The 72,089-nt window shown below is 34.6% G+C and overlaps 1 protein-coding gene across 1 annotated transcript; it reads right to left on the bottom strand.

Moving 5' to 3' along the window:
* Positions 1 to 14,445: 14,445 nt before the first annotated feature.
* LOC149791072 (snake venom metalloproteinase BaP1-like) lies at positions 14,446 to 43,994 on the bottom strand. The gene is made up of 16 exons (XM_089973280.1): positions 43,916 to 43,994; positions 42,180 to 42,415; positions 33,527 to 33,616; positions 31,084 to 31,243; positions 30,442 to 30,576; positions 29,952 to 30,000; positions 29,181 to 29,262; positions 28,236 to 28,313; positions 27,311 to 27,465; positions 21,338 to 21,381; positions 20,539 to 20,647; positions 19,767 to 19,937; positions 18,952 to 19,087; positions 15,779 to 15,889; positions 15,442 to 15,498; positions 14,446 to 14,579 (listed from the first exon to the last, which is right to left on the bottom strand). Exons 1-15 carry the CDS (start codon positions 43,992 to 43,994, stop codon positions 15,463 to 15,465), a joined length of 1,671 nt encoding a protein of 556 aa, XP_089829406.1. The 3' UTR covers positions 14,446 to 14,579; positions 15,442 to 15,462.
* Between the last annotated feature and the right edge of the window lie 28,095 nt (positions 43,995 to 72,089).

Raw genomic sequence — 72,089 nt, 5'->3', positions numbered from 1 at the left:
AAGTATGTATGTATGTATGTATGTATGTATGTATGTATGTATGTACGTGTGTATTTGTTTATTTTGGAAACTTCGATCTCTCCAGAAAATTGACTGCTATATCAAAGCAGTCTTCCGCTGGTCTACTACTACTACTGCTACTACTACTACTACTACTACTGCTACTACTACTACTACTAATAATAATAATAATAATAATACCGTATGATTGGGAGTGCTTGTTGTGTCGGAACTTACAAGATAACAAGAAGCACTTCACAAGTGCTAAGTATAGAAACTCCAAGCACGGAAGCTAACGGTAAATGCAACCCTGATTAAGACGCCTGCCATGAGAGAAAGTCTTATAGCACGTGCCACTGTAATATGTTCTAAATGACCATATATGTCTAGATGGGCGATATGTGCTTTATTACTTAATTCTTTTAATTGTAAAACAGTTAAATTTCTTACAATTTTGTTTGTCTTCTAGCAGACCGGAGCTTAGGAAGACTTAATTTTTTTAACGAATCTTGGCTAGTATTCAAACAAAACATCATGATTACAGACATTGCCGATGGATATTTTGGTTGATTATTGGCAAACATTCAGTAAAATACAATATGATTAAAGTCATTGCCGATTGACAATTTGGTTGACTCTTGGCAAACATTTAATAATACAAGATTATTACAAACATTGCCGATGGATAATTTGGTTGACTCTTGGCAAACATTGAATAATATAGCATAGTACTTTCAAGTTAATAATGAGTCCCCCTATTCGTTTTTTTTTATACGGAAATTGTTATGCTTGTTCTGTTTCTGGGAAACTTTAGTGGCATCATAAGTAGTACTTGTATTGAATGCCAGATAACCTCATCTTCATGGTGCTGGCGTTCTTGATTTTCCAAAAGGTCCAAACGTTTGATCCCTAATGCAAATGTGGCAAGACAAATATGATATAGATTGGTAATAGTAATTAATTGGTAGTTGATCCAGTGTGTGACACGGAAATATATTCATTAAATGTTAAAACTACCAGCCCTAAGGTTCTGTGTTTTTCCATAAGAGGTCATCCAAGTTATATGAACAATTCCAGACAATTCAGAGTCATATTACCTGTCTTCAGTTCATTTGATAAATTTGTTCAAAACACTTGCATGATTATAATATGCGATTATATGATGATATTACAATCCTATCGTTATTGGGACTATTGAATAGGCGTCCGCAGAATTTCAAAATACCGATGTATGTTGATACAGGGATATGAAAAAAAAAAATGATAAGATCAATCAACATCATTATAGCCCGGTAATGCTAGTGGAAAATTAATGATAATGGAATAGTTTTGCCGTAAATTTGCACGTCTTTAATGGCCGAGGTATTACACAAGCGATGATTTTTGGTAAATCGCCTGGTGAAAATAATCTTAAATGGAGACATATAGGAATGTTATGGCCGTTGACAGAAGATATGATGTAACGTCACAAATTTCTGAGCAAGATACGTTATAGATGCCGAATTTGAAATGCTAGGTCAGTTAGAACAACAGGGCTTTCTGTGTGGTGAAATATTATTTCCTTAAAATCGACAACGTCAAGAGAGTTTTTCATTTATTACTAGTATAGCCTCATTAGTTAGACTGCTGGTAGTGATATCAGATCATGTAGTATTATTAGCCTGTTCCTTGTCACAGCATGTAGTAGAACAGTAGAACTAGTCTGACGATAATCAAATCATAGAATGGTAAGGTTGAGGACCCTCATAATATATGTTATGGTTATGATGTTCATAGAATAATAATATCAGGTTAACCATCTATATATTATTGCAAAGTCATTCAAATGTATCATGTGATGTAGCACTCGATCCATGTGCACGGATTGTAGCTAAATCATTGATATAATGCATTACTTTCAGTCTGACACGAAAAAGTTGTTCTTTTGCAGTAAATCAAATAGCGATAAAAGTCCCCATTCTTGTTTTATATTCCTTTGTACAATTAAGATAATATATTCCAATCGTTCTCCTCACAATTATCTTATTGTTCTTGCAATTACATCATATATCTTCTTCGTTATTAGATGATAGTTGATAAGCGGACCGTCATCTTCTAATCTATTTTAAGCGATATATGTTAGTAATTGTTTTGAGAGCGTTTCGGTGGCTGCATTCTTATCAGGACTGCCACTATGGGAATAATCAGACATATAAATAAGAAACTATACAAACGTTTGTCTGAAATGCAAAATAAAAAAAAAACGCAGCTGCTCAGATCATACTTAGAGTACCACGATCAGAGCACACCTCCCCGCTGCTCTGAACCCCACACTGGCTACGCATTCGATCCAGAACAAACACAAAATTTGTTCTCTGTGCTACTTTTCACTGACGGACTCCAGTCCAACATACCCACTCGACCTCACCCATGTGTACACACCAGCAAGATACGTACGCTCCTCTTCTGACAATCGTATACTCATTATTCTTACTACGAAAACGAAGTCATATGGACAACGTTCTTTTGCATACCAGGCCCAGCAAAGTGGAATGAATTGCCCACTGAACTTAGACACAAAGACAAAGTGATCCCATTCAAGAGTGCTCTTAAAACGCACTTATTTCGACTGCAAGAACAAACTTAAAGACCTAATAATGTTCCCTACCTTAAATGTGTTCAGCGTGTTTTTTATGTTTTATAATTTCATGGTGTTTGTTTTTGTATATAATATCATTATATATGTTTTTTATGCTCTAGGTGCTGTCTAATGTTGTAAAGCGCTTAGAGCTTCTAAGGATTAGGCGCTATACAAAGTCCTCATTATTATCATTATTATTATTATTATTAGCAAATGCATCTTTAGCAATATAAGTACAGTATAGGTAAATATAAACGTATTCAGCAGATTGAAATTCATTAAATATGTACCGATGTATTTTATTGTGTTGCACAAATTATAGGAGGTACGTTTGATGAACATGCTGAAAACATACCTAGCATATTTACAAATATTCGCACAATACATGTGAATATATTCTTTCATAAACATACATGTCGTGACACACATTATCATTTCCAGACATATATTTATATATTTTATCACCAATTAGATAAGTATATACACATATATGAGTGTGTGTGTCAATGTGTGACCTGCAAGGTTTTAGAATACTCGAGCATCTATTTATTCAATTTTATACGTGTCCTTAAATACAATACCTGTAGAATGAGACAAAGTTTGTGTCATTCAAAATTATATAAGGAGTTTTCAAACACTTGCCTTAATAGCATCAGAAGAAAGTTTACATATATCATAATACAAACAACACCTGTATTAGCAGAATAGTAAATTTCGCTAGCAACTAGCATCCCTATTATTATTTAACGTTCGCTGCTTTGAGCCGTAACCAACATGCCCTCTGTATTTTCAAAATACTTTCTGAAAAATACCAGGCCGTCACCTCTGGCTTTTCTAAACACCAGTTCCGTTTCCAACAGATGATACAAATAATTTTTGTTTTGTGAAACTTTGATACTCATACTTGCATATTGATAGATACTGACTAAGATGGGGATATATATATAATCCATAGTAAAATACCAAGACATCCTTGGAAAGGCCAGAGAACTTTAGCATATATATGAATGTATTTTATCCAAAAGTGTCCATGCACCGTTAGGAAATGTTGCAGCCTGTTAGAATAAAAGAAACGGAAGGAGAAATGTAGATATATTGACAATATTTCACGGAACACAACGAATTATAATTGTTGCGAAATACATTAGTATCGTTTGAAGCAAACAAATTGTGTAGCGTATGAATATACAACCATGAAGAAACAAGAAACACTCCCTCATTCTCTCTCTCTTTCTTTATATATATATATATATATATATATATATATATATATATATATTCCAGAAAAGCGTTCTGTCCTTAATATGGATAAGTACGAACGTATATTACATGTTCTCTTTTATTCCACTGTGTGAGGTATAAAGCATTATTGAGCCAATATATAATTCTATACAAAAGTTTAATTAAATCATGGAGACAGTACTTTGCACAAACTGATATGAATAACCAAACCAAGAAAAACTATTAAAATTGTATTCGCTGATAAAAAATTAGATTCATAATTATTCAACGAATATATAATTGATGGATGAACAGGAGCCTGCTTATCACAAAAGACGGCAAACTCGACTTAAGCACCAAAAGACAAGACGTTATCACTACCTCTAGCTATAAAGTAGATCATGATCATTGAAGGAAAGGTATTTCACATTTAAAGTGTAATTCAAATTATAAATACCCAAATACATGTACCACTCCACATATATAATTTGTCTGCAATGTAGTTTAGTTGGTGTGCGTGTGCTATTTTTAGGAAAGGCTCGGCACATTCAGGCTCTTGGAGTATGTATAATCTGCTCGGGGGAAGATGAGACAAGTACATTGTGAATGCATTCTGAGAGTTCTTATTCGTTTTATTAAATGTATGCAATTGTCTTATTCGTTGCAAGTTCTATACTTTTTCTCTTGATTCCTTTTAGATTTGAAATATCTTTTGATTATGCTGTGTCAGCATAATGGTCATAAATGAGCACACAATATTGGAAGCATTGTTTCAAATTTATTTTAGCAAAATCCACAATAATTGCAATATCTTTCAATTCGTAATGTTTGTCAACATGTGCTTGAAAGAAATAAATACGAAAATGTAATAGGAATACAAAGTCATTTTTCTTATTTTGCTCATGATAACCTGTGGGCATAGTATTACTTGTGATTTTAGAACGTTTTTTGCTTCCCACGTTAAGTCCTCTACGACAAATATATTTGGAAATGAGTCTTCATATCTTGAAAGTTGTAACCCTTTAATTTTCGGTGGTTGTTTTTAACACAAAGAATAATAATTGTGTTGTTTGTTTTGCTTTCTGGCGTAATTTTAGATTTAGAGTGTTGTGTGTGTGTGTGTGTGTGTGTGTGTGTGTGTGTGTGTGCATGTGTGAAAAACAGTTATTGACATTTTGAATTTAATTTTAACCATTTTTAATTGGATTTGCGATTTTGACCTATATATAGAGACAATTTTGATGTTTTCATTCATTTTGTAACATTAGAACTTTTGTACAATTAGTACAATGTATTTTACAATTTTGAGTCTTGGGGAATTTACAATTAATGTATAAATTTTACATACATTTATTTGGAAATGTATTACTATGCATCTCCGCCAGATTTTATAATCTCCAGGATTTCTTTACACTGTGCAATATTGCGTTTCATTTTCAGACTTAAGGCATTGGCTTTAGTTGAAGCAAATTTTTTCAGTGACCTTTAAAGTTCATGAAATCTTCGGAATCTTAACACTAGTTGTGTGTCTAGTCTTCAATGTTAAATTGTTTTACAGATTCTTTTCAAGTCCGAGAAAATTTGCAAGTTGTATTTCTTATTTCTGTTATGGGACAATTATTTACGTTTCTACCGAATTAAGTCCGAGAAACGTTTCTGAATGTTAGAATTATTTTCGGTACAGACCCAGACTTTTATTTTGTGTCAGGAGTTTTTGTTGTCTTGGTAACAAATAGTTAAAACTTCGGAATATCAGCATTAACCTATACCATTTCCATTTAAGTTTCGATTTGGTATCATTGTCTACCATTATTCATTAAAGGTTTGTAACTTTAACATTGCTTTTAGTGACAACCATTTAGTGTTAGTATAAGTCGATTCGTTCGAATATAATTATTTATATGAGGGGTCGGCAACCTACGGCACGCATGCCAGACTTGGCACGCAGAGCGATATTTAATGGCACGCGAAGACCCCCCGAAAAGGTAGTAAGTGGAGAAAAAGATTTTTTTTCAATGCAAGTCAAAACAACGTACCTCAGCATAATGGCTACTGCGTGCACTGGAAGGCGCCATATCATTTTCTTAACATTTCTTGCATTAGCTAGGTGTCGCCACATGTCCGCTTTCACTGGCCAGCAGCAGGCTATATTAGTGTGGCGCAGAAGGCGCTACACCAGTCACTGCATGCTGCCGCTACTGAGGGACACCCCCAACGTGTTAAACGTTTATAGTTTTATTGCTATTTCTTATGTTCTTGTATTAAATACAATACAGTACCCTGTAAAATGGCCGAGAAAAGGCAAAAACTTGATCAAGGCCCATTTCAAGAAAATTGGACAAAAGAATATGGATTTATACAACAAAAGGATCGTGCTGTTTGTGCTTTCTGTTGTAAAAGTGTTGAAAATCGTACGTCTAGTGTACAAAGACACTATGAAACCAAACATCAATAAAAGTTTAAAACCTCTGAAAAGAAAAGTGAAGCCATCAAAAAGGGTTATTTCTGGTTTCAAGAAAACTGGTATTTTGAGTCAAGCAGTTGGAATGAAGAATAAAGCTATTGAATGTAGTTACAAAATTGTTCAGTGTGTGGCTTCGAAAGGCAAACCTTTTATAGATGGAGAGTACATCAAGGAAACTTTTTTGAGCAGTGCTGAAATTCTGTTCAGTGATTTACCAAATAAAGAAACTATACTGTCTCGGATTCGAGAAATACCAGCTTCTGCAAGATCAACTGAGAGGCGCATAACTGATTTGGCTGAAAATTTAACAGTTAAACAAACGACTGGATTAAATCAAGTTATTGTATTTAGTGTCGCTCTTGATGAAAGCGTTGACTTGAATGACTTGTCACGCCTAGCTGTAGTCGCACGATATTGTGAAAATAATCGTATTTATGAAGAGTTGTGTTGCTTGTTAGCTCTTCATGATACAACCAAAGCAGAGGACATTCTGACTGCATTCGTAAGCTATTTCAAAAATCAGAACATCGAGTTGAATAAATTATTCTGTGTAACAAATGATGGTGCTGCTGCAATGGTTGGCAAAAAGAAAGGATTTGTCACACTTCTTGAGAATCACATTGGACGTCGACTATTAAACTTCCATTGCATTATACACCAGGAGAGTTTGTGTGCAAAGATCTCATCATTGGACTTGCACTCTGTGATGGCAACTGTTGTTAAGATAGTCAACTTTATAGTTTCCCGCTCTTCATTGATTCCCAGGCAATTCAAGTCTCTTCTACAAGAAACTGAGAGTGAATATGCAGGTCTCCTGTTGTACAGCAATGTTCGCTGGCTTAGTCGAGGTAAAGTCTTGAATAGATTCGTTTCTTGTCTGGAAGCAATTAAGGTGTTTCTTGATGAAAAAGAACATTTTCCGGAATTGAATGATGAGGACTGGCTGTTGAACCTGATGTTTCTGACTTACATAACGACACATTTAAATGAGTCGAACTTGCATTTACAAGGACAGGGTCAAACAGTACTTGAACTTTTTGGCTACTGGAGAGGATTTGTGTTGAAACTGGGCATATTTTGCCGTGATATCAACGCCAAAACATTCAAGTACTTCCCAAATGTGAAGGCTCATTCAGATCGATTTACAGTGAATATAGATGAGCTTTAGAAGTACATTGAAGCACTCAATGTGGAGTTTGCTAAACGAAGTCAAGACTTTCAAATTCATGGACCCATGTTTTCATACCTCATCAAGCCTGACTTGCTTGATCCGACTACTACCCAATTAGATCTGGATCTTTTTAGGTGGATGGATATTGACGATTTTGAAATGCAGCATGCTGAATTTAAGACATCAGAATTATGGACATCAAAATTTGCCGAATTGCGGAAATCTCTGGAAGGAAACTGCTTAGAACAGTCAGCTGCTATTCTAAACTGCTGGACATCCCTCCCTGAAGCATTGATCTGTTTGAAGATAGTTGCATTTGCTCTACTTTCAGCTTTTGGTTCAACTTATACTTGTGAACAGATTTTCTCTCACATGAAAGCTGTTTTAAGTCTACAAAGAAGTCGCCTAACACCTGAACACTCAGAAGCCTGTGTGAAGCTGAAAGTGACCAAATATGTACCTGATATTGAACAATTAACCAAGAGCATGCAAGGACAAGGCTCACATTAATTGAGATACAGATCAATTACATTCAATTGAAGTTTTTATGTTCAATTTCTTTAATTAAACATTAATATAATAAATTCAAGATTAAATTTATTTGTCTTAATAGTAGTTTCATATATACGAATACATATATAATATATAAAAATATGGTAGAGCAGGTAGACTTATAGGAATATAGGTTGTTGGCACGCTGAATGAATTAGAAACCCTACTTTGGCACACTATTATCAAAAGGTTGCCCACCCCTGATTTATAGCATGCAAATTAACGGACTACATCAAACAAGCGGAGGAATAGTCAATAGTTTATATATAAATCCATACATATGCATGTTGCCACTATTCAAGATTCTGTCCAAAGAACATTCCTAGACTGTTATGTTAAACGGTGAATGTTGGTGATAGTGAATTGTCAGTCTAATCCTCATTTATTAACCTTGTTCACTTAGGTAATATCATACTTTAATCCACTAATGTTATTCTTCGAATTAAATATCACGTTGATGATTAAACATTTATTTTCGTTGTTCCATATGATTTTGTCATTTATTTAAATAAATTTCAAAGATGCCTTAGACTCTGTGTATCGTACCGGACTTTACTCTGTGTATCGTACCGGACTTTACTCTGTGTATCGTACCGGACTTGGCTCTATATATCGTACCGGACTTGGCTCTGTGTATCGTACCGGACTTGGCTCTGTGTATCGTACCGGACTTTACTCTGTGTATCGTACCGGACTTGGCTCTGTGTATCGTACCGGACTTGGCTCTGTGTATCGTACCGGACTTTACTCTGTGTATCGTACCGGACTTTACTCTGTGTATCGTACCGGACTTGGCTCTGTGTATCGTACCGGACTTGGCTCTGTGTATCGTACCGGACTTGGCTCTGTGTATCGTTACGGTCATAGCTCGTGGTTCTTGATTGAATATAACTGCTCAATTTATCTTTCTTGAGTGTATTCCCAGTACACATACAATTTCAAATTCCAATAATGAATAATATATTTTTCTTTCTTTTGCAATAATCCAAACTGTTACGATCTGACTAATCTATTTGCATCGTGATTGGGTGATATAATCGGCTAAATGATACAATTGGTAATTGTTTACAAAAAGTTAAAATTTTAGGATAATTTTTATGTTCTCAGTCAGTTTCTAGTGCACTTTAGTAGACGTTTTGTCTATGAAAAACTCCATACCGAATACTAATAACGACAAGGTCTTCAGATTTGAATTTCCAACCCATTTAGTAAATCTCCAATTATAAATGAACACAATGCAATCTCATACTCTTTTCTTTACGCCAAAGAAAGCAGTTGGCAGGCTTTACGTGTCGCTCTCCATTTCTTAATTACCACATCGTTGCCTCGATAATATGTTTCACCAGCTTTTGTTTAAAGCTGTGGTTATATGACGTGAGAGCACAGGATTTTCCTAAAATGTCTGATGTTGAAAATCAAAATCTGTAGAAACATGAACAACAAAAAAAATAAACAACAGGTCTCGGAAGCATAGTTTATTTTGAAAAAGCTTTTGATTGAGTAAAAAAGCATTTCGAGTGGCAAATATTTCATATATCACTGATATAACCACATCTGAGGCTCTGCGCTGTATTATTATGTAAGAGTTGAAGACCCTAGGCTAGTCAATATGAAGTAATATATTATGAAGCAGTCTGAAGGAAAAACTGATCATGTGTGGGTCTTGAAGTGTACATTTTACTTAATCCTTCATAAAGGTGAAATGAAGGCCTACTTACTGAGTGAATAGGTACAACTTAAAAAACTATTTAGCCAACCATCACCATTTAGTCCTATATAAAAAAAGGAATAGGTCCATCTTTTACTAAAATCGGCCTTACCTCAGATTTAATTATGTTTTTCCGAATGTTGTTGTTGTTGTTGCTTTAGGTTTTAACGCCATTTTTCAGCACACGATAGGCTATACATGGCGGCCAGTATTAATGGTGGAGGAAGAACCAGGATAAACCCCGGAAAGAACCAACGACCTACGAGAAGCTACTGGCAAGCTTTATCGCATACCCACATTAGCCGAATCCAAGACTCGAACCCATGCAGACAGAGGTGAGATGGCAGTGATCCGTAACGGAGGGCGCTTTAGACCACTCGGCCACTAGGGGCCCCTTTTTTCCGAATGTAATTACTGTATGATTACTACATATAATAATTTTAGATTCGACATTGGTAATTGTCCTTACTGTGTTTTGAATGAAAAAAAACGTGTAATATTGCGAACACATCAAATAGTTTTAACATCTGTAGATTAGTTAAAGATATTGAAATCACTATTGTAGAAAAATTAAGAGTAATGTATCTTTACCATTTTAACAGAACTGATAATATCAAACACCAACAGTCATCCTCATTATTACTATTCTTGCGTACTTTCTACATAACTGGAAAATGTGTAATACTAATATATGTCCTCAATTACATAGTAATAGTCCGGTGGCCTATGTAATAGTCCGGTGGCCTATGTGGATATAGCATCGGCAGCGGATGCGGTGGTTCGCGGGTTCTAACCCCAGCCAAGTCACACCAATTCCTATAAAGATGGTACTAACGGCTGCTTCGCTTGGCACTGGGTATTAAGAAGTTAGTGTTTGTGATTGGCCTGCCTGGTGTCAGTATGATATGACAAGGTGTGACATGATGATACATGCTTGCGGCATGGTGCCCAGTGCTAGACATCACTATAAACAGCAAAATTTCAAACGTCGTAGCGATATGAATAAAGCTGATAAAGCTACGTTAAAAATTCAGATCACACACACATATAGTAATAATGTGTGAAGGAGGGTAAGGTAAAAAAATTCTCTTTAGCCTAATTAACAAATAATTTCCTTGCCGCTTTAGGGTCGGGGGGGGGGTGTCAAATGCGTAGAAAGGGTATTTCGCGTTACGCGTTTATGTAATAAAAAAGATTCATTTTTGTTGGGAGAAAATAACACCCTCCTTTAAACAAACTCTCTGACGCAGCTATAAAGAAAAAGTCAAACGTTTTTTTGCAAAGGCATGTGCTTCTAGAAATATGAGTCCAACTTATATGAAACTCAATTTGATTTGTTTACTACAAGTGTTGACCCAATGCATCCAATCGGCATTTATTCCGTGCGATTCAGGCAAGTATATATAATTTCTTTCTGTCAATAGCTTGCTCACTATTCTAGGTCGACTTAGTAGAATTAAATCTGTTTGTCATTGTCTTTAAATTTCTACAGGAGTTTTACAATTTATTTCCAGTAAAGTGACAACTCCAAAAATGGGTCATTCCATTTCGATTAAAAACAAATACAAGGAGTACACGGAGATATATACTGCATCTTCGCACAAGCAGACAAATATCAAGTATATCATGGCTGCAGGCGATAAGCATGTCATAAGCTTTTCTATGGTAAAATCTTCGTTTCCAGTTAGGAAGGGAAATACTTGAACCCAAGCATGTATCTACCCATGTACCTAATCCAAATCTTGTAAAAATCCAGTCTAAACATATCATCACGCCGTAAGAAATAGTTCTGTCTATAATCAGCGTTCTTCCACTATTGGTTACAGCTGAATTCCTTGCTTCTTCCTTAACCTAAATATATAATGATAGGGAAATCTACCAGGTATACAATTATATTAAGCCCTAGCCCAGGGGAAAACAGTTGGACATGTTTTTTAAGTTCTATAGCAGCAGGAATGTATGTAATATAATGACTCTTTAGATTGAGAAACTTAGCACCCAGTGGTGTGTACCTTTGTTTATGTGGAGATACTTTCTTTGTATATGTCGTCCTAGAAATTTGACAAAAATATGCAAAGAAAAATAATTAAAACACGCATAAGTTTCTTGATTAGCAAAAGCTGGTGAAATCGTTATGTTTGTGTTATTTAGGATATATAAACTAGTGGCATGATTAGTAGAGGAGTATTGCTTTAAAGTTATAAATACATTATTTTAACAGTTACTTACTAGCCCCTGCTCTCTTACTCTATCATTTTAAGTACGTTGGCCTTTGCTCTGTTTGCATATAGAACTTAACAGTTTTTGCTTTCATTTCCTCGACTGCCTTATCGTGACATTTTCTCTTCATTGTCTCCACTACGGTCAAAATTATACCATAACATTATTTCCTTATAATGCCAACCGATTGCTCAACCGATTATTACGCCTAACGGTCCTGTATGTGCAACGAATGTAAATTTTGGTACTTTGTCCAATATTTTAAAAAAAAAACAGGAAATCAAATATTACAATGTTAACAGTGTTAGGTTTAACTGTATAATTCTTAATATAGTTTCAATTTAATACGTCATATTATTCCTCTATTCATTTTCAAGGTGGAAGAAAAAGGAGGGTCATTTAGTAATAAACCAAGACAAAAAAAAAAAGAAACCAATGCCAAATGTCTTTTCATTTTCAAGGTGGAAGAAAGAGACTGATCATTAGGAATAACCAAGACAAAAAATAAACCAAGGCTAAATACATTATTGTAAACTAAAATTTGAAAGTAATTGAATATTGCATTTTAATAACATGCATCTCTCTTATTATTATCCCTATAATGATTGATGTATTGAGAAAAAATAGTTGAGCTCCTGCAACCACGGGATAATTATAAACTCTAATTTCTACCTTTCATGATCTCTCTAATAGGTTATACCTACTTTACCAGTCATATCTATTATAAAAATTGTAGAGCTCTTACTCTCATATATCGTATCGTCCTTTTTCTTATTATCAGTCGCTGTTCCTCTAACATAATTCAGGATGGTACAATTATACATATTATTTTAACTGTTTAATTTGCAAATTTGAATAAATTGTTTTCGATTTGTACCAATGTTTCCAATTCCATTCACGTCAAAACGTGATCCGCACAGAAGTAACATGGATTGTATCTAATACAGGCTTTTTTCTGTATAATATGTCTTCATATCCAAAAGGGATATGCTATACTTGTATTGAATAATCACAGTAACATAATTGTCGCTCAAGAGCAAATGCGAATATGACCTGGTACTTGTTTGTTTCTTTCTTTTTTAACAATGTGCATGCCTTGATGTATTTTATATAAATGCATCTTAGCAATAAATTTACTGGCTAATATAAATAATAATAATAATAATAATAATAATAACACTGTGATTAAATATTGAAAATAGTTGAGAGGAAAAACGGTAGAATTTTTGTCTTGGTTTATTACTAAACCCATGACCAAATGGGTTTTTCCCAGGTAAATATTTCAATGTGATCTAAGTGTTTGTGGTCATTTATTTCAAACTTCGAAAAGAAGACTCTTAAAACAAAATAGGCCACTAAGTAAAACATGCTAGGAATAAGGTAGGTTTTGTCATAAACTAAGTATGTTATAGATGAAAATGTTGGAGAAACTTACAGCGATTATGAAGTTAATCCAAAATAATCTTTATAAAGTTCTAAGAAACTCCTAAAGAATGAAGTGTTCCGTAACAGTTTCAAAACCGTAAAGATACTGGTCCGCTTAGAATCATGACAGTTCCAGAATAATATTTTAGTCAAAATTATGACTTTTTATTTCCACTCAACAGGCAAACAAATGGTTTCCCGCAAGAATAATATCTAAGTAAAACATGAAATAGGAACACAAGAAATAAGGGTTACTCCAAAAATCGGAGGAAAAAAAAACTGAGTGTTCAGTTCTTTCCTTATATGCGCCTTCCATCGCGACTGTATTTCACATTATACCCCAGGGGACGGATCTTACAACTCATTTTGCATCGAACTTGCTTATTTAAACTGCCTAGCCCAACCAATGGAAAGTAAATGAAATCTTAAAGAATCGTCTAAACCCCATCAGCTAATGAAAAATGAAGCCAAATTCGTCATCTACCTGAGGAATTCTGTACAATTTACAACCATGAATAAAAATTGCAAACAAAAATACCACCACGTACCATGAGTTACTGTCAGTATAGCTATAAATAACAGTAATTGTTAGAATCTAGTCAAACCATGCAATACAAAGTATTACTGGGGCGTTTCTGCTTTTTTTTTTTTTTTTTTTTTTGATTGGCCAGACACCTGTAATTTTCAATCATAACCTATATCGAGTGACCGATGATATGACATTTCTGGCCTATCTTGTGCTAAAAATGGCCTTAAACCAACAAGAAAACCAACATCAAAAAGTTTTAAATCACATAGAAATACAGACGGTAATCTTCGATCAAGTGTTTGTTTCAATGATTGTCGACAACAGTTTCAGCTGTACGAATGAATGAAATAAATACAATTTAGAACTTAATTTTCTCTGATAATTTTTTTCTCATTTTGAAATAATATTAGTAATTAAAACTCTCATGCCTTTATATTCTATATGTGCCACTATCAAGCTCACATACCTTAAGTAAAGGAGGGAGATATATGGTCATATTTTGCAGCAATGTCTCAAAGATTAAATAACACATGTAAAAAAATTATATTTTACTACAGGAACATAGTTAATTACAGAGGCTGTTATCATGTATGTATATGGTACAACTTTGAAGTTAAGGAACCTTATCCATTTTCATACATCGCTGGTAATGCACGCTGCGGTTTACAACTGCAAAATACAAAACACGCTTCATAATTACAGTTATCACGATTTCACGAAATGATTTAGGAAGATTTATTCATTTCTAATCTTTCAAATAAACAATGAACAAAAATTAGCATTAGCATTATTATAATCATCATCATCATCGTCGACGTTCTCATCAATCATCATCACCATCATCATCATTGAATAGCCTCTGGCGAAAAAATAATAATTGAGTTAATAGATAAAGTGTATTAATAGTTTAGTAAAACAATTCCTAAACACTACGTTTGTTAAACAGCTTGATGGTTTAACGGAATATAAATACATGGCATGCCTTGCCATAGAGAGGTAATTTAAGGATAGTGGCTGCGAAAGGGACACCCCATGATTGCTTTCGTGCCACGTTTGAGCTGGATTGGAACCTGCAGTCTCATGAATACGCTTAGAGGCAATTAAAGTGTAGTGGTTTTGGAAAAGTACACCCCATGATTGTCTTTTCCACCAAGTGTCATGAATACGCTTAGAGGCAATTAAAGTGTAGTGGCTTTGGAAAAGGACACCCCATGATTACCTTTCCCACCAAGTCTCACGAATACGCTCAGAGGCAATTAAAGTGTAGTGGCTTTGGAAAAGGACACCCCATGATTACCTTTCTCACCAAGTCTCATGAATACGCTTAGATGCAATTAAAATGTAGTGGTTTTGGAAAAGGACACCCCATGATTGCCTTTCCCACCAAGACTCATGAATACGCTTAGAGGCAATTAAAGTGTAGTGGCTTTGGAAAAGGACACCCCATGATTGCCTTTCCCACCAAGTCTCATGAATACGCGATGGCTAACAACTGTACTGCCATGATCCTTACCCTGGGAGAAATACTTACCATTGGTTTTGCATCCGTCATTTAACTCTTTGGAACACACCTTCCTTCAATGCACCACTGCAATTATAAATATATATTTGGCATACGTATCAACCAAGCGTTTACTGGCTTTTTAATTCGATTGACCTGCAATGAAGAATACATGGTTGTTTAACTGATTACAGTTTGGTGTACAGAAATGTGAAAGAGACTACACGGTTTTCCTATGATATTATACTCCACTTGCTGATTAAAATATATATTTCGGTTAGAAAATGCAGTCGGAATAATTAACTTGTTATAACCTTGGTGGTCAGTTGTTAGTCTGGATATAGAGACATATAGACATAAACACTACCTTCTGGTTTCCACATTTTGTTCCTCTAGCGGCATTATAAAATTTCCCCCTGCATTTTCCAGTTTGTGGAACCGTACATCTGATCAAATTACAAATCTCCGAAATGTCACGCTGAAAACAATAAATTATTAATTACAACAACATCCCTACTTTTGTACTTATATGAAGCACAAGTGTAATGAAATTATATTAAAATATTAGCACACGTTAATTTGTATTAACTCAAAATAAATGCATTTGAATTAATAAAGGGCATCTGCTGTGCAATCGACCATTCCAAAAATAACGACTATCAGAGTCATGCAATTCAAGTGATTGATTTCGTTCCCTCTTGCTGATTTTATTATCACGTTATGCTACAAATCGTATATTTATATAATTGAAAACATGCCTAGCTGAATGTTGTTGAATAAAAAAACTTGAAACTGTAGTGTGCCATCAAGATATGGACCTCCATGTTAACAAATAAAGAAACATTGATCGGATTTGATTTGGTTGAACCTTTTGCAAATTTGTGGTTAATTAACCCACCACAGAACCATTCAATTCTAAAACAATTGAAACCATATGTACATCGTCACACAAGAAAATGTTTGTACAACATTTCCTAAAAAAAAATTGGTTTAAGCAATAACTTTGAGGTTCTTCTCAAATGAAAACACAGCTACATGCAGGCGGAAAATGTTCATAAATCTATCAATGATAATGATAGCTTGTTAAAAAATTTAGAGCGGTTCCCCTGGGATATTAGCACAAGTCTTGATGATAATGATATTGTAAACACTTGGTCTGATCTGTTTTGGAAGGTGTTAGTAAACATTACCGTTGAAGGTGAATCATGAATCATGATCAACAACCTGGCTAGGTCAGCGCATACATTTTACATACAAAGAAACGTCGAGGCTATATGAAATCTGTTTTAATGTAAATGAATATAAAATCTGGAGATATAAAGCAAATAAAACGATCGAACAAGCATAGAGAAACCAGTGCAAAGAAAATCGTAATGTCAAGGAAGCTAATCACAAACATATGTGGAAAATGTTTAAGGAATTTGGATGAGCGAAGTGCAAAAAGAAGACAAATGTATCATCACTATTTAACCAAGTTCGATAGCTGGATGGGATTGTATATATTTTGAATGAGTTATTTATCAATATTGCCTCTAAAATTACAGAATATAATTTAGACGACACAGACCAGATAGAATTAAAATTTGTTGTTCCAGAAAACCTCAACAATATATTAAATTTGAAATTCCTGAAATAGTTCCGATTTTGTTTTGAATTACATGAAGCACATGAGTGCTAATAAATTTACAAAATTTGGTGTGATATGTGCAAGAAATCTTAAGGCAGCTGTATCTCCAATGATGACAGTACTATTTTCCTATGGAATCACAGTTTGAGGACAAGTTACTTTCCCAAATCTTGGAAATCTGCCACACTAAAGCCACTTTAGAGAACTGGATTAAAAGAGGTCGCAAACAGTTTTATACCAATACCAATTCTTGCATCTCTTTTTAACTTGCATGAAAAGCATATACACATTTATTAAATACATATTTACAACAGTCGCAACATACTTCATGAAAATCAATTTCATTCGCTCAGATATCATTCAAGTAAGACTGCACTAATCTATCTGACCGACAAGTGGATGTAAACATTGGATGAAGGAAAGCTTGTTGATGTTCTATCTTAGGGCCATTGCTCTTTGTTCAGTTCATAAATATTCTACCTCTACAGATAGGAGATCTCACCAGCAGATGCCTAATACACTGACTATACCTTTCCTGATGCTGAAAGCAATCAAACTGAAGTTGTGGAAAACCTTCAAAATGCTCTCAACAGACTTCAAACGTGGTGAAGGAAAATATTATGATTTATTACTGACAACTACAGGAAAAGAGCCAGATTATATACTGAAATGATGCATGTTCTCCATGATAACATTTATATGAAACTATTTTACTTTGATAAAGTCGTTTGACAATTTGCAGATCATACATTGCAATTCTTGCATTATACAATTTATACTTCAAAGAATAACAATTCTTATATCTGGTTCCTAAACAGAATCAATGCCTTCATTTTAGTACAGTACATCGTTATATTCTAAACCAATTACCTTTATTCACATCTTGACTATTGCAATATAATTTGGGGAAACACATTTGCTTTAATTATTAGAAAATGTCAAGACTAAGTGAAATGAAATGTAAAATAATTCTTAGGCAGCTTGATGGTAGGTAATATAATGCTTAAAATAAACGTATTACTAGTGCATGAAATTATATTCTTGCGCAAGGACAACATGTTGTGTAAGGTATCAACATGTTGTGTAAGGTATCAACATGTTGTGTAAGGTATCAACATGTTGTGTAAGGTATCAACAAATTCCTCCTATTTAAATCAGTACCATTTTGCAAGACAGAAAATCTACTAAACGTATACAATAGTTCCCATATTAACTCTGCATACTTTTGTTTCAGCAATATTCATTCACGTAATCTTGTAACTAAATTGCGAGATGATTTCGTAATAGGTTAACTCAAATGTACTTAGTGTATCTACTTCTCATATTCTGCCATCTCACTGGAAACGTTATTTGGACGTACAAAAGCAATGCGCGTAATTTGTTTGTTTTTTACCATTTGCACTAACTCGTGTTTATTCTGAACATGGCACACAGATGTGTGCAGATGTTGTTTCACATACATACATACATACATACATACATACATGCATACATTTATTTTTCGGGGTCCCCGAGTAGCCGAGTGGTCTAAAAAACTCACCGTTACGGATCACTGCCGTCTCACCTCTGTCTACTTAGGTTCGGGTCTCGGGCTCGGCCAATGTGGGTATGTGAAAAGATTTGCCAGTAACTTCTCGCGGGTCGGTGGATCATTCCGGAGTTTTCCCGGGTTCTTCCTCCACCATTCATACTGGCCGCCATATTTAGCCTATCTTGTCCTGAAAAATGGCGTCCAACCCGACAGCAACAACATTTATTGTTCATTTCGAATAGCTTAAAGACATTTCAGATTTGAAAGAGAATTGCAAAGAGAGAAAACATTTCAGTATATTCAGATGTTGGCATAAATTATCGTGCACTGCAATTTCTTTACGAGATAAAACCATTCCTGCAGCCACACAATTTGTACATACCCCACAGTAGACAGATTTGGGTCCCCTCGTGAGATGACACTGCATATCAGGAGTGAAAACATCTCCTGCCTGTTTCTTCATATACATCATCCATTCATCTACGTCGTATACTGCACCTTTATCTGTCACACAATCTCTGAAATGCGCAATTTGGATTGTTTGTTGTAATGCATCGATATATTGTAAATATCGCTCATCTTCCTCCCTTCCTACATACATACATACATACAGACATACAGACAGACAAACAGACAGACATACAGACATACATACATACAGACAGGCATACAGACATACAGACAGACAGACAGACATGCACACATACATACATACATACAGACAGACATAAATACATACATACATACATGCACACACAGAGACACACACACACATACATACATACATACACACATACATGCATACATACATACATGCATACATACGAACATACATACATGCATATATACATACATACGTACGTACATACATACATAGGTACATACATGCATACATGCATGCATACATACATACATACATACATACATACACACACATACATACGTATACACATACATACATACCGACCCGTAAGTATATATATATATAGATAGATATATAGATAGATAGATAAAGAGAGAGAGAGAGACAGTGGCAGAGACAAACAGAGACGGAGGGAGATATGTTCCCAGAAGTATATCTCTTTGATCAAGCCAAGATTTCTTATTGTTCATAAGTTTGACCCTTACTCCCAAATGTTTGCGTACAACTTGTTTTGCGAGGAAATCCAAGTTTAGAATGGTATAAGCTGTACGTACTTGTCCTGTAGCACCATTTTGAAAGCTCTCACGGAGCACCGAGAGAAAAGCCAGGGATTTCTGGAGTATGGCAAGCTTCTGTTGACTGGTTTCGCATAGGCAGTCATAATAAACATATCATCAGCATTACAATCTTTGGCGCCCGCCTCGCCATCATGTTCTCCTCCAAGACTAGAAATATGAAACACAGAGTCCTGAACCAGATAGTGTGGATATGTTCAGTCCATTATCTTTTAAAATAAATCCCAGAACAAACACACACACACACACACACACACACACTCACACACACACACATGCATACATACACATTCTTGTATCGACCTCCTTCAATATCTAACTGACTGTTGGAACACAAAAAATGAGAGATAACAGTATGGTCTCAGAAAGTTAATATTAATAAGTAACTTCCATATTAAAGATACTGCCTATTAACTTGCGAGATAACCGTTTAAAAGACTTTGAATGTCTGCATTCCATTCATATCTAACATTATCGTATCTGCTTTAAAGTCTTTATAACATCTATCAGCGAAATTTCATCAACATTTCATAACGTGTGTTATAGTTCTATTTTCACCAAGGTTATCTTACTCAAAGAGATAGGAAAACAATCAGGTTTTATGACAATAACTATGAAAATAATAGATCAGAGTGGTTTTTCGCAATTCCCATAGGTCGGTAGATTAAATAATTAACTAGATCGTATAGTTAGTATTCCGTGAAGTATGAGACAATTCAGGAGACAAAAAGGGTGCTCAGATTTTTCACACCTGTGTCCGAGTTCGTGTGCAGCTCTCAAAACCGTCCAGGAATAATCACGTGACATTACAACTGAAGTTCTAGAACCCACCAAACATACTCCGTTATCAATGGCAATACCTGAAATGAGAAGGACAGCTGAAAACAACATATAATAATTGCATTATTAATGGCTAGCGTTCAGAACATATCCGGTCGTTCTCTAATGAACAACAAAACGTAGTGATTATAAACAATCAATGCCTAATTTTTATGAATATTTTTTTCTCTCCATTCAATGGCATTTCGCTCCATATATTGAACAAATAGAGGTGATAAAATTAGTGAAAGGCAAAATTAATGTCACAACGATTACATCGACACAGTCATACTAATATTGATATTGTCAATACCATAGTGACATAGTCATTTACCGCTTTAAAACAAAACAGAAGCCGATAGAGTTATCTTCTACGCAAATCAGTAATGACACTAAAACAGTCTCTAGCCCAGGCTGGATTTAGCTAAAATTCGCTTCTTTCACATCTGATGCAACCCTAGAGAAATAAAAACTATGGACCAAAGATGCTGTTTTCTTTTCAATCGTTTTCAACACTGACTGTTGGATGCGTTATGAAAAGGAATGCAAATGTAGCTAATATATTTATTGACATAAACGTAAGCCAATGGGGCAAGTTGCATGATTAAACGGTTCCCTAAATTATCACCCAAAATAAACTTGTCACATTTATGCATTAAACTTTTTAAGAATATTTAAGACAAATTATTTCTAATCAGGAAGCCTGTGTCGATATATAGATGTCTACTTACCACCAATGCCAGTGTTACTAGTGGAACCATCATACAATACATGACTACAAATAAAAACAATATCATTTAGATTTTTTAAAATTTATTACATCCCATGACACACTGGAAAAATATTCAGTCCTCTTTTATAAACAAGAAGCTGACATTCAAAGCGAGGTATGAGAGAAGCTATTAGCGAAATCCGGTGAAACAATGAACATATTCATTTAGGAAAATAAAGATTATTATTTCGTTGATGTAAGAACAAAGGCTTATTTTTGTCATGATCATCACATAACGGGTTATGAGCTGTAGAACATCGTAAAGTTAGCATTTCGATAATACCTCTATCAATAGATGTATATAAATGTTTGGTTTATTAAATTTAATAATGCTTACCAAGACCTTCCCTGAGATAAAACATTATTGACTGTAAGCTTGGACTTGATGACCGTTCGCATAACCGTCAAGAGTTAAAAACTGAACCTTATACTGATCAATTAATTCAACGGCTATCTTGAAAGTATATTTAGAAAGTTTATACATACTGTTATGAGGAAATTATAGGTACCCGTTCAATCGTAACTGACCAATATTACAAGACTTGAACTTTGGCATATTATCGAATTATGCGGATGATTTTGACAGTAAATTTTGATGTTCCAACATACTTCATTAACAAGCATCTGTAATAATCTCTGAAACTATGAAACACGACAGGAATTTGAGTTCTAAATGGAGATAATTTGAAACTTAAAGGCAATATGACAATCACTGCATGCCTTAAGGTTTTGGTACATAGGTGGCAATCTTTTGTGCTTTGAACATATTTTAGTCTTCATCTGACAGTTTTAGATACGAATAATTTTTAAAACTTTTTTGGTTTCCCTGCTTTCAGTATGTTAGTTTGAAACTTTATTTTCCCCATCATATAATTCCAGGTTTACAATTTTACAATCACATAAAATAATAATACATTAATGTCTAGCTGATGGCGTTATCCCTCTCACTATGTTTTCTTTATCAATATGTGCTTCAAAATCCGCGATTATTATAAAAGGAATAAATATAATATGCATTGTTGCCGACCGTAACAATCGATAATATACGAAGTTAAATTTTCTTGTTTGAAAAAGTATGTAAACACCTCTCTATCTCTCTCTCTCTCTCTCTCTCTCTCTCTCGCACAAAAGGAACTACAAGTTTGTCTGAAAAGATACTTTAGTTAACATATTTTGCTATTTTGCTTTGTATCTGGATCCAATTGAAAGCAAATGAAAATAGCATGTATATAAAACAATTGAAGTTGAGTCCTTTTGGGTCTTGTACTTCTATGTCTTAGAAATGATGTAGATTTGTCAAGTGTTGTCAAACAGCTACTACTAAAAAGTATAATCATGGCATCAGTTGACAGACAGGGTGTTGATTGAGTTTTTTGTATAATCACATCACTAAAGACAACCTGAATGTTGCGAATACAATAACAATACTTCAAAAATAATCCAAGGAAAGCGATGAGTGGGCTACGAACACATAGACAACTGTCTGTCAAAAGGTATTATATGCCTATTTTCTCCTTAGGTTTTAAACTTTTAAGAAAATGTGTAGACCGTATAACAATATGATCACTCTGGTCTCCAAACACAATTAACCTCTGATAATTGTTTTATGGTTTTCGCAAATACTGAAACTTGAGTTCTTGCGACAGGCCAGTAAAACGAGGTATATCCTCGATAAAGTGTGTAACAACGAGACGTAAAAACAAGAAATCAGCTAAGTCGATATTTTATTTCATGAAAGTATCTAGTACAAACTTACGAACGATTGATCCCAAATCAGTGTTACGAGTAGATAGAGACAGACCAAATCACCTATTATTATCCTAAGAAATTGATCCCTTTTCAGGACCAATTCCATGCCTCGAAAAGATATACTCATCGCCAAACAAAATTTTGTTTTTATGTTGTATAAGTATGGTTTGCATGTGTGTGTGTGTGTCTGTGTCTGTGTGTGTGTGTGTTGGTTTGTTCCCATAAACACGTTTGACCCTAAAAACGTTATTGTCCCTATAAACTCTTATCTCCCTATAAAACCTTCTGTCCGATAAACTCTTCTCTCCCTATAAACCATATGGCGTCACCCATATTCAATTTCCCCTTGTCCCTATCAATTGTTCCGCCATTTTCAATGGTAAGTCCCCTTGTCGACCAATCGCCACATATAACTAATTATATACTAGGTCAGACTCTGGAAAAGCACAAAAGCTAAGTGTAATATGTTGCAGGCGAAAATTTCCAGCTCAATGCGATAACTTTATTAAACTGTAGATATACACTTTGAGAAAAAATGTGAGACCAGGTTTATTGCGACCAGTCTTCATTTGACAAAAAAGAATAAAGTATATACTGAATGTATACTGATGCGGAAAACAGTGACTAAGCACATAAAAGCGTTGATATTACAAGTCATATTTATGGAGAAATACTAAATGAATCCAGATCGTGTACACATGTAATAAATTAAAATATTTTTAACAAGAAAATTAATATTGATGCACTTAGTATCTTATAATAATGATAATAATAATAATGATCGGGCCTGCACATCATATTTGCAATTAACCTGCAATGCATCAATGTGCTCCTCGGTTGAATTAAACATCCCCAACCTCAAATGTTACGCAGAGTTGTAAGTAAATTACAGATTTTGACATTCCCACGACTATCTGGCATGCTTGTCAATATGTTCGCATTATTCGTTACGTACTTACAAATGATGTTCCATGCTTGTTTGAGTACAAGTTCATCCAGTGCACAACAGCGAGAACCTTGACAGTTTATATTGCATGATATGTATAAATTCAAGGTTTAATAGCTCATTATCAGCTGGATGTATATCTGTAACAAAGTATCAAACCTGGCAGTATGAAAAAATCTTCGCTTTTATAGAAGACGTAATGCTAAGAGATATATATGCTATCCCTTATTGTTGACGATTCGTTAGTTCTGCTTTCAGGATTAGACGAGTAGCAATATATTGATATTGAGTTTCAAATTACGAGTAATATCAGCAAAGAAGAATGTATTGACTACAAATTTTTATCATTCTGATCATTATATAGAATTACATACTAATTGCATTAGGATTCTTTCCCATATTGTTAATGCATAAACGGTTCTGCAGAGAATTCAAATGATCACACACATAATTATAACGCACCATGCACATTCTGAATTTGCCTGCTTGGTATGCATCTAATAATGTACTTACTTCTACTGGGGATATTGGCAAATATACGAATACGCGAAAACAAACCAGCCTACACCAGTGACAGTATAGTGAAAGAAGTTGTTTCAACAAAAAGGTGTATGATCCCACCGATAATTAGAACGTATCATAAAAGATCTGCAATTGTCTGATTGGTGCTTATTAAATAATTCACTTGAATAAAGGAGATTGGTGTTGGCAGATATGTGAGATAAGACAAACCCTAACCCAAGTCTAACAGTGAAAGTATAATGAAACAAGATCATCTTATGATTTGGAAACAAAACGTCGCCCTGAGACATGATAAGCTATAAATCACTTTTTTAAAGATATTTCAGGTGTACATTTTTAGTAAAACAACTTCCATAAAAACAATAACTTATGCTTTGTTAAATCTTTAAAAAGACTTAGTTTCTTAATTATATGCTTTAATATATATATATATATATATATATATATATATATATATATATATATATATATATATATATATATATATATATATATATATATATATATATATATATATATATATATATGGGGGATGCAAAATATGGAATCTGAGTGAAGTTCTTGCATACCGTATTGTCTGATGTGTAAACGTAATTGAGATCATCAAACCGTATTTATTAATTTAGCTGTGTTCCACGAGGAACACCTTTTCTACCATGTACTGAGTTTAAATTAGATAATAGTGAACGTTTATACTTGTTAATCGTATATATACTTGTTATAATGCATATTTAGGTGTACTGTATTCCATATGTATTCATTGTCTATTCTACATTAAGGCAATACCTGGAATATAATATATCTATATCTATCTATCTATCTATCTATCTATCTATCTATCTATCTATCTATCTATCCAATTTTTATAAATAAAACGGATTTTTCGCAATACGATTGGCTGTAAACGGTCACGTGATAATGATCTGGAATGTTTTACACATCGATAAATTCTGGGACTGCTTTCGGTTTTTGTACTGTCTGCAATATAAATAAACATTGCAGATACGTCATTGTGCAACGATTGTTTCATCTTTTAGGTTTTGTTTTAGCAAATAATTATATGTTATACCCTTTTTTTATACTTTTTCAACTGTTTTTTGATCGAAATGCATAGTTTACTATTCGGCGTTCGTCTGCTACATAGTCGCTTAAAATGGCCGTTAAGAGATTGATCAATTCCCTCACATAGCACCCGATGACCTCAGTCACCCTAGCCATACACAACAACAACAATAACAGCGTTTGAACTGGGCCAGTAAATTTGAGGCAGCTGAGGGATATAAACCAAGATTCGAGAAATTATCTGAGGACTTAAAACCTATTGAATTAAATCAATACTCAGAGGTTACTAAACGAAACACAAAATGGGGCATTGGCGTTTTCAGTAGTAAATTTTTATTTTTTTATTTTTAAATTGATTGCTTATTTTAACAAAAAAAAACGTGTGTGATTGCTGGTGGTATGGTGAATATTACCACTTGCACAAAAATAAAAAATAAAATATTTATAAGACCATTATTTAAAGAATGAATAAAGTTTGTAAATGTCAAAACTGACATCTCCACCAATATGACTTATCACCATTGAAAAATGTATGTATAAATAAATACAGGTAATTGTTTTGCTAATTTAAATTATTTTGGATATGTAATCATTAATTCCTTCCAGTACTCCAGCACTCAACTATGCAACCAAACAAAATATATGGCGGGTTTTGCGAGCAACTCTACATTTAACAACTGCACATTTAATTTCAAAATAGATAAAGGAAAGGGTCTTGTTAAGTATTAACGCTGGTGAAAAAGATATAAAATGCTATTCCTGTATAGGACATACTAAAATTAAAGAAAAGAATGTTACTTTTTTACATGAAAAGAAATATGATGACATCACGGGGAGACATTGTCTAAGATGTACAGTATGAAATTGCCGAATAAACGTAACTGTGTCAGTAGTTACATTTCATTTGACATTAGATCAATGAACGAGTCTTCATAAGTATTAACGCTGTTAAGAATGATATAAAATGTTATTCCAGTAAACAATTTATTTAATTGTTACCTTTATGTTAGTAAAGGATAGCATCATCTTGTTCATATTTCCATGTTGTTCATTGATAAAATCCATTATGACTTAAGGCTTGATTGGAAATTTAATCTAACACACTTGTTCATTCCGTATCAGTTTTTATTATGTAAGGTCATGGTCATCTGACGTAGCAGATAGGACTGACTAAAATCGAACAAGAATGTTGTAAATAAATTAAATGTGTTGAATCACCGGTATCCACTGCCTAATATGTAAAGTATGAAGCTTCTGAATAAACGTAAATGTGACTGTAGATAATATGTTCGTGTGATTCTGTACAGGTTATGTATTATGGGGCGATGTAAAGCGGCGAATGAAAGGAAGGTACGCGCTTCTTAAACTGGAATGCATTGTTGATGGAATAAGTGGATTTGACGAAAGAAAGAATGAAATTGGAATTATAAGGATTAAATGAGCATGGTAAGGTATTTATCGATGTGTAAATTTTACCTAATCACACACAAAGATAACACAAAGTCCTTCAAACTTATTTACTTTGTGAGTGATTAAGTACAATTTGCACATCGATAAATACCCCACCATGATCATTCAATCATATATATATATATATATATATATATATATATATATATATATATATATATATATATATATATATATACTTACCCCGTAAAAAGCATTGCATGGTCATAGTTTGGAAGTTGCTTAATGCCCACTGTCTTGTCCCAATCATTGAGATCAGCAAGGTACTTGTAGACGTCAATGTAACTTTTTCCTTCAACTATTGTGACGGTAGAAACCTTGTGTCGAAATTGTCCTGTCTGTTGTAAACAAATTAGTAAGCACATGTACCTTTTCTAGTTTGTTGGTTAGTTGGGTGTGGATTTTACAGTGAACAATGTAATCTAAATAGCTCTCCTTGTTTGAAATTAGATTAGAGGGGTAAAACTGGATTTCTCCCTCACTTAAATATAAGGTAGAGATAATGCTTGTATGTTATTAAAATATTGAATAATAAATGCTTTCATATATCTTTCTCTTAATGGAAGCCATTGTTTTGGTCACCACCTCTCTTTCCGAAAATGAAAATATTTTACTGTCTATGCACAAGAAACGTTGATAGAATGAAATGGACAGAAACAAATAAAGTGTTGCGTTATTAAAGTATGCCATGTAGGTTTTACCATTTAAAATATCAAGGCTATAATGATGACAAGATGAAAATATCATGTTAGATATAATGCCGTTGATGCAGAAACAGGTGTGTATTATTATAAAATTATCTATCTGAGTGTTCATTGAACAGGTAAAGCATATCATTCTTCTCTTCTGAAAGCAGAGAGTTTATTTTATGCTGAATACATGCTTCTCGATTATCAAGCGTATCACTTACTTCCAGAAACGATCTGTACATTATATTTGCCCATCCAAGATCACTGCAATCTTCATCACCTTGCCTCATGTAAAGTGCCAGTCAGAATGTTACATTTCTTATAACTGAGAGTAAATTTTAACCATGTATTCACAGACAAAAGATCACTCTATGGTAACCCTAGAGGACGTGCGGAAATCATTAGTTTACTTTTCTTACCTCAAAAAATATGAAGGCCACAAGAATGACACTGATTGTGAGACTACTATCGCCCAGTTCTTTGAATCGCAGGTTCACCTGTGACCAAATACAAACTGAATTATTCAGTGTCTATAATTTACGATTTAGACAAGAAAATGTACACAAGTATGACATCGATGATATATAAGATAAAAAGGTATGTGATTTCTTTATAGTCAGTAATGATTAAGGAAGCATATTTTGTGTTAGTGTCATTTAAAGATCTTTTCCTTATTTAAAGGGTAATAAAACTCGTATAAACCGGACACCATTATTATCAACATCATGGACATTTCATAACGTCTGCAAGTATACGGAGCTCTTTTTGCTATTTTAACTTTCGTTTTGTGATACTAAATATATAGCCATACAGAAGTACCTGGCCATACAGAAGTACCTGATTACAGTGAAGATCAGGTTTAAGATCGGCATTTTTTGGACGATTGTACTGTATTTTCTACTACAAACCCTTAGAGATGCCAGATTGTACTGCACTTTCTACTACAAAAGCCACAGAGATGCCAAATTGTACTGCACTTTCTACTACAAAAGCCATAGAGATGCCAAATTGTACTGCACTTTCTACTACAAAAGCCATAGAGATGCCAAATTGTACTGCACTTTCTACTACAAAGCCATAGAGATGCCAAATTGTAATGCACCTTCTACTACAAAGCCACAGAGATGCCAAATTGTTCTGCACTGTCTACTACAAAGCCATAGAGATGCCAAATTGTGCAATCTGTTTGAAGATTTTTCAGTCAGGTAAGGTTTGTCCATATAACCGAAAACCTACAGTCGTTAGGTGCTCAAATAAAAAAAAATGTATATTCTGTTGGATCATGGATTATTCCATTCGAAATCATAATGTTGTCTTCAAAATATTATGCATTCAAATTAATTGATTAAGAATTAATTACTTACACCGTTAATGATATGTGAGTAAGCTTCTCTTATCTTCCGTTGCACTGCACTGGAATTTGTGGTACGTATCAACGAAGAATATCTGAGGGTAAAGATAAAATAAGGATTCTACAAATGATGGGATCTTAGTTCAGGTGCGATTACTCCAATCCAAATTAATTCATATTCACGCCAACATGTCTAAAAGATCTATTTTTTTGTACATAATCAAGGCTCTATTCCTTTGTTTCCAAAACTGTAGAAACATTTAGAGAGAGAGAGAGAGAGAGAGAGAGAGAGAGAGAGAGGGAGAGAGAATTATAAATATATACCAGACAGAACGGAAAGTGCTATCACTGGATTCTATAGAAGAATGCTTGATAATAGTAGGCAGAAGTAATATTTAATACAAATAATACTATCACTCAGGTTACAGAATTTTTAATTCGTACTCTACGGAGATTCGAACCCAGGTAAGCGGGTAAACGGTACCCATCGCCTTGCCTGTACACATGAGCCCATATTCCCTCACGACTAAGCACATACCACCAAAACTGATGCTACTTAATCGGTGTTATATGCACTCCTGTGTAATTAATTCTCATCTATCTAAACAGCCATTCCTGATTCCTATGTGATAGTATTATTTGTATTATATATATATATATATATATATATATATATATATATATATATATATATATATATATATATATATATACAGAGAGAGACAGAGAGAGAGAAATAGATAAGTGTTTTTGCATGGGTTTTTTTTGCAAAGAGATTACATACACGTCCCATATTGCTGAATCTATCAGCACGGCGATTTCAATATAATAGTCTTTGTAGACATCGTGCGTTGTATCAGTGGATGGAATTTGCAATGAGAAAACATTTATTTTTCATAATAGCATCATGAAATAAATAGGATTAATATAACGTGATATCATTGTATGCACTTTTTAATATAGACTTCATTCACGTAACTGTTCAGATTGCTTTCTTTAAGACCTTATATTTCTGCATAATTAGAAATATGTACAGACGGCATGCAAAGCATAAGAACACTAAAAACACTGTCATGTATTATAATAGAATATATATTACAACTAAATTACCATCAGCATGAAGGGATGATTAAGATTTTCCTAGGTGACAATATCTTACAGTGTTCATATGTGTTAATATCTTACTACACAAATATGAGACAATATCGTACCACACCTTTATTCCTTCATTCTTTATTTTTATTTATATTTTATTCCACCATAACTGTTCTCACCTGTTCTCCCTCTTGTATGCAAACCTGTTACAGCTCGGGATGATAACGTGGCGTCTGAGCGGGAAGTTTGGTTTTGTTTGTCTTGCCCATGTAGGAAACGTCGGAGAAGTGCTCTATACTCGTGTTCTATATTTTCTGCATATACAAGATGGGTAATACTTGATTAAATACAAATACCAAGTTTTAATGTTAATTTACTGCATTGATTATTCACCTCAACTGTCAATTATATCAACATTAAGCAGAGCTTTTAATATGTGCCCCTCAAGGAAGAAACAAGGGCTGGAACCGTGGTGATTTTTCCATAAATGTCCCTTTATCGTTTGTCGTGTAACTCGATAGAGCTTAATTAAAATTATAACAGGCTTAATTAAAATTATAACAGATTATATATATATATATATATATATATATATATATATATATATATATATATATATATATATATATATATATATATATATATATATATATATATATATAATGAACCTTTCACTGTATCTATATTAGTCATGTGTGTGTGTGTGATTCTTCATGCACCGTTTTATTATACTTGTAATATAAAGCAAAGCAAACAGAAAAAATGAAAAGAATATTTTTGACATACTTTAAGCTCGAAATTTGAAAAAAGATATTACCAACCTATATTTTCGACTGAATGTTCTCGATTTGCTTGGTCCCGTAGAACATATCGTTTTCCATAAAGACTTTGAACTTCCAGCACGTTTCTTGGTGTGATATCTGTTTCTGTTTCTTCTGGTTCAACATCGTAACTACTGTCTCCTATTCGTACGTTGCCGTTCTAGTAAAGGGTAGAAAACAAACGTTGTGTATCAAATATATCAGTCAGAGTTGGCGTACCTGATATCATTTATCTTATCATTTTAAATATTAGTGGTAGAAAACGAAGACACGTAATCATAAATCTGGCTATGCATAGATTTATATAATTAGTAACAAAGAGTACATACTACAACACGGAATGCTTGAAATATTCAAATAATTAAAATGTACTCGAGATAACAGAAGAATTTATAGGTTACTAAATTTGTAGGGAAAAGTATGAACCAGCTTGTTATCGTATTAATACTGCACGACCCTTGGCAGTCCAGTATTCATCCGAGCAAATTAGTTCATAATTTTCCATACAAATGTAGCAGTATTTTCATTATATGCCCATTGCCATATTCTACGTAAGGCTTAGTAGAAGGAATAAAGATAAGAAACAAATTTTTTACTGTATTCAAAATTAAACACACAACCGTATATTCATCAATATACAATAATAATACTAATGCGCACAAAACACCACCCAGAGACCTTTGAATTTCGTCGCGCGCTCGACAGTAATTTCAAAGAGAATTGTCGTCTTGGTCTAGTTAAAATTGAAATTTACATATTTTGAATGAATGCACATTGCAACAACTTTTGTATTTGACCTGGAACGGATCGATTTTGTTGCTATGTTGATCCAGTTTCAATACCGATTTTCTGATTATGATGGACTGGATTATTTGGTCAATTCAGTGCAATAAGGAAAGTCTAAACAGCATCTAAGTACATTTCAAAGCCCAAAACTGATTGTGTTGAATTTTTTCGCAAGATATTAAAATCCAGCAAAACTACATGCAAGAAGAGCGAAGAAAATTGTCACCAACAACATGAGCAGACAAAGTAAAACATGCTGTAAAAGTGGTAAGCATAGTTTTCATTATGGCAATAATAATGTGTAGGATTGGTAATAATATTGGTCATTGTGGATATAACAGTGGTAATTGTGGTACTAATAGTGATAAATGTGGTAATAATAGTGTTACTTATGGCAAAGATGGATGTTGCTATGGCAATAATATTGGTAATTTTGGTACCAATGGTAGTACATTTGGTAACAATGGCGCAGCCTGAGATATTAAAACAACAAGTGTTGCAATACTACTGGTAACTATGGTAACATTAGAGATTATTGTGGGAAGTGTAGATGTAAATTGGTAATGATAATGATAATTCTTGACACCATTGTTCACATTTTATAGTAGTAACTTTATTGAGAATGAGCATATCACTAGTTTAAATAGAGTACATGAAATACTATGCATGAATTATCCGCAACTGAATACTAGGAAAGTAATAAGTCAAGACTAAATATGAAAGACATTCAAGAAGCTGCTTTGTACTCACTATTATAATTACGACCTTCCATATAAATTTGTTCACGAATCTAAGGATATATGTGACCTGCAGAGAATCCATATCTTATTTGTTTAATGATAAACATATATATATATAATGACAATTAACAAGCTTAATACATGGGTTATGTGAATGATAATTGCAACATATCTTTTCAGTGTTGAAAAAAAATTTTCATACTTCACTCATACTTCTTGATACGATTCCATGGCAACACTACACAATAAATCTGTGCGCGCTCAATAGCTTTTCACATCTTCCATTGCTGGATAATACAGTCAGAATGTAGCTGTTTTGTTGACTTTTGAGTTAGCGTATTATGACGCAAGATGTGCCTGACCATAGACAAATATATGATTGATCTGGTAATGTCCGTTCACTATAATAGTCGTGATTACAACAACAAATTTCTAACGGTTGACCATGTAGATACTTTGCTTAAAGAACTTAAGGAAGATACGTGATATATAACCTGCATTTGTCATTTCGCCATCCTATCAATCATCCTAGGCATATATTTGTCAGCTTCAAACGCTAGTTGGGCCTCTCTAGGACGTTTATGTGCAAAATTAAAGGGGAGCAGAAGAAAAATTATGATAATCTTTATGATAACAATGTGTTTTATTATGAATGAAGAACCGAACTTCTGCAAAAGAAATTATTATTCTGTCTTTTACGTTAGGAATTAGGTTTGCGTGTGTATGTGTGACCAATCTGTTCTCTACGAAACTGAATCAGTTAAAACATGGACAATCTTTTTAGCGTGGACTTGAACCTTCATCTGCACTAAATCACAAAACCTATGACTCTTTGCACCGGGAACATATTTTTATAACAAATTGTGCACATTGGTGCTGGACACAGTCTATACATTATAATATCATAATATACTTACGATGAGTCGTTCACACTGTCCATTTGATCGTTTGACACATCTGACGGTCATGAATGCCCCATTCTCTATGTCCTGGTAGTATGCCAGATCCTATTAATTAAATACGTCAAAATTTAGATTGGCAGATAAGACGGCAGGTTTGTAAGTATTTCAACCCATACATCTAGGTAAGTAGCTATGTGCTGGTATGTAGGTAATTGGGTAGGTAATACAAGTTTGGACTGGTTATCTGTGTGGATGATCACACCATTGCATAGTGGCTAGGGAGGTAAATAAAATATATACCTGATAATAAGCTTCCGCATTTTGTGATTAGGTCCACAGTTTTTTTTTATCTTCATGTGAACCATTCTTATAGATGGATGTTATGTCTATGAAACAAGTGTAATGTTAGGTGGTATCTGTTGACTTGCTTTTATTTTGTTGTAGTTCCGCTGTTGGCAGATATTAGGTTAGGTAGCTGCACATTATTTGCTAGTTAAATGTATTCGACATACGAACCTATGGTATATTTATTGTTTTTATCCGTCTTTAATGGTATTTGATAAAACAATTACTTTGTTCGTGTTATTTTCAGTCAAAAAGTCATGAGGATTGTTTGACTTTGATATTCTAATTATATTGTGATGTCCATAATCTTAAATCATTTTTCATTACTTATACTATAGTTCATCTATTTTAACACCAAGTACTATGCTCTTTTCTAATTACTGATAATTTCAGCATCACGTTTTTAAGCAGTTGCAAGTGTTATGAACTAATTCAAATTCAAATGCAGGAAATTTACAATACCCATCACATGTATTCTCAAAATCTCTATCACCTGTAGCCATCTCTCAATAACTAAATTAGTAATCCACCTGGAATAGCCACAGTTATAAAAGGAACTGGGATTCAGTTCAAGTGGCGCATTGCGATTTATCGAGAAGTAATCACATTCCAACAGACATCGAAGGGTACCTAAATGAATCGGACGTAGTTATATGGAATTGAGAAAACAAAACAATAACTGGCAAAGGTGACTGACAAATTGGGGAACAAATTGAAGAGAAACAAACAGGGACGACATATTAAATCTTTGAAAATACCGGAACTTCAAACAATTATAAATTAGTGTCAGGAGAAGTGATTTACATCGTAAAATCGATAACATTTAAAATGAATCTAATCGAAAATTTAGACAGCGTACTAGAATATGAATATATGACATAGAACATGATTTATTACTCAACAGGCGTTCTGTCATTTAAATCATATATTTATTTGTCTGCGCTACGTATCAGTTCGCTAACTACAAGTCACATTCATTTTGATATGCCACTTAAACCAGGACTTTAAAAATGTTGAAAATATACCTAATAAACAAAATGATTACGGTATGATGTGCTATTGGTGCATTTTACAATGTTATTCATTGTAAAACTCTATTTATGTTGTTCGATCAAGTCTAAATACAGGGATTCCGAGAGGCCAGGTGGTCATCGGCGCTAGCCTTTACCAATCACTGCCATGTCACCTCTATGCACGTTAGTTCGACTACTGTTGCTCGGCTAATGTAGTTATATGAGAAATCTTGCCACTATTTTTTTTTTCGTGTGGTAGCGGTTCTCCCCCAGGCTTTCCAGTGCTTTTCCTCCACCGGATCTTCTTTCCGTCATACATATCTTATCATGTGGTGAAAATTGGAGCTAACAGTTCAAACCAAGACCGAGATGTCAAAAAAGAAAATAATTAGACAGTGCTGCACATAACCTTGCCAATAATGAGTTAACCATCTTGAATAATTCCAATTGTTTCTAACGTATTTTATCTCTTGAATTTGACCGCTCCGGTGACGTAGTGGTTGGAGCGTCCGCCTCGGATGCGGGATATCGTGGTTTCGAACCCCGGCCGAATCATACCAAAGACTTTTAAATATGATGCTAACAACTGCCTCGCTTATCGCTCAGCATTAGGAGGTTGGTTTTAGGAATGGTCGGCCTGATGTCAAGATAATGTGATTTGGTGGGACAACATACTACATGTCTGCGGCATGATGTCCCAGTGCTAGACATCACAATAAACTGTTTCATTGCATACACCGTAGCGATATGACTGAAAAAAGTGTTAAAACTACGTTAAAATCTAATCACACACACAAACCTCTTGCATTTAAGGCATTTTATAAATATTAAGAATGTTTTTAATTTATATCTTATTTTGTGTTCTCGACCAGTGAATACATTTCCCTTCTTGTTCACTTCTTGTCCTATATGAGGAACTCAGGAGAGGAACAATCTGGGTCAAAGTTGCAGGATATCGTGAATAGTTTTCTTGCAACATCAAATTGTTGTAGGTAATTATCAAATCGTCCATATCAAATACTTGAAGGCGTACATGACCAACGAATTATGAAAATACAGTTTACAAAGAAACAAAGAAAAAAAAATCTTCACAAAGATTAACATAGGATACAACTTGCAATTCCCGTTGGAAACGTAGACGTGAATTTTGAAAATCCAAAGCGAACAAAATTAAAAAAAATAAAACCTCTAAACCGACAATTACTTATGGTACATTATAAGAACATATAACGTTGAGCAAATTTATGAAAATCAGACTGCACAATCTAACACCGTATGTGTATTTTAGATACTTTAGCTGTCGTTTTCATTTTGCTAGAAAATTATGATTTTTGTTCGCAGTGTCTTCGTAAATAAAGATTAGATATTTCAATATAATATCAGCATGCCAGTGAAAGAGATGTCGGATTTTACATCGAAAAATCAACTAAAGTATTTTATCTGAACAGGACAACAAATATACTACATATATCCCAATTTAAGAAATTATTTCCAAGAGCTATGATGCTAGAGATAGTGGTTCATGCATATGTCACTAAATTGTTATGTATATTTAATTTAATTAGTTGATTTGTTAGTTTTAAAAACTAAAATTGTTTCATGACATTCTATTGTCCAAAACTGAGTTCTATCTGCTTGACCTGGTTGAATTTTGTATTGTAAACAACTAAATATAACCTCATTATTCTCTATGCGTATGATCTTAATATCAGGATTATTATTCAGGTAAACCAGAAAGAGTGAAAATGTTGATTTGGATCAGGGTTTTTCAGGTTCCTATGGGAATCTAATACGTTATTGTGTTGTAAGTAACCAAGGCTCATTACATCATTCTAGAAGATTTCTTTCCGTTAGGTAATGTATTTGTAGATAATGCTAGATATGACCTAAGGTCAAGTATAGAACTATATAATCTCATGATTGTGAGGATAGGTCAATCGTGCTTTAACATCTAGCAACTTCAAGATATATTATGCTGTGACCAGTTTGGGCTGAATTTTATTTTCTTCAGATTATTGAACTTAAGTGATCATTTTCTCTGGAAATACAAAAGTGCTCCGATAAAATTGTTGGATAAAGATATTCACTATAATTTATAATATATTCAAACCTGGAATTATAGTATTACGACTCAAAAAAAGACTGTTGACACATAAGCACTCCATAAGCTTTAGCAGACGCGTTATCGGCTTCAGTTTTGGATCTCTTAGGGAGTTTTACTGATTTGTTTTTTCTTCAGGACTTTAAATTACTAGGACTTGTGTCTTTCATTCTTGGATTATTTTGGGATTGAATTCGCAATACCTAAGTGTTTTTTATTTTCACTTTGTATTCAAGGGAAATAAATTATTTGTTAAATTGTACAAAACTTGTTGTCTTCACTTGTTTCTGTTACTTACTTTTAGAGCATAGACTCGTAACAAAATAAATAGGAGAAGCGTAAATAATCACCAAAGTCTGTAATATAACATTAAGCTCTGATGTTATTGCATGCATGGTGCTTTTAAAGGGGCTGTTAAATATGTTAGGAAATTCACCACCGCCAGTGAAAAAGTTTTAATCCTAAAAGATCAATTTATAGTTTGGTTACACTTGACAATCAACTCTTAAGCGAGTGTTACACATTCCTAATTTAAAATATAAAGCATAAAAAAAAAGAAATAAACAATTAGGGACATTAGAACGTAATGAATTAGTAAACTATACATTGAGTGAAAATCCACAACAGACCAAGAATATAATCTAAAATGAACAAAATTAGAAAACACTGGATAAAGCAAATCCAATACAATACATATTTAAAAAATATATTTAATTTGTGTACAAAGTTGGTACTAGCTGTTGTGTGTTTCACCAACATAATTAAGTTTAAATGTTTTAATAATTGGATTGAAACGAAATAGTACGATGCCAAATAATGACTTAAAGCCATTTCAAATGGGTTGATCATAAACAAAACAAATAATGCAAAATTTCTACAAAAGTTTAATTTTTACTTTTTTACTTTAACATTTTGGTTTACCGTTTGCAAAATGTCAGCCTTTTCTGACATTGGGAATGAGAATCATATTGATATACCAAAAAAGGAACATGCCATCTTTAATGTTCCAGATCTTTCTCTATATATTAATTGATTCCGTACAATAGAGTTTGTGTCGCGAGCTTTCAGTGTTTGTCATCAACGTATCGCCAAAGTACTTATTTGTAAAATTGCCACATTTATCTAGACATCAGGACAATGTTAACAAATAACATCAATTAGAAATTTCCTTGACTGTTCCGATGGTCTAGTGGTTAGAACGTCCGCCTCGGATGCGGGAGGTCGCAAATTTGCATTTCGGCCGAGTCATACTAAAGACTTATAAAAATGGTACTTGCAGCTGCCTCGCTTGGGGCTCAGCATTAAGAGGTCAGTGTTAATACTGGTCGGCCTGATGTCAGAATAATGTCACTGGGTGATACAAAATGCTATAAGTCTGCTAGACATCACAATCAGCTGACACGATGCAGACATGGTATGACTGCAAAATTGTTAAAGCTACGTTACAAATCAAATCCCACACTCATACACACAGAAATTATATTGAGGGGACCATGTAGGATACTCAGTGGCGAACAAAAAGGGTGATTACGTAATGTAATTCTGCGCAACGATACGTCATTTCTTTTAAAATGAACATGAATCAACCGAAACAAACTTGTTTCGGTCTATTCTGCACGTAATGTAATTCTGCGCAACGATAATCCATTTGATCACGTATTGCTTTTGGTCGAAAATCCGATTTGTATCGAGAAGGAACGTTCGTTCTTTAATGTAGGTAAGTGATATTCATAAAGTGTACAAAATATCCCACAATTCTTTTCTAAATGCATACGAAAATGTGATATCTATATATCAACGTGAAGACCTAAAACATGATGTTGTCGAACTTGTATCGCAGAAAAAAACTGATTTAATATGAATCGTTAATTAGTCAACTTGCAGCTCGAATGAATTGTTCCTTATGGGAAAAGAATTACTAAAGAATCTAGAAACAGACTATATACCCGGGAACAGCTTGGCAATTCATTTATGAGGAAAGTTGACAAGATGGTTAGCAGATGATAAAATATGTATAGGTCAACTTCTTGCAAGATTAGAAACTTCGATTAAGATGCAGCATACTAAGGTAAACATTTCAATCTTTTAAATAATGTTTTAAACACATTACACCCTGTTCATCGTTGCTTCTCTTAAATATAAGAACTTACATTTATAAAGTGTTCAATTTGTACTAATGCTTTTACAAGATCGGTTTAGTTTGTTTAATAGCTCTTGTAATTTATCGGCATTGTTAAGTTGAATTCTTTTAAACCACATACAAACCTGACCTAGTTCATCTGCTGAAATGCTGACAGAAATAATCCAAAATAAAGCATTTCATTTCCGTAGCCCGATGCGTAAACATCATATGTTTCCAACGCTATGCGGATAATAGGTCTACATACCGCGAGTCATTGCCGAATATGCCTTACGAATACTGTAAATCTCATTTGCTCACGTTATATATAGGCATTACCGCTTAACCATGTCTCACATACGGTATCGAGGTCAAGGGACGTAAGCAATCATATAGACCATGCCAATATGTACTAGAATGTTATAGTTAGCGCGTGCGATGATTTGTCAACGCGAATCGTGCATTCAATAAATTTTAGGAGAAGGTCAACGATGCTATCAACCTCGAAGCCGCTAAAAAAGAGAATTAAACAATACAATTATATCAAGAATCGAAGCTATTGTTAATTCTGATACAGGGCAAGTTAAAATGATACAAAAATGTATTGTTGAGAAACAGGTGCATGCCTGCCGTAGATCTGCTCATGCAATTTGTGCGAGACTGCGGAATAAAGACATCTTGCGGTGCTAGAAAATCCGACATACTTGCATTATTATTATTTACTCTAGAGGAGCTGCGCATGGCTGCGAGGCAGGTTTGTGCAAGGACCGAGCATATTTGCTTCAAACTTCATTAGGGGTTTAACACTTGCAAGAGTAGTCGCTGACGAAAATGAAAACGCCCTATCGCAACTGTCATCACCGCTGAAGGTTCCTGGTATGTGTATGAACAAGCGCATCTGCGATTTCGAACATCACTGAGCAAGCATTCCACGTGTATACACCCCAATCATAGACGCTGTGAAGGTGCTTCCGATCATCCGTGGATCATATCAATATTGTAGCATGTGGGCGTATCACCACACATGCTCAAGTCCTGGTTTAAGGTGAATAGTTTGTTTGGTTCTTTTTTCAAACAGTACGATACCGTGATCTTCCTCAAGGTCCACGTGAAGGAGAGAAATTCACACACGTGCACATTGCAAGTGGTGATTTTAAACCGCGGTGAAACTGATAAAAATCAATGATTAAATCAATAACGTTATGTAAAGATTCTACATTCGCTTGCTAAATACGCCAGAGGAGGACCAGGTAGGAATCTCTTCAGATATCTCGAAGTTCGTGCCCGGATATTTGCGGCTTTCTCAAAAAGTACTGGTGAGATTACGTAAGAAACGACTAAATAAGTTCCACAAAGGCCAACGGTTTTCATTGCGCTAAGTGAGTATATCGGTAAAGGTTTGATAAGAATTAAATCAAGAGGCAATGACTGGAAAGAATTTTTAATGGTAAAATCATAAAATATTAATCTGAACGCGGCAGGCAGCATTTTCAGGAAGATATTGCTATATCGCATCTGGAAGAAATTGTTGGTAAATTAATCAGTAAAGAGCTGTCTTTGTTTTCACGAACTCGTGGATATGTTGATAAACCACCGGGGTCAAATGGCGCCGGCAACAACGATCCGGCAGTTATCAATGAAGCGAAGTCGATTTGTTAGTGGTTGCTCACCAACAATATATGATGCCATTGGGGACGTTTCGCACATAAATGCATGAACTCACTAAAGACATGAACAATGTATGCAATACCGACGACTTAAGGAATCGACGCCGGTGACTCCGTGACCATAGAAATTCCAGATTTGAACGGATGATTCCTGCATTAATCCACACGCACACATATTCAGATTTTTCAGAGACTTTCATAAGACTATTGTTTGGGCCGTAATTCCGCAGCCGGAAATTGCAACGCTCAGTTATCTAAATCAACGCTTTTGATCCGCTCACTGAGTCCGTCATAGACCACGTAAAACGTTTTGCATCCGTTACGCAGTCTGCCAGAACATCTACGATTTCAGTTCTTACTATCGCAACAAACCCTTACTAAACCAGTGTCCGAACAGATTTATCATGGCAACTATGGACCCCTGAAGGGATCAGAGCAGTACAGGACGTTGTTGTTGCAATGCAAATCAATGACAATCACAGCAACCAATTGCAAAGTCAACTCCTATTAGCAAGACGGGTAGTAAATGTGGACTGGTAAAATGATCACGTTACGACTGCATACAAGAATGCTCGTCTATTAAAAAATGATCGCAATCAGTTTCACTACAGTTAAGAGGCATATATAAAACGATTATCTTTAGACTATTTGCTAGCGGAAGTGGAAAACGTCCGACCACTCCGAGAATAGATTCGACATCCGTCACATTCACAGAAAAGTCCGATTCTCCAACGTAGTGATTTTCTTTTAAAACGTTCAAAAGTACATAAAATGCCAAGCGACAAGTGGAACTCGCACAGCAAACTAAAACGAAAATACAATGCCTATATGGCTCGTTTCTTGCCAAGGCAGTCCAAGAACAATATGAAATCACCTGAACCAGATGATCACATACATATAAAGATCTCAAATAATGCCCGTAAGTTAAAAGTATGGTACCTCAGCGAAATACCTACAGCCCATGATTGACAATATTATATCAACGATAACTGGACTCAATAAAGTAGAACAAAAATATCATCGGTGGGAAAAAATATTATCTGAATATGTGAGGAATGTGTTGATACCATTGCATAAGTCTTTAATATTTGCAATGCTTTCAGCAATAGTCGGAGTTTTTGTAAACGTAATTTACCGTTTTATGGAACAACGATGGTTAGAAGAAATTAAACGTTTAATATATCGCTTGCTAGGCGACTATTAGGAAGAAATCCAGGGAAAAAAGGAGGTCGCACGAAGCAACTACTAATGCAGGAGCTTACAGGCTCTCAAAACCAATAAGAGCTCTAGCTTCCTACTACAGGCGCCTCGGAGGTTTCTCTTTTTCTTTGTGAATGTGGATCCTATCAATGCAAGCACCTACAAGAAAGCAGGAATCAATGCAATACTGGGTTTGCTTGTTTTGATCCATTAAACAGCTTACCTCTTTTTCCACAAATTCAGTTTTTGTCAGTAAGGATCGACCGTCTTTCGTATTTTGCACAACGTAGATGTCAGCGTTTGGATCAACGTCATAGTTCCTCTTGAGATTTAAAGCCAGGACATCTGCACCGCGTTTGAGATGAAATATTATCTGATCAGGTAGGTCAGTGTCACCTAGTTCGCGTTTGCCGCTCTGGAATGTTTTGGTCACATCTTTCAGCCAGACCGTTTCCGAACCTGTTGTTGATGGCAAAAGTAAAAGATGGTGGATATCAAAATATGAACGAACGAAAAACCAGATGAGACAAAATACCCGTTCGTAAGTTACCTCTTGCTAGTCAGTATAAAAATAAATAAAACCATCCACACAGTTTGACCGGACCGATTTTTGGACAACCAAGTATGAGTCATCTTCCTAGAAAGCTAATGAAGTGCACATTGCGAAAATAATTATGAAGACAGTAATGACAGTAACGACTTCTAAAGAGAAATGTAACTAAATATTATAACTCTTTGTTGACAAAAGCCTTCTTGCAAAAGCTATTTTTATTCGGCACTGTAGCGCCACCTAATCATACGTCTTTACCGAATACTCTTATTCTTCACCCTTCGGTTCATAGCCATTCACCTCTACACATAGATGTTTCGGAAAACGTATACCATGTTATTGTTGCCATTAGATATCCTAACACAATATCAAGCCGTCAGAATATCGAGCCGGTCAGAATATCAAGCCGGTCAGAATATCGAGCCGGTCAGCAGAAAAGCCAGAATTCAATGAAACCACTAAAAACAACATTCGTCAGCTTTATGGATCCACGTTTCACATCGAAATCCTTGATTAATCTTTAATCTGACAACCCATTAATCTGCCAGATATTACCAAAACGAAACATGTGCTCATGCGATCTGAGAAAACTATTGTGCAGTGAGGTGTCAAGGCATATTAGTACGTATGATAAAAATAGCTGAGATAAATCAGTCACAGAGTCTCTCGGTAACCCGTGTTCAAATCGAAGGTTTCCTGTACTGACCTTAAATTATATATATATATATATATATATATATATATATATATATATATATATATATATATATATATATATATATATATATATATATATATATATATAAGCAGTTTCTTCATACTGAATAAAATACGCGGAATGCAAACTCCACAAAGGTAACATAAGCACAACGAACCCACTGCTAGAGCGCTGCATTCCTTGCATCGAACACATCGCTGCGATGAGTTGGTATTGCGTCAGTCTGGTATCGGACACATACAGACCCAATGCATACATCCTAACTGTCGGCTCTACACTGACGTAATATCATTTATAATTGGCGTAATAGTATTCCGCTGCATCGGTGCAATACCAAAACACCGTTAAATGTAGATAAGATATTTTAAGTATTGAAAAGGCAAACTAACAAAAAAAACAGAATATATATATATAGAGAGAGAGAGAGAGAGAAATGGCGTACTTGACTGGATGTATTGCAATAGATCAAAGACGAAAATAAATACACCTATCTTCATTATTGTCAACTCAAAGACCGGGTGTCGTCTACGGAAATAATGAACAGTGTAGCCATCATAACCTTGCTTATATATAGGATTTTCCAATGACAGATTATGTAGATCAGAGCGACGTTTTAGAGGCGTGCCACGTTTCTCTTAGATTCGATTGGCCGAATGTGAAGTAATCTTAAGTAATACGGATCTTAGCTAACGGGTATATGGATCAAAGTTCTCAAGTTCACTATTGTTCACTATTGCAACTTTTCTGAGAATGGGAGTACGAAAGAACATTGTCTAGGGCGAAGTCCTAAATTAACAGTATGTGTATTGTTTTGCATAGTGTGACACAAAATCATAACTAAATTATATAACTTGCAACATTCTTACGAATCAAATTGTGCCGATTTTGGGTAGAATATATATTTATTTTGTGATAAATATGCACGACGTATGTATGCATTCACGCATGCATGCATGTATGTATGTATGTATGTATGTATGTATGTATGTATGTATTTATGCATGCATATATGTATGTATGTTGGAAATTAACATCGTTGCCGCGAAAGTGACTAAAATATATTTCACCATGCTTTATATGTTGAAATAATAATAATAATAATAATAATAATAATAATAATAATTTTCTTGAGTAGGGTCAGTGAGTATAATAAAATATTAACCCGTTAAACTGAAATGGCAGAAGCGTAAGTTCATAATGTCCGAGCACTGACGCAAAAAGTAAATTGGTCAGAAGACGCCTTGCGTGTTCGAAAGGCCTAACGACATACTTGTATATTGAATTTGCACACTACAGGTTTTTTGTTCCGATTGTGAGAGAGCGAGACAGACAGACAGACAGACAAAAATGGTTGATAGGCTGTACTTGGCCTCGTAATCGTAATCCTTTATAAATAAATATGCATGGCTTTTTGTTTGCTTAAGTAATTGTGTTGCACAACACAGTTCAAAGTAGTCCACAATCTGTTTGGCCTCTGTGTGTGTGTGTGTGTGTGTGTTTGTATGTGTCTGAGAGAGAGAGAGAGAGAGAGAGTTGAATTTTTAACGTAGCTTTAACAGTTTTTCAGTCATATCGCTACGATGTCTTCTGTATTGCAGTTTATAGTGATGTCTAGCACTGAGGCATCATGCCATATACATATAGCATGATGACCAACCCAATAACATTACATTACCCTGACACCAGGCCAACCAGTCCTAACACTAACCTCTTAATGCTGAACGCCAAGAGAGGAAGCTGCTAGTACCATTTTTGTAAGTCTTTGGCTTGCCTCGGCCAGGGTTCGAACCCGGATCCAAGACGGATGCAATAACCACTTAGGACACAGGAGCGGTTTTGTTTGGTATGTTGTTTCCATTTTGTTGTTTTTTGTTTTTGGAATTAGTCAGTTTCACACATGAAATATTTACCGTAGTTTTCCAGAGAAATAAAGTAAACAGAACGTTAGTTACCTATTGGCAAACATGCAAATAATACTCTTGAGTTTACCTTAGACACCATACACCTTTTTGTACAGGATATATAGTTTGATCTATATATCTTTTTTCAATTAGTTTGCAATTATTTTAATTTTTGTCCTTACAAAATTTCCTTTTTCATTTTGAAGGTTGAAAGGAAATGTGCTTATTTTTGAAACAGGTCCCATAGTAAATATTTCTTGCCGATGGTGTGCTATTTTTAAAACCAGCCTAAGTTAAATATAAATTAATGAATCTGTGCATAACATAGATACTTTCGCATCTTCATCGTATTGGTAGTCGAAATAAAAATATCAATCAAATCATTTTTTTAAAGTGTGTATTCTGTTAAGAGCCTGACAAGCAAGATCACTAACAAAATATTGTTTAAATCTATTGAGATATGTCTGATTTCATTTCCAATATAATAATTTCTCTGCTGAATTGAACCTTTATTTCAAAATCATGTCTATGATTGCTTGAATACAAGTTAGTTCAAAATGTCCCCATGTTTGTAGAAAATCGTAATGCATGTAACCTTCCCAACAGTTTTGGAGAAACCTGCTTTAATAGGAAAAACTAGTTTGTGCGTTTTAATACATCTTTTATTTGTTGGGGTCGCCTTGGTTTCAAAGCAGTCTACGTGAGTCTCCTCACGCAATATATTCTAACTTAAGAAATTTTAGCCTACAATTTTGCATCTGTCTAAAAACTTTCCAACAGAGCTTTACATGTCAACCTATTGCCATTTTATGAAGCAATGCGGGCACGAAAAGGTCACTATGAACAGCCCTAATAATTTGCGGTAAAAATTCGTCTCCACTTGTGTATGAAATATCAGTGTTAGCTGCTACGTTTTGGACAGTATGGACAAGACAACATTTCTCTTCCTTCACAAATTTACAAATAATTGTATGTTTCTTTTGAAACAATGCCCTCGACCTACAAATTCACTTTATGCGTATTCTCCTTACCATCAGCAAATCGTTTCATCCAGATTTTAACAAGTGAATCAAGTCCGTACACGACATTTAAGTCACCTGTTGCCTATAATGGAATGTGTCTGTGACGGAGAGATATATGATAAGATGTTGTTACTAAGGATATATTATCATTAACTTAAAACAGACGTCGCGTTTTAAATTGACCATTGCGTAATTACAGGCAGGTGAATTTATATGCCGTTGGGTTGCTTTCTATAATTGGCTGTGTTTATTCTAAAACCTCCTCTCGTATATATAATTGCTTTAAAACCAACCAAAGGCGTTGTTGTAACGATTATTGTAGATCCATATCTTACACAAATGATAAGTATATGACGTATTATTTATATAAAGAATGAAGGAAGGTATTATGCCATTTTGAAATTGCGAAGGCTATTAGTTCAAAAAATACTATTAGTTCAAATAACATACGGAGGACAATTTCGGTATCTTCCTTAAATATATAATCATTTAGGTTCATAACAATTATATGTTGTATTGTTTAGAGTTGAAATAAATAGTGCATCACGGAATACGATATCTCAGAAAAAAACATCATTAAAGAAAAATATGTTTACTTACTGGTGGATACGTTGTCAATAATCTTGCCCCCAAGCCTATGTTCGATTCCTAATATGATGTTTGGAATATTACAATATGCCCTCGGATATACGGAAAACACATAGCACAACAGTCCAAGCGAATTTACATTTAGAGTGGGTTGGTCAAGTTAGGTTGGGTTACAAGTTGCTAAAAGGTGTATTTATAATTTGTGTGCTACGTAAAATAGATAACTTATTAATGGCTATAATATGTGTCAATGGTGACCTAAGCAATGGTATTGACGTCAGTATATGGTGCTTTTGTGTTTTTGCATGCACAGTGTAATACTGGGATTAGGTTCATTCTGATGTCTTCTTCTACTTGTCTGTCGTGAAATGCATGTACTGTGTTAAACCTCAATAACTGTCGCCTGCTTGATTTACCACTTGTGTATTTATTTTGACACCTTTCTACATCTGACCTCTTTTTTGCTTACTATTTTTCTAGGCTTTATGAAGAGCCATTTCTCATATTTAGATTAAGGTCAGTTACAGATATAAAGCGACCGATATTTGTATAGTGTTTCTTTGGTTTCAACCATACTTTGCAGTTTACAATCACTTAATTAAAGGTAATTGAGTGGTATCATTAGCGGTACAATTACCTAATTAAAGGTAATTGAGTGGTATCATTAGCGGTACAATTACCTAATTAAAGGTAATTGAGTGGTATCATTAGCGGTAAAATTACCTAAATAAAGGTAATTTAGTGGTATCAGTAGCGGTACAATTACCTAATTAAAGGTAATTTAGCGGTATCAGTAGCGGTACAATTACCTAATTAAAGGTAATTGAGTGGTATCATTAGCGGTAAAATTACCTAAATGAAGGTAATTTAGTGGTATCAGTAGCGGTACAATTACCTAATTAAAGGTCATTTAGCGGTATCAGTAGCGGTACAATTACCTAATTAAAGGTAATTTAGCGGTATCAGTAGCGGTACAATTACTTAATTAAAGGTAATTTAGCGGTATCATTAGCGGTACAATCACCTAATTAAAGGTAATTTAGCGGTATCACAAGCAAACTCGATATATAAGTGTCGGAGAACCTCATGGCATGCTACTCGTTCCTAATTCGATATTGGCAAGACAAGTATCCTGAGATTGATGCTAGCTATTAATTTGTTATATTATCAAGTGTGTTGCTTTATATAATGTAGGCTAATTGTTAATCCTGTTCGTTAACTTAAATAATTTTAATATAAGCAATGACAGCAACGGTTCTACGATCTTTTACAAGAGGTCCCCCATTTTTATCACATTACTAATGTATAAAGAAAACACACAAGCACACACACACACACACACACACCACAAGCCTTCAAACACACCACGCATTTAGTTTCAAATTACCCGACTTCAAATCATATAATCAGTTTGTTTGTCTACTGCCTTGTGTTCTCAACATTACATTTGAGGCGTTTTAAAATAAATAAGAAACTAGTAAAGATCCATGTTCAATATGTTTTGATTGACTGTGTATCGAAATTGCACTCCCATCATTGTGTGGGCCGTTGAATAATTGTGTTGAAACAAGGTCGGAATACAAAAATGTAGATGCACATTATGGCATGTCAGGAGATTCAATGCTATTTTGATTCATTCGGAATAATCCATACCATTTTACTTGCAATAGAACATTTAATGGTATTTGGAATTCATTGCTATTTTGATTCATTCGGAATAATCCATACCATTTTACTTGCAATAGAACATTTATTGGTATTTGGAATTCATTGCTATTTTGATTCATTCGGAATAATCCATACCATTTTACTTGCAATAGAACATTTAAGGGTATTTGGAATTCAATGCGCAATACTCTAAGAGTCTTCTGTTTTTTCATGTTGTATTCTAGTGAAATAAATTATTTGCTAATTTTAATTTAATTGATATATTAACTTTGTTCCCCCTTACTCATACAGAGTCTTAACATAAATTAGGGGAAGTCCGTTATCTGAATTTCTTTAAAACATTTCCAAGCTATTCAAATTGTCTTTTAAAACATAGGAAGTTTCATTGTCCCTATGAAAGTTTTTATTTTCACACATTTCAAGCTCTAACGTGAAATCAGCATGCATTCTCAAACTCAATTAATAAAGTTTACGTTGTTTCAAGTCCTACTCAGGGATAATTAGAGTTTATGAAAAGACGAGTTGCTTGATCTTGACAGACTTTAATAGCTTTCTTGAACTAAAACGTCTTTATAAAAAAATATAAATTTGTTTTTAAATAAATTAAAAAAGAGATAGTGAATAGTTTACTTCCGTATTAGGCAGGAAAGGAAATTTAGCATAAGAGTTTTTGGAATTGATTGCTTAGTGTTACAACTCGATGGTCACAAAATAAGTAACAGAAAGAATAAAAACCACAAGCCTTATGAAATTTAAAAAGTAATTGAATTATTATTATTATTATTATTATCATTATTATTATTATTATTATTATTATTATTATTATAAATGAAAACGAAAGTGAATCCAAAATATTCTGTAAAAGTTCTATGAATGTCCAAATGAATGAAAAGTTCTGTATAAACTCAAAGCCAGATACGTACTAGTCAGCCAAGAATCATGACGTTGTTAAAATGGCGTTGTCCAGAACTCTTTTATAAATAGTTACAGAATAATACTTTATTCCAAATAATGAGCACTTTCCATTTCCTGCTAATAGCCCAACTAATGTTTTTCCTCTAGAATAATAAGAAAGTGCAATATAAAACTCGTCTGCAGACTTGCAACAGAAACACAAGAAATGAGAATGACTCCAAAATAGGAATGGAATTTGATTGCTCAGCTTTCTCCTTATATATACCTTCTATTATGACTATATTTCACAACATACCCGAAGTGACAGATCTTACTACTCAATTTATCTCAAACTTGCCTAATCAAGTGACGTAGCCCAACCGATGGGAAGTTACAGAATTCTTTTATAACCGTCCAATCCCCATCAGCCAATGAGAAATTGACCCAAAGACGTCATTAAGTATTATTATTAAGATTATTATTACTAGTTATTAAAATTATAAGTAGTAGTTTTCGACACATACGTGAGCATCTATCTATAGATCATATGTAACTACGCTATTACCACACATTGTCACTTAGGCAAAATCTAACGAAAGATAATCCGTACAAGTTTTAGCCATGAATAAAAATTATAAGGCTTAGATACAAATGATTTACAGGAGTTACAAAAATAGCATGAAATTAGTCTATCTCTGGTTAACAACAGATAAAAATGTAGTTAGCAAAGGATCAGCTTCAGAAAGAAATAATGGAAATGCAAATTCAGAAAGAGGAACTATGGTGGCGAAAGCAAATGCTCAAAGAGAGTGAGGGAGAGAAAGAAGAGAGATAAATACAAAGGAAATGATATAAAGAAGAAAGAGAAATATAAACAGAGAGAGAGAGAGAGAGAGAGGGTAGAATGAATTAAAATTTCAAGAGAGCAAAAGAAAAAGCAAATGCAGATCGATACAGGAAAAATGGAGGAGATACATATTTCAAAGAGCTCTTGTACGAGTTTTAAGATGACCGCATATCGACTTTATTTTACAGCGTAATGGCACTCGAACGACTTATAATGGGTATTAACTGGAGATTTTTGAATACCAATGTGTTCAACATTTCTATCAGATTTGACCCATACAGGCTACGTAGTTTCATCTTAGCAGCTTCCAATCTACTACAGTTGGATTGTGATGATATTTTGCAGGGTTATGGCCTTTATGAGATTTTGGGCATTTTACTGGGTTCTGGAAACCGTATTATTTCTAACGTGCAGCAAATAGGTTCAATGATGGCCAGATTTTGACTATTTAACAAATATTGTCCTCATCGAATTGGAATAGCCACATAATACCAGCGTATTTTTAATTTCTCCTACTCTTACATCACATTTTGTTTATTTATTTACAAAGTTATGGCCCTTGACTGACGTGAAATATTTCAATAGCTTGTGAAAACAAGCATTCATCGTTCATTATTTCAGTTATTTTACCTGTGCAGCTTCATATTTAGCAATATCTTAGATTATATAAATTGGGAAAATGTTAAAAACACTTTTTACTGAATTATTGTCCATTGGCCACTTAGTACAAACCAGCACATCAGCAATTTTGTGAGGTAATGAACGAAAAGGAGAAACATTGTCCATGTTACTGGCAATATTTTGTTAAAATCATCGATGTAAACGGATCAATGATTTTCATCTAATTATTCTTACATGATAACGCTAGTTTGTATCATAATTAATAATGTCTATTGTCTACAATTCGTTTAAAATATAAATGTATAAATGTTCTTATGTTTAAGTATATACACTTCGTTGCTGCGATTATTTAACACCTAACACTTTCTAAATAATAATTTGCACGATATTTCGCTACAAAAAATGAAAATTTCATATAATCATGTAACCGTGTGTGGATGTGTTTCTTGTTCAGCGAAACAACCTCGTCTTTTGTTTATTTATATTTTTAGATACAGGATCACATTTAAAATAACAAAATAAATTTGATGATTTAGAGACTTGCGCTTGATGAGGCTCTGACTTATATAGAATAGTCCTGTATACAAAATTCAGTCATGAAATATCAGTGTTAGCTGCTACGTTTTGGACAGTATGGACAAGACAACGTTTCTCTTCCTTCACAAATTTACAAATAATTGTATGTTTCTTTTGAAACAATGCCCTCGACCTACAAATTCACTTTATGCGTATTCTCCTTACCATCAGCAAATCGTTTCATCCAGATTTTAACAAGTGAATCAAGTCCGTACACGACATTTAAGTCACCTGTTGCCTATAATGGAATGTGTCTGTGACGGAGAGATATATGATAAGATGTTGTTACTAAGGATATATTATCATTAACTTAAAACAGACGTCGCGTTTTAAATTGACCATTGCGTAATTACAGGCAGGTGAATTTATATGCCGTTGGGTTGCTTTCTATAATTGGCTGTGTTTATTCTAAAACCTCCTCTCGTATATATAATTGCCTTAAAACCAACCAAAGGCGTTGTTGTAACGATTATTGTAGATCCATATCTTACACAAATGATAAGTATATGACGTATTATTTATATAAAGAATGAAGGAAGGTATTATGCCATTTTGAAATTGCGAAGGCTATTAGTTCAAAAAATACTATTAGTTCAAATAACATACGGAGGACAATATCGGCATCTTCCTTAAATATATAATCATTTAGGTTCATAACAATTATATGTTGTATTGTTTAGAGTTGAAATAAATAGTGCATCACGGAATACGATATCTCAGAAAAAAACATCATTAAAGAAAAATATGTTTACTTACTGGTGGATGCGTTGTCAATAATCTTGCCCCCAAGCCTATGCTCGATTCCTAATATGATGTTTGGAATATTACAATATGCCCTCGGATATATGGAAAACACATAGCACAACAGTCCAAGAGAATTTACATTTAGAGTGGGTTGGTCAAGTTAGGTTGGGTTACAAGTTGCTAAAAGGTGTATTTATAATTTGTGTGCTACGTAAAATAGATAACTTATTAATGGCTATAATATGCGTCAATGGTGACCTAAGCAATGGTATTGACGTCAGTATATGGTGCTTTTGTGTTTTTGCATGCACAGTGTAATACTGGGATTAGGTTCATTCTGATGTCTTCTTCTACTTGTCTGTCGTGAAATGCATGTACTGTGTTAAACCTCAATAACTGTCGCCTGCTTGATTTACCACCTGTGTATTTATTTTGACACCTTTCTACATCTGACCTCTTTTTTGTTTACTATTTTTCTAGGCTTTATGAAGATCCATTTCTCATATTTAGATTAAGGTCAGTTACAGATATAAAGCGACCGATATTTGTATAGTGTTTCTTTGGTTTCAACCATGCTTTGCAGTTTACAATCACTTAATAAAAGGTAATTGAGTGGTATCATTAGCGGTACAATTACCTAATTAAAGGTAATTGAGTGGTATCATTAGCGGTACAATTACCTAATCAAAGGTAATTGAGTGGTATCATTAGCGGTACAATTACCTAATTAAAGGTAATTGAGTGGTATCATTAGCGGTAAAATTACCTAAATAAAGGTAATTTAGTGGTATCAGTAGCGTTACAATTACCTAATTATAGGTAATTTAGCGGTATCAGTAGCGGTACAATTACCTAATTAAAGGTAATTTAGTGGTATCAGTAGCGGTACAATTACTTAATTAAAGGTAATTTAGCGGCATCATTAGCGGTACAATCATCTAATTAAAGGTAATTTAGCGGTATCACAAGCAAACTCGATATAAGTGTCAGAGAACCTCATGGCATGCTACTCGTTCCTAATTCGATATTGGCAAGACAAGTATCCTGAGATTGATGCTAGCTATTAATTTGTTATATTATCAAGTGTGTTGCTTTATATAATGTAGGCTAATTGTTAATCCTGTTCGTTAACTTAAATAATTTTAATATAAGCAGTGACAGCAACGGTTCTACGATCTTTTACAAGAGGTCCCCCATTTTTATCACATTACTAATGTATAAAGAAAACACACAAGCACACACACACACACACACACACCACAAGCCTTCAAACACACCACGCATTTAGTTTCAAATTACCCGACTTCAGATCATATAATCAGTTTGTTTGTCTACTGCCTTGTGTTCTCAACATTACATTTGAGGCGTTTTAAAATAAATAAGAAACTAGTAAAGATCCATGTTCAATATGTTTTGATTGACTGTGTATCGATATTGCACTCCCATCATTGTGTGGGCCGTTGAATAGTTGTCTTGAAACAATGTCGGAATACAAAAATGTAGATGCACATTATGGCATGTCAGGAGATTCAATGCTATTTTGATTCATTCGGAATAATCCATACCATTTTACTTGCAATAGAACATTTAATGGTATTTGGAATTCATTGCTATTTTGATTCATTCGGAATAATCCATACCATTTTACTTGCAATAGAACATTTAATGGTATTTGGAATTCATTGCTATTTTGATTCATTCGGAATAATCCATACCATTTTACTTTCAATAGAACATTTAATGGTATTTGGAATTCATTGCTATTTTGATTCATTCGGAATAATCCATACCATTTTACTTGCAATAGAACATTTAAGGGGCTAATTTCAATTTAATTGATATATTAACTTTGTTCCCCTTACTCACACAGAGTCTTAACATAAATTAGGGGAAGTCCGTTATCTAAATTTCTTTAAAACATTTCCAAGCTATTAAAATTGTCTTTTAAAACATAGGAAGTTTCATGAAGTCCGTTATCTAAATTTCTTTAAAACATTTCCAAGCTATTAAAATTGTCTTTTAAAACATAGGAAGTTTCATTGTCCCTATGAAAGTTTTTATTTTCACACATTTCAAGCTCTAACGTGAAATCAGCATGCATTCTCAAACTCAATTAATAAAGTTTACGTTGTTTCAAGTCATACTCAGGGAGAATTAGAGTTCATGAAAAGACGAGTTGCTTGATCTTGACAGACGTTAATAGCTTTCTGGAACTAAAACTTCTTTAAAAAAAAATATAAATTTGTTTTTAAATAAATTAAAAAAGAGATAGTGACTAGTTTACTTCCGTATTAGGCAGGAAAGGAAATTTAGCATAAGAGTTTATGGAATTGATTGCTTAGTGTTACAACTCGATGGTCACAAAATAAGTAACAGAAAGAATAAAAACCACAAGCCTTATGAAATTTAACAAGTAATTGAATTATTATTATTATTATTATAAATGAAAACGAAAGTGAATCCAAAATATTCTGTAAAAGTTCTATGAATGTCCAAATGAATGAAAAGTTCTGTATAAACTCAAAGCCGGATACGTACTAGTCAGCCAAGAATCATGACGTTGTCAAAATGGCGTTGTCCAGAACTCTTTTATAATAGTTACAGAATAATACTTTATTCCAAATAATGAGCACCTTCCATTTCCTGCTAACAGCCCAACTAATGTTTTTCCTCTAGAATAATAAGAAAGTGCAATATAAAACTCGTCTGCAGACTTGCAACAGGAACACAAGAAATGAGAATGACTCCAAAATAGGAATGGAATTTGATTGCTCAGCTTTCTCCTTATATATACCTTCTATTATGACTATATTTCACAACATACCCGAAGTGACAGATCTTACTACTCAATTTATCTCAAACTTGCCTAATCAAGTGACGTAGCCCAACCGATGGGAAGTTACAGAATTCTTCTATAACCGTCCAATCCCCATCAGCCAATGAGAAATTGACCCAAAGACGTCATTAAGTATTATTATTAAGATTATTATTACTAGTTATTAAAATTATAAGTAGTAGTTGTCGACACATACGTGAGCATCTATCTATAGATCATATGTAACTTTACGCTATTACCACACATTGTCACGTAGGCAAAATCTAACGAAAGATAATCTGTACAAGTTTTAGCCATGAATAAAAATTATAAGGCTTAGATACAAATGATTAGCATGAAATTAGTCTATCTCTGGTTAACAACAGATAAAAATGTAGTTAGCAAAGGATCAGCTTCAGAAAGAAATAATGGAAATGCAAATTCAGAAAGAGGAACTATGGTGGCGAAAGCAAATGCCAAAAGAGAGTGAGGGAGAGAAAGAAGAGAGATAAATACAAAGGAAATGATATAAAGAATAACGAGAAATATAAACAGAGAGAGAGAGAGAGAGAGAGGGAGGGAGGGTAGAATGAATTAAAATTTCAAGAGAGCAAAAGAAAAAGCAAATGCAGATCGATACAGGAAAAATGGAGGAGATACATATTTCAAAGAGCTCTTGTACGAGTTTTAAGATGACCGCATATCGACTTTATTTTACAGCGTAATGGCACTCGAACGACATATAATGGGTATTAACTGGAGATTTTTGAATACCAATGTGTTCAACATTTCTATCAGATTTGACCCATACAAGCTACGTAGTTTCATCTTAGCAGCTTCCAATCTACTACAGTTGGATTGTGATGATATTTTGCAGGGTTATGGCCTTTATGAGATTTTGGGCATTTTACTGGGTTCTGGAAACCGTATTATTTCTAACGTGCAGCAAATAGGTTCAATGATGGCCAGATTTTGACTATTTAACAAATATTGTCCTCATCGAATTGGAATAGCCACATAATTTCTCCTACTCTTACATCACATTTTGTTTATTTATTTACAAAGTTATGGCCCTTGACTGACGTGAAATATTTCAATAGCTTGTGAAAACAAGCATTCATCTTTCATTATTTCAGTTATTTTACCTGTGCAGCTTCATATTTAGCAATATCTTATATTATATAAATTGGGGAAATGTTAGAAACACTTTTTACTGAATTATTGTCCATTGGCCACTTAGTACAAACCAGCACATCAGCAATTTTGTGAGGTAATGAACGAAAAGGAGAAACATTGTCCATGTTACTGGCAATGTTTTGTTAAAATCATCGATGTAAACGGATCAGTGATTTTCATCTAATTATTCTTACATGATAACGCTAGTTTGTATCATAATTAATAATGTCTATTGTCTACAATTCGTTTAAAATATAAATGTATAAATGTTCTTATGTTTAAGTATATATACTTCTTTGCTGCGATCATTTAACACCTAACACTTTCTAAATAATAATTTGCACGATATTTCGCTACAAAAAATGAAAATTTCATATAATCATGTAACCGTGTGTGGAAGTGTTTCTTGTTCAGCGAAACAACCTCGTCTTTTGTTTATTTATATTTTTAGATACACGATCACGTTTAAAATAACAAAATAAATTTAATGATTTAGAGACTTGCGTTTGATGAGGCTCTGACTTATATAGAATAGTCCTGTATACAAAATTCAGTCATGCATTTGATAAAAAAAAAATTAAAACTGAAACACTAAAACCGTCGTGATTCTTTTATGGGGAAAAGCAGAAAACCCAGATATTGTTATGACCGCCACAAGTACCATGATAAACACAATTATAATAAGGTAAACGTTCCCATCGCAGTCATCTTTGGCTGCCATAGCTACAGTGTCTATTTATCCAGAAAGAACAGAATCAACATCGAAGACAGAGCCCACACGTGGAGATTGGTTGACTGGTTGCTGAAACATCTGTGGAAAGAATGCTTACTTTCTCTTAGTTTTCTTTCATTGGGTATTTCTGATGTACCACTATTCACAACGATTTTTTAACTGGATCAGCAGTACAGATTGTGTTATCTTTCTTGGAATAAAGTACCTATGCTGGTGGGTATCTACTGGACATCAAACAAACCATTATTGTATTGTAAGGAGGACAAAAGTCTTCCAGGCACACATTGTATCAATGCATGGCAGAATCTATTGTCTACGTGTCCGGAATAAGTTGATACTTATACTAAGCAAATAAATCATATCTTACTTGCTCAGCATTTCACATAAAATATGTGAATGAAGGAACAAATTTTGTGTGCAGTTTTGTGCAAAGTGTCTGATTCAAAACAAGTGTAACATTTTTCAAGTCATAGATACCATTAGTGGGTTGTTTCTTGTGGGTGAAATGATCAAAGCTAAACATCATACAAAGATGTCTGCCAATGTAAAACTAAGAACATTACTTTATTGTATCCTTCCTCTTCAGCTGCCTATGCCTATTTGTTCGGGAACGACGTTAATCAAACTCAATGTATTCCACATACTACAGGTAAACGATCTACCTACCTATATACCCATTTATATATTGATCTATTCTTGCATGCCTTAATAAAGTTCCCAAAATGGATGACGCATTTTCGTTAGGAAATGTCATATGTTAATTAAGCCAGATATCAAATAAAATATAGATACAAAATTACTTACGTGAATATTTATATATTTGCCCGTTCCTTCTCATTGCTCTTAGGTTAGTGGGTGAGTATATATTTTCTATATTTTGTTTTCGTCGCGTGCATAAAATCGTCAACCAAATTTTGAATACATTATTATTAAATTAATAAAAGCTTTGACCTATAGGTATACTACAGCATTTGTCAGAATAACAATGTGACTGTTGCATGCATTGGGGTGGGGTTCTTTCAATATATATTAATTAAATTATAATGAAAGTTCCACCCGGGCTCGTGGGGTTAGAAAGTTAAATTAGTGACGAGGTAGATTTACAGCTCTGAGCCCCCAGTCAGCAATGCCGACGGCTAAATTATAGAGAACACGAAGATGAAATTCAGTTAATAACAATTTAATAAATTCGATAATGTAAAACGATAAACTCTCAATCACCCGTCTTTCCCTCGACCAAGTGACAGCCTAATTCATCCCGTGATTTACAGTGTGAGTTCGATTTTCCCCCTGTCCTTGAGTCCACTCATCTCTTTCTTTCCCGCTAATTCCTTTCCTTCCTTCCGTTCCTCCAACACTCCTTCGACTCCGTTTCCCTCTCGACTATCTCCTCCTCCAATTTCGCTCCCAATTTCCTCTTCCTCCCTTCTCTCCCCTTTTCCTCCTAGACTTCAACTTCTCCTGACTTCTCTCCTTTCTTCTCCTTTCCTCCGTCTCTCTATCTGACACTACGGGACCAAACTGTAACTGGTCTGTCCCTCAAAGCTTCCTTATTTGAAGCTGTCTGCACTTAGAATTTCCTGTTCTAAGATATTCCCGCCAATAACGAATGGCTGTTCGGAGTTACGCTATCCTCCTCTGGACAATCTCTCTAGCGAACTAATTCTTGCCGGAAGACGCGGAGATATCATTCTAGCCAAATCAGGGTCTCTCTCCTATCTCGATTCTGATTGGGTGGCTCTGTGACCCTGTCCACTCGTCTTAGCGGCCAGTTCAACCCGGCTGTCTGTCTGCAGGGAAAAGAAGTTAAGACACTTCCACTTATTCGAGCAAGTTATTTTGATCTGGACAAACGTTTCCACATCTAGGTGATAATTGACTATCTGGCGGCCTCGCAGCTCCTAGGTCTGGCTCTCCACTTCTAGCCACGGCAATCTTACGTCAGGGATTGGTGCTAGCCTGCGGCAATATTTAACATCAAACAATGGCTTTTCAGAATTACCTTGATTATGCATGTTTCAAATTGGGGCTACTCTGTGTCGGGGTAAACGCGACAAACAATATGGTGACAGAATTTAATACTTTCACTTAATTATATAAATATAATATTGATTTCTAATTTTTTGGAATTTAAATATCTAATAGTTCATTTGTATTAATTAACACATTTTGATCCAAATGTAGCTTGACCTGCGACGCAATATATTTCCTTTGGAAAGCCCCACTAGCTCATAAACAGAGTCAAGATTTGAACCGAATTTAAGTCAACATCTTGTTTACTTTTTGGACTCATGACAAAACACAGGTAGGCACAACCCCCAATTCAAACATGAAGCACACGATGCAGAGACCTAACAACAATACCATCTAGAATGAAGATCTGGTAGAGTATTGGCAAAAGTGGGTGTATTGTGTATTGTGCCTTAATGTGAGACTCACATAAGGCAGCAAGAAAGCAGAGTTCATATATATATCGCATTTCCAATAAAATAAAAACCCGATATACATCAAATGATCCAAGAGGAATGTACAATAAGTAAGGAACTTCTTTTTATCTTGGATGATGTTCACCAATACCTAGGCATGCGGTATATCTTTGATGGCTTTATTTCCTTGATGACGGTATTTGACCACGTCATTGTTGATATAAAGATTTAGAGGAAAACTTAGATATAAAATAAGTCTTCTCTTACTTGAATCGCTCTAGGGAACTGAGTTTAACGCCAAAATTCGAAATGGGTATCGACTTGAATTGTCCTTAAAGCCAGCATCATTTCTGAGATAGCCAGCAAAGTCATTAGGATAATTCATTGCTCGTGTATGTTTCTCAGTATCATATACACGTTTATGAATTTTTAAAAGACATGATTGTAACAAATAATATATCCAAACTTGAGCAAAAGGCAAAGTCCTATATGGAAACAATTTGAGAGCATGAATATTGATGCGAACCTTAACTATTGCAACATTACAGTTGTATAAACGTGATTTGGCAATATAGTCGTGGTGAAGAATAACATCAGTATATTGTATATCAGAACATTAATTATCACAGCGTTCAAAATATCATTAGCTAAGTGATTGAATAGTAGCTTGCTGTAATCTCAGATCTCTTTTGAAAGTGTGACTGTATGTTGTGCATGGTATGCTTTTAATTTGAATACTCTCCTAAACGTTTACAGACACATAATTAGACCGATACGTTTCTGAGATGTGAATAATATTTTAGGAAGAATTTTGAGAACGTCTGACTTTGTTCACAAGCTTAATTTTCTTAAGAGGAAATATATCTTGCTCTACTCAAGGCTTTACATGCCAGAAGCGATTTTGATGTGGGCTGGCGGAAGTGAATTCAGTGTGATCTGATTCAGATGTTTTATTCTCCAGCACGTGATACATATGCGACTACCCATTCTTGGTTGTTCTTTGAGTGATATTGAATATCAGATGATTTACAATTACGATGTTTCAGTTGAAAATCTGGACACCATCATGCATCTTCAGTTTTAGATGGTAAACCGATTTATATTTTCTTTTTACTGTATGACTTTGTCTGAGACAGGTTTAGTTGAATTCTTCTTACTCACGCTGCATTCAATATTAATAAACCCTTCCATTCATAATTAGTGTCATGATAAACCATTTTACATGTGCTTTTAATCTACCCAGTGTTTACGGAACATATATTCTTGAGCTAAGAATGATTATACTGCCTTAAATAGTTCAGATTTGGATTATCTTAAGCAGCTAATTTGTGGACATTCTAATGTCTGATGCTTTGTTTGCCATGCTTGATTTTTGTTTTTAACTGAGGTTTAGGTTTGGATGTTTTACTTTAGTGACCAGTTAGATCCCCATGGTCACAAGGTGAAGAATATGAATACAAGATATCTGAACTTACTGTTCCCAACGGGACGCCTTTTCGGATACCGTTTCATTCAAACTATCCATGTAGCGTAAATCTGCAGCTGTAACATTGGACCCTTTGTTTATTGCACATCTAATTGGTATGATCTAAATGCTGGAGATACAATTATATTTCTCACTAACTTGGTTTCATGTTCTCTATTTTTGCTTTCAATCTATCCCGCTTTTCCTGCCTCCTTGACGCTTGCGTTCGTAATTTAGAAACCTCCGTCCTCATTCTCTTTATCTCATTCTCTCTTCGTTTCCTTGATCGATCTTTCCAAATCCCTAACATCCGTCTGTATATTATGATCGGCATTGTAAAAGTGTGTTGATGAATAACACTCAGCAATGCCTAACATGGTTGCTTCACTCGATGTACGTTGATTGTGAGGGACCGTTCTCCATATCATCGGAAACTGAACTTCTATCGGTCGGTAGAGGCTCGGCTCTCTTCTTTGATTCATGAGAGCTTTCCGAATACGATATTCTTCCCCTTGTCGGGTGGGTTTTCGCTCTCTGCATAGCTGCGTTGGTGTTCTATAATTTTGAGCCTCGAACAGCAACGATTGAGTAGACGTCTCCGATTATGATATCTCAATGAAAGGTAATAGTTTCTAGTCGAAATTTGTTTCATTCGTCTGAGTCATGCACATGATTTTCTGCACACAAAGCAATCGAATCCCCACAAGGCAGGTATGAAAAAATTATGAAGGAATATGATCTGGAACAAGATTAAGGTGAATTTCATTCTCAATTTATATTTGTCATTTTAGAATTTTCACAGAGTTATTGTCTCTGCTTCATATAACTATATATGAAGTTAATGACTTTTGTCTCAAATATTTAAAGAAAATAACCATCTCATATGCAAATTATTTATTTATCATTGTTTTATATTAAGTTTACATTAATTAAAACTTCCCCCGTCGGTATGAAATAACGTATTCAAGATATATGTTTCAAATTATAAATATTATCTGTAGTCTATACCTTTTGTCCATAAGTGATAGTTGCGTTTTTTGTGTACCTGATGTTTGTCATATTTTGTTGTAAAAAAGTTATTTACTGATATCCATGTTCAAAGTTTAGCCTTATTAACAAACTTAGATTGTTATGGACTCAATCTTGTGAACAACATCCTGGGCATTTTGTTGTGTCTTAGGTCATGTAAAATTATATATATATATATATATTTGATACATCAATAATGGTAGTACAGCAACCTATTCAAATATATTGGTCCGTCTCCACATTCGATAATGGAATTTATTCGGGACACTCTATACTTTTAGATGTATGATGAAGCATGTCGAGTATTGAGATTATATTCACAATGCTATTTATAGCTTAGAGAAATAAATCGTTTGTTAATTTGACTAAACGTGTTAGTTTCTCTTCTTTCTGTTACTTAGTTCAAAACCAATAGGTCGTAACACGTTCAGCTCTAAACTGAATTTAGTTATTATCACTAACTTCATGTTGTGTGTGTTTCTTCTCAAAGTTGTAGCATTTGTTATTGTTCTTAACGTTGATGCTTAGTCATTTCTGTTCTTATTTTTTAATATACAAAATAGTGGAAGACGAAGGAAAAACAGTAGCAGACTATCCTTCAATTAATTTTTTACTTTAGAAATACATCTTTCACGCACTTTAAACCATCATATTTTGTAGTGCTTGTCTTAAAGAAATGATGCACAACCTAAACATATCACATATTTTCTTATCTGTGTCCTTGAAGGTCTGTGAACCAAGGTTTGCTGTTATTGTTGTTATTACTGTCGTTGCTGATTGAGAAAGAAATTATCACTGTATTCATTGCATGATATGTATATATTTTATACAAACATCCTCACGTGTCCTTCTTTCTGGATGTAACGCTAACCAATCTCGTGGTTGCGAGTTTCGAATATTTTATATAATTTTTGTAATTTAATGTTCAAACGTTCCTTAAACTCGCTTGCCGGCTTATTTACTTTTTTAAACAAATATTTTTCATCAATCGTTTTTTATTTTTTATTTCATACCCCACTCAAAAAATCTAAGACATACAGATTACGTTCTAATGGCAGAACTACATTTATACATTGTAACAGAAATGTATAATTCGTACGCAGATTTTTCCAGTTTATGTTGTATAAACAATAGTAAAACGTCTTTATTCATGTATCTTGTCTCGCTTTATATATAAACACCAATGTGTGTCCGACTGTGTCCCGGATGCCAAACAAGAGTTCGACACTCACGGCGGTATCCCATATTTGTTTTACTTTATATTGGTATGTTCAAACTTTCTTTCGTTTATGTTTAATTTTTAAACTTATTTTATTCCCGTCCTAGGATTGGCAATTAACTTGGTATAAAAATAAAACTTGAAACTCCAATAACATTACTTTGATAAAGACAGTATTACTTTATATAAAAACAGTAATGCTAATTTTCTTTTTCAATTATATAATTAATGAACGCTCACACCACACCACCACATATAGATTTGACATCTACAACAATGTGCCTTACAACGTCAGATAACACATCAAGTCTAACTGGTGGGTACTATTTGCAATTACTCATCAACCGGAAAAAAACAGAAGATTTCTTAAGAGTAGGTGTCGATTCTGGATTATTATTAGAGAGCGACGAATATATTACGAAATTACGGCATGGAGACACTTGCTTCTGACTGGTATTGATTCGCGTACGCAAGGGTCCTTGTAGTCCATTCAAAATTGGTCTGTAACAACATACGCGTTAGTGACAATGCATCCCCACATTATATTGTCGAGAAACAGACACATGATTTAAACAAATTATTTCAGAGATAAATGGTTAGTGAGAGTAAAGTCTGATATCGTATTTGAATGCGTTGAAAATAGACTTAAATTCCCTGTCTGCGCTTTAATGCCATAATTGCATCAGACATTTTTTCAAGTCACTTCATTTTCAACTGTATACAGAGCCATATTTGTAAGAATTATAAGTTTATTGAGAAAAGTAATTGCATTTCTCTCGATGATGTTCAGAGTTTACTTATTATCTTTGAGAGGTAAACATAGCTCCCAGAAAAGACAATAACCAAAATAATATTTGTTTGCCATTTTTTTGTCTGCCAGAGGATGCAACACAATATATTCTCAAAATATTTATCAAAATGACTTCAGAGAAATGTTTCATAAATGGAGACCTAGCCTGACACTAAAAGGCACTATAAAAAAATTCTCGAAGCAATACATTCTTCTCACCCAGAAATATTTCACTGAAAATAATGATTCATACATATTATTTCCATCATCCCATTTTATGTTGTCTTGCAATGAGACTTTTTTCTTCATTCCGTAAGACATAGAGCTACTCAAATATTGTCATTTCACAAATGTATCGTATATTAACTTAACCTTTTCATAAACATCAATCTCCCACATATGCACGAAAGTGAGTGTAATTGCTCCTGTGTCACAAGGAACAAAGCAAATGAATCCTGGGGCAGGAAACCGGTACTTATATTCAGTAGTATAACCTTACCTCTACAATCAGAATTTGGTTCTCCCCATCCCATCACCACCATCCACCCACCGGTGGTTGTTGTTTCTAATTTATCGCCTTGTTTAATCCAAAAAAGCATCCAGTAATGTAAACGAGCGCCACTCGAGAATATGAACAAGAAAACAGAATTCCTAAATTTCATGTGATCTATTCAGTCATCCCATCCACTTCGGGACTATTTCTTGCGAGCCTGTTCAGCGCGAAGACTATGCAAATTAACAGTTTTTATATTCATTACGCAAGGTGATGTCAGCATGTGACAGAATCCCGAAATACACACCCGTCGCCACATTCTTTTATGGAAAATATTCCAGCCAAGGAGGACTTGCCGGAATATTCGCCGGTTGTCTGCTAAACGGTTTTAAGGTGACCAACTGGTTTGTATGTGATTTAGAACGCTTCCTATATGGTTTTATGGTGACCAAGTGTTTTCTATGTGATTTGTTATTCATAATTAAAGCTAACCTTAAGTTACTACGAACAATACATGAATTGTGCATTAGAAGTATCAACACGTACGCTATGAACCGATATCCATTCAATCCGTTGTTTTAATAACTAAGTTTTTAACAACAGCTTTAAGAGACTACCTGTGCTTAAAATGACCCACTCTAATGTGTAGTTTTATACGAAAATGATGAAGCTTAAAAGGATATGTTTTCACTTTTAAAATTAAATTTCCACTCTACAGGAACTTAAATTAAAACTATACTTTTTCGAACAGACTGTAGTGTTTCTGAGGCATGGGAAAAACATTCAATAAGTTGTTGGAGAGGTTCCTTGTTCGCAGCCTATTACTGTTTCCCGCAGAACATTAAACACAAATATATATAACCTTATTGAATAGTTGATTAATGCCGTATCTTAAGCTGTCGTTCTTGTATCAGATTATCTATTTCTACAGCGTGATATCCTATAGTTCATGGACATTTTTGTATATAATGTTACGTACCCAAAAGAAAAATATAGACGTTTCGAGAGTTCTTTTGGAACCATTGATCATCTTGCACTACGAAAGCTGTTTTCATATTCATTTCGCATATTGTATTACTTATTTTAGAATTTCGCATATTGTATTACTTATTTTAGAATTTCGCATATTGTATCACTTATTTTAGAATTTCGCATGTTGTATTAATTATTTTAGAATCCAAAGCAATGTTTTCTTCTCATTCATCATGTTTATGTTTAATAGTTGTCACGTTTGTCAGCTATATATACTATTGGTCAGTGTCTATGGTATGTGTCCAATAGTTTTCATTTACAAATCCAGGCATTTATATACTACTGGTCAGTGTCTATGGTATGTGTCCAGTAGTTTTCATTTACAAATCCAGGCATTTATATACTATTGATCAGTGTCTATGGTATGTGTCCAATAGTTTTCATTTACAAATCCAGGCATTTATACACTATTGGTCAGTGTCTATGGTATGTGATCAATAGCTTACATTGACAAATGCAGGCATTTAGATACTATTGGTCAGTGTCTATGGTATGTGTCCAATAGTTTTCATTTACAAATCCAGGCATTTATATACTATTGGTCAGTATCTATGGTATGTGTTCAATAGCTTACATCGACAAATCCAGGCAGTTAGATACTATTGGTCAGTGTCCATGGCATGTGTTCAATAGCTTACATGGCAAAATCTAGGGATTTAGATACTATGGATCAGTTTCCATGGTATGTGTTCAATAGCTTACATGGAAAAATTTAGGGATTTAGATACTATTGGGCAGCGTCTGTGATACGTGTTTAATAGCTTACATTGTCAAATCCAGGCATTTAGGTACCATTGGTCAGTGCCTATGTCATGTGATCCATAGCCTAGGCATTCTGTATCAAATAAATGGACATGTATTATATATGACGAAAGTAGTTAAGTGGGGTATATTAGCGACAATGGGAATTAGCATTACAGAGACCCCTGGGTCAGATTAGGGACAAGGGAAATTTAACATGGTGAAAAATCGTGGGTCAGATTAGCGACAAGGGAAATTAACATGGAGAAAAATCGTGGGTCACTCTAGGGACAATGGGAATTTAACATAGAGTTTGGGACTGTCTAGGGACAATGGGAATTTAACATGGGAATAGAGTTTGGACTTGTCTAGGGACAAGGGGAATTGAACATGGGGGAATAAAGTGTGGGTCTATCTAGGGACTAGGGAAATTTAACATATGGAAATTGAACATGGTGGGTCTGTATAGCGTCAAGGGGAATTGAACATGGTGGGATTGTCTAGGGACAATGATGGTAGAGGGTCAAACACAACAGAGACAGAAACATACATACACTAGTACAAGCGTGAGATTTATATATAAAGCATTACCAAGACCTGAAATCTTGCTGGGGTGTTCAAAAATTTGCATAATTGTAATGATGCTATAAATAGCTATAATCAAGGAAATGCTCAACGACAAAATGGATGTGACTAAAAGTAACGCTAAAATGACGAAATTGTCCCAGAATTTAAAGGAAAATAAACATATCCCTGAAAGTTAAGTTACAATGGTTTAGACTAAAATGGATAAAATTAGTAACTACTTACAATATCAACTTCTGTGACGATCGTGGATAAATACCCATGTATCGATGATCAGCTGAAATTCCTATGAAATCCCACTATCTATTTATAGCTCCAACTTGTGGGTTTTTCCTTTGGAAAATCCCACTATCCTTTTATAGCCTCAGCCTGAGTGACGTTCCTGTTTATGAATTCTAGTATATATGTATAGCTACAAAATGTGGAAATCCCCAAGTCGATATTTATAGTCTCAAAATTTCCAGCGTCAGTGACGTCACTGTACTGAACACTAGGGGATAAATGGCAACAGTGTTGCAAGTGGCTGACCTGAATACGCGCTACTGTAGGTAGGTAGGTAGAGTGTATCTGATAGGGATAAAGTGAGTTTTATAGGGACAAACAGAGACCAATACACACAAACACACACACAACATACGCGCGCAGACTCACACACACACACACTCACACACACACACACACACACAGAGGGAAGAGGAAAAAACAAACCCCAAAATATACTATTCACACTCGGGAGGAAGAAAAAAAAACAACCAAATATACAATCTACACAACGTACGCGAACACACACACACACACACACACACACACACAACATACGCGCGCAGACTCACACACACACACTCACACACACACACACACACACACAGAGGGAAGAGGAAAAAACAAACCCCAAAATATACTATCCACACTCGGGAGGAAGAAAAAAAACAACCAAATATACGATCTACACAACGTACCCGAACACACACACACACACACACACAACATACGCGCGCAGACTCACACACACACACACACACACACACACAGAGGGAAGAGGAAAAAACAAACCCCAAATATACTATCCACACTCGGGAGGAAGAAAAAAAACAACCAAATATACGATCTACACAACGTACGTGAACACACACACACACACACACACACAACATACGCGCGCAGACTTACACACACACACACACACACACACACACACACACACAGAGGGAAGAGGAAAAAACAAACCCCAAATATACTATCCACACTCGGGAGGAAGAAAAAAAAAACAACCAAGTATACGATCTACACAACGTACGCGAACACACACACACACACACACACACACACACACACACAGATGGAAGAGGACAAAACAAACCCCAAATATACTATCAACACAGAAGGGAGATAATACAAACCCCAAATAAACTATCCACACAAACGTACGCGAACGCATACAAACCCCAAATATACTATCAACACAGAAGGAGATAATACAAACCCCAAATAAACTATCCACACAAACGTACGCGAACGCATACAAACCCAAAATATACTATCCACACAACGTCGCTAACGCATACAAACTCCAAATATGCTATCCACACTCGGGAGGAAGAAGAAAAAACAACCAAATATACGATCTACGCAACGTACGCGAACACACACACACACACACACACACACACACAGAGGGAAGAGGAAAAAACAAACCCCAAATATACTATCAACACAGAAGGGAGATAATACAAACCCCAAATAAACTATCCACACAAACGTACGCGAACGCATACAAACCCCAAATACACTATCACACAGAAGGGAGATAATACAAACCCCAAATAAACTATCCACACAAACGTACGCGAACGCATACAAACCCCAAATACACTATCAACACAGAAGGGAGATAATACAAACCCCAAATAAACTATCCACACAAACGTACGCGAACGCATACAAACCCCAAATATACTATCCACACAACGTCGATAACGCATACAAACCGCAAATATACTATCCACACTCGGGAGGAAGAAGAAGAAAAACAACCAAATATGCGATCTACACAACGTACGCGAACACACACACACACGCACACCACAGAGGGAAGAAGAAGAAAACCATTATACACTATCCACACACAGTGAAGAAATAACCCTTTATATATACTATCAACAGAGAGTGAAGAAAATAACCCATTATATTCCATCAACACAGAGTGAAGAGGAAAAAGTTTTTTGAAAGCACCTAAACCCTCACCTGCAATGACCAACTCTGCCAAACACCTACACCCCACCCACCCCCACTCCCAACACTACAAAACCCATTTAACCCGTTATTTTATGGCATCAGTGTGTGATTTAGGAAACATCAAGACACAAAATGATGGACGAATAGACTGACTATTGTTTACGGACTTGCATGCCTAAAGAACGTGCGTGAAGGAAAACATCCTTCCATTTCAATTCTAACTAAAACATGATCCAGAGGGATAGAGAGAGGTGAAAGAGCACAATTTCATAAAGTGTGAGTAAAAACAAAACACGCCATCCTTATTATACAATGTCAAGACCAAGAGACACTTACGTTTTCTTTCTGGTCTATTCTCTTTTAGAAGGTAGTATGAAATTTCACATCAGGGCCAACGCATCGGCTCACATTGTCAATTTTTCCATTTCCATGTTTTTACTGGCACAAGTTCTTCATCATCTTCAATTTCTTCTTCTTCTGAATCCCTCTTCTCTGTTTCGTCTTGTTTTTGTTTCTTCTCTTTTCTCGTAGGGCACTCTGAATTCCAGTGTCCTTTCTCCTGACAACGATATTAGGTATCTTGACTTTTGTCTCTCTTTCTTAGACGAAGCAGGTATTCTGGAGACAAATACCCATTTACCTTTGCAGATATAGCAAACTTCATTAGCATTTACACACTTTCGTATGACTCTCATCAAATCAACGACCAAAAGAGTAAGTTTTGTTGCCACTTTCGCATGTGAATTATGCTTTCGTATGACTTTTAGCAAATATTTGACCAGCAGGTCGATCTGTGCTGACTCTTCCATCTTCTTGATCGTTTGAGAGCGGAATGAATACTCTGACGCTAAGATACTCTCCTTATATACATGGACCCGCTGCGTATGAAACCTAGTCAAATGTAATTTTGCAATAAGATGAAACGATTTCATTGAGGAAGTAAAAAGCAATGATGTACCGTATCGCCTCACACAAAACCTGAAGTTTTAGTTCAAATCGGTGTCAGCGATTTCGAAGACGACATAACTGAGCTTTAATCAATGCTCTCCAATTATGACACAAAACCACGAGTTCTGATTCACGCCAAAAGAAATTTCGTTCGGTCCATAAAAAATAGTATCACATCTGAGAAACGCAAAAACGAACTTCCAGAAAACTGAGAACGACGGCTTACACCTACAACGTAAATGTGTGAGTTCAAGTAGTGCGTAAAACTTAGTCAAATTAGATTTTTATAGTCAAGACGAAACGATCTCTTTTCGAACAAGAAAGCAGACACCAAGCGACAATGGCGATCCGTGTCACACAACACTTTTCCAAATGTATATTATCAGAGGTTTGTTCTAGCGATCTGCACGGTTAAATTAAATGTTGATGTATTTTGCAATAAGACGGACACAATTTCCATGGGATCGCCCATGGTACGATTGTTCGTGCATTAGTTTAATTTTTAAAAATATTTTTTTATATAAATCGCCTATAGGATAGACCCAGTAAAGCGTGGCCATACTTAAGTCAATTCGAAGCGAACGCGGTAAGAAAATAAGTATAGCCAATGAAATGGCTTACAACGGGTGATGCATTGTTTTGTTCTAGGGCTGTGTGGCGTAATAATCCCTATGTTCTTGCGTTGTTACCATTACAGTGCAGACAGACTGAAATGTGAACTTACAAGCCCTCTTTGTGTGTGTTGTACCATTTCCTCTTACCACATCAAAATACTGAGCGTCACAGTATTGGTTCGCGTTTTCAAGCTGACCATTTTTTTATATCTCACTTAAACATTTCGACATAAACACTCACATCGGTAGAGTCAGAACAGACGTGTTACAGTATTGAGGGGCATGTTATCTTTTCTTTTTCAAACTAATAAATTTGGGGTTTGTATGAAGTAAAGAACCGAAAGTACAGTGAAACTCAAGGATGATGACCCAATCTGTCTGTCTATTGATGCGTGTATTTACTTAAGAAGAAATATGACCTCTAAAACACAAAGAGATACGGCAAGCATGATTAGATTAAACACAACGATGTTTTCCTTCACGCCCGTGTAATTTAGAGTTTCAATCGTCTTTGAAGACAAACTTGGTTTCCTTTTGTAGGGCTTGAAATAATAAAAAAAAACTGAAAAATCTTAAGCACTTTGCTATAGATAATTTCATCAACAGACCAAACAACATAAATACCGTTACAACAATAGAAAGCCTTAAATCTTCTATCAAAAAGAAATGCATGAAAAAAATTAAAGATTAACGATAACTAACCAATGAAACCGAATTTAACAAAGGCAATAACATGTGAAGAAATGCCTCTTACTTTGGAAAGGTAGGCGAATGTACTCTGTCATGCACCGCCAACTTGAAAAAAATTATAAACAGAGAGAAACCTGAATTCAAAATTCAGTTGTTTCTTTTTCTTCAAAATTATTTCGTTTCTTTTTTCTTTTTTTCTTCTTTTTTTTGGAACAAATCTAAGCACTAATATAGAGTGGAAAAGGGAAAATGCACATACAAGCTTTGATATTTCTGAAAAAAGGAGGGGATATTCCTAACGTTCATAACCACCTATATATGCTTGGACTTGTCTGTGACTTATCCACAAAACAAGATATACATATTTCTGGTCAAGCTGCAAGTGTGTGCGTGTTTTTGAAAATGGTAAAAATTGGATATACAATTTTCTCATGACACTTATAAAGTGAAGAGTCTGTGCAAGTGTCAAAAGCCAAAGTCATATAAGTTTTGTATTTTGTACGGCTTGTAAAGATTTCTACTTTAGAAAATGTGAAGTATCACAAGTTATTATCACAAACAGAAGTGGAACATAGGGCTTGCAAGAAAGAAAATAACCCAGACAGTTGGTGTCATCAAGAGTGCTAGAGACGGTACCCGAACTTGCTTGCCTGCTTACTTGAATTAAAGTGATTTTCGCTCTAATGGAGCATGTATCACTGGTTTAATAACGCACCGCGTGATTTTTAATTACTCCTGGGGAAGGAAAGAGAGCCTCATCCCCCAGGCTTTTATGTACTCACAGACTATTTTTAAATTTAGCCACTCAGGTGTAGGACTAACTAGTCCTTAACAACCTGACTGAAAGACTTTAAACATGAGTGGGAATTGTCTCACCACACACTCATTTTTCTGTCCGAGCGTGGTAAAGGAGGAAAAAGGTGCTCAGCAAGACAGCCATGGATGTTAAGTACTCACCAAAACGCTAGCCCGTACTTATTTCAAATCAAGTCCCGTTTTTGCTAATGGACAAT

The sequence above is a fragment of the Sinohyriopsis cumingii genome, chromosome 10 (assembly GCF_028554795.1).
Source record: "Sinohyriopsis cumingii isolate HCF-2022 chromosome 10, ASM2855479v2, whole genome shotgun sequence".
Taxonomy (NCBI): domain Eukaryota; kingdom Metazoa; phylum Mollusca; class Bivalvia; order Unionida; family Unionidae; genus Sinohyriopsis; species Sinohyriopsis cumingii.
Note: the sequence above shows the minus strand (reverse complement) of the source record. Positions and strands in the feature narration are given on the sequence as shown.

What these genes read in the sequence shown, in the direction of transcription:
- LOC149791072 (XM_089973280.1), bottom strand. Translation starts at nt 43,994, where the DNA reads ATGTTCTTTCGTACTCCCATTCTCAGAAAAGTTGCAATAGTGAACAAT. An exon ending in CATGCAATGCTTTTTACGGG is followed by an intron (nt 21,382 to 27,310) that starts GTAAGTATATAT and finishes TTTTATTTGTAG; the next exon opens with TCATGTATTGTATGATGGTT. An exon ending in CAAAATGTGGAAACCAGAAG is followed by an intron (nt 15,499 to 15,778) that starts GTAGTGTTTATG and finishes TTATAATTGCAG; the next exon opens with TGGTGCATTGAAGGAAGGTG.